Raw genomic sequence first — 72,089 nt, 5'->3', positions numbered from 1 at the left:
TTGAGGGTGCTAGTACCACAATTTAAAAATAACCTATCTCTTTGTGCTTCTGGTTCCTCAACTGAAAGGTGGGGACAGTGATAAGAACCACCCTGTAGCAACGTTATGAGTCTTAAATTAGTTGATATTTGTAAAGTGCTTAGAATAATGGGTGTTTCTTAAAATAAAATAAATGAAGAGAGATGGGAAAGAAATTTCTTGAACATCTACTACTCGTCAGACACCTTTCTGGGCACTTGGGACATAACATCTCAATTCAGAGTGTTGGAAACTAATAGCACAGAGCACCCATTGGGATCTGTGACGCATTTAGGCGAAAAATCATGAAAAACCATGTTTAACGTACACACTCTTAGCTGGAATAAGCCATAACAATGTAACCACTAAAAAGAAACCCCAAAACCAAACGTGTTGCCGTTGAGCCGGTTCCAGCTCACAGCGACCCTATGAGACAGGGTAGAACTGCCCCACAGGGTTTCCAAGGAGCAGCTGGTGGATATGAACTGCCGACCTTTTGGTTAGCAACGGAGCTCTTAACTACTGTGCCACCAGGGACCACTAGCACCATTTATTACCTCTCCTTGCCACAAAGGCTTTCTGCCCAACAACTTGAAGCAAAGAGGGAGCATATTGCGAACGTGCTAGTTAAATATTGATCCCACTGATGCTTTTGGTTTCATGGAATGAAGAAAGATAAATGGGTCATTCCTTTGCTTTCACAAGGCAGTAAAAGTTTATCATCAAATCTTGACGAAGGAAAGTCAAGAGGTTCTGTTCACTAGGCTGTGAATACCTTTTAATTACATCTTAGCATCCTGCCATCCCTGTGACTCAGGGCCCCAAGGAGACCTTCCGAGGCGGTAAAGATTTTCTAGAAGAGATTACTGAATATTTAACTAGGTTTGCAGAACTGAATTACCTACTTTTTTTTTTTTTTTAATTTTATTGTGGTAAAGTATATATAACAAAACATTTGCCATTTTAACCTTTTTTTATTCTATGCTTCTGTGATATTAGTTACATCCACCATGTTGGGCAGCCATCACCATTATTTTTTTCTGAAAGCTCTTCCTCACCTCAAAGGGAAACTCAGTACCCCTTAAGCAATAACTCCGCCTTTTCTCCCCAGCCCCTGGAAACTACTAATCTACTTTGGTCTTTGGCATTTGTTTATTCTAGATACTTCATATAAGCACAATTGTACAATATTTGTCCTTTGGTGCCTGGCTTATTTCTCTCAGCGTGATGTTTTCAGGGTTCACCCATGTTGTAGCATGTATCAAGACTTCATTCCGGTTTATGGAAGAATAATATTCCATTGTATGGATATACCACATTTTGTTTATCCATTTGTCTGTTGATAGACACTTGGGTTGACTCTTGCGAATAATGCTGCAATGAACACAGGTGTCCAAGTATCTATTTGTATTTTTGTTTTCAAGGCTTTGGGGTGTGTACCTAGGAGTGAAATCGTTGGGTCACATGGCCTAATTATCTTTTGTTGTTGCTAGGTGCTGTCGAGTCGGTCCTGACAACAGAATGAAACACTGCCCAGTCCTGCACCATCCTCACGAGCGTTGCTATGCTTGAGTCCACTGCTGCAGCCACTGTGTCAATCCACCTCATTGAGGGTCTCCCTTTTTCACTGACCCTCTGCTTTACCAACCGTGATGTCCTTTTCCAGGGACTGGTCCCTCCTGATAACATGTCCAAAGTACCTGAGATGAATGAAGTCTCGCCATCCTTGCTTCTGATGAGCCTTCTGGCTGTACTTTTTCCAAGACAGATTTGTTCATTATTCTGGCAGTCCATGGTATATTCAGTATCTTTGCTTTTGAGCACTTTAAAGAGGTCTTTTAGAGCAGATTTGCCCAATGCAATACATCCTTTAATTTCCTGACTGCTGCTTCCATGGGTGTTGATTGTGGATCCAAGTAAAACAAAGTCCTAGATAACTACCCGGTAAATAGTACAAAATCTCACATATAGAGTAATGTCTGATAACTTTCCCAGTAGTGGCTTTACTTTTAATCTTTATTTTCATTTGCCAGACACATGTGTGTATTTGGCACAGGTAGCTGTGTCAGGGAGGTGATCTTAGGCTGCAAGGAAGAAAGATGTGTCAGGTCTCCTCACTAGCGATATTGTAGGGGGCACAGTAGGGGTAGGGGAATGTGTGGGGGAGCAGGAAGCCCATCGATCTCCGTTTCCCGGGACTGCTGTAACAAAATACCACAAATTGAGTGTCTTTAAACAAGAGAAACTTACCGTCTTCACAGTTCTGGAGGCTGGATTCTGAATTCAAGGCATGCACAGGGCCATGCTCTCTTGGAGGCTCTAAGGGACCATCTTTTCTCATCTCCCTCTGCTTCTGGTAGCCCCAGGCATTTCTCAGCTGGCAGCTGCAGTGTCACATGGCCATCTTCCCTCTCTCTGTCTCTGTGTCACTTCTCTTTTATTAAAAGGATACCACTCAGACGAGATTAAGATCTAGCCTACTTCAGTATCTGTCAGTGAGATGGATCGGCACAATAGCCAAAACAACGAACTCAAACATCCCAACAAAGATGGCGCGAGGCCAAAAAACAATTCATCCTGTAATATGTAAGGTTGCCATGAGTCAGAGCCGACTAACAGTGACAACTACTTCAGTACGACTTCATACTGACCAACCCATAACATCTTCAAAGACCCTATTTCCAAACAAGGTCATGTTCACAGGTACAGTGTTTAAAACTTGAACGTATCTTTTTGGGGGACACGATTCAGTCCATGGTACCATTTCTGCAGACTTCAGGGAAACACCGCAGATGCAGAAACCCAGTGTCCTGTGGGTCCCTGCACTTGGACCAGTCAGAATGTGTGCTGGGCCCTGGGCTGGATGAGGCCCTAAAGGCCAAGTGTTGAGCCTCTGGTTGCTGGGGAATGGGGCTGGACACTTAGGGGCTCAGACAGAGACCGTCTTTTAACCAGTGTGGAGCAATTCAGTACATTAAAAGTGGATGTGGCTATATCCATGGCAAGCTGCGCGCCATCTTGGCACGTCCTGGAAGCTCCTTGCGGCTCCCTCTTCTGGAGCTTGTTACCACTGATGGCTCAGCCACTTATTCCTCAGCTTCTGAAGCTCCCATTGCTGCCTCGTCTCCTCTCCTCTCAGATCCTTGGCTCTGCTCTCTGCTTTGAGACTGGGGGTCTCAGTGTGCACTCTGCTGGCCCTCTCTCTGGGCTTCTGGAAGACAGGGCATCATGCAGGGTTGATTAGGGCTGGCAGGCAGGAAGCTCATGCCAGCCTGCCTCAGTGGCCTCTGGTCAGGCAATGACCATTGGGGATCCGTGGGGAGCCTTGTGACACCAGTGCATGAGGAAGCACTTCGGCCCGAGAAGGAAGCTGTGGGCACAGTGGATACACTGACCTTCGATGAGAGGGAAGTAGCATGGCTTGTCCAGTGTATACAAAAAAAAAAGTAGAAAAGAAAGAAGACCAGAAGGAAGAAGGATTTCAAAATCTTAACCGTGGCGAGATTACCAAATTTTTTTTTTCTTCTCAACATTTTCTAATTTTAAAATATTTTTAATAATCACGGCCATGGATTGTATGCAAGAGAGACAGAGAGAGCGGGAAAGAGGAGAAAAAAGAGGCACAATAGCAAAAGGGCCATTTTGACTGATGATGGTCATATTCTTAATTCTTAGTTTAAGTAAATTTTAGAAGGAACAAGTTCACTTGGAGAAAAAAAAATACAAGCTATAATAACGGTCGTGGGGCTGTTCCATAGCAGGTGAGAACTTGGACAGAGTTTTGTTGTTGATTTTTAAAGCAGAGCCCCTCAGATTCCTCTAGGAATCTAGAGTCTGTTCTTCAGAACAACAAACCTGAGATGTGCTCCATGAGAAAAACAACTGCATGGTTAGGTATTTACTTATCTAACAAATATTCATTGAGATCTTGTGACACAGTTAACACACTCAGCTACTAACCAAAAGGTTGGTGGTTCAAATCCACTCAGAGGGACCTCGGAAGGAAGGCCTGGTTATCTACTCCGGGAAAATCAGCCCTTGAGAACCCTGTGGAGCACAGCTGTACTCTGACGCACATGGGGTCACCAAGAGTCAGGATCAACTCAACGGCAACTGGTGTTTTTGGTACCAGGTTTGAGACACTGTTCACGCACCAGGAATTCAAGAAGACATGACCTTTGCCCTCTAGCGCTTATACTCTGGACACAGGCAAAGAACAGGCCATTGCAGCACAGAGGGGCAAGGTGAGCGCGGCCATCATCGTAACGCAGAGGGACTCCCACCTCGCAATCACAGCTCAAGGCCTCTTGAGAAGTCCTGTGACCTAGCAACCTAATTCATCTCTGTTCATCCCATCTGGCCAAACCTGGCCGTATAACATCTGTAACATCTCCCCAAACCAGCACAGCCCTCACTTGAGGGGACACTGCTCTTTAACAAGCACAGCAGCTGCACTGAAGTCTGGTGGTAGGTGATAAAAAGGCCACCATCTTCCCTAAAACGATTGCCCGGAAGCTCCCGTGCTCGAAGGCTTTAGGAGCACGTTAGCCTTTTGCATAAACGACTTAGGGCAGCTGGGAAAAATACGTGTTTCCCCTTCCTCCCCCACTTCTTCCCCAAATGACTGCCGCGATGAATAACAGAGGCCAAGCCATTTTGTGCCACAATGAATGATAAGATTTAAGGAACCAATAACAGATCTAGGGTAGGAGGGAGGGGTGGAATGCTGAAATTCATGCAAGTTCAGAGCTAGTATGGAGAGTGAATTTTTGTCCAGGGTGACCAACAAAGAAGGAAGGGCTCTGGGAGCCTGGATATTTGCCGTGGAAGCAGCACTGGGTTCACACTCCCTGCTCAGCATCCGGGACCTGCAGGAACCGGCTGTGCCTGCCACGGGGGTGTCCCTTCCCGCTAAGCACCAGCAACCCTGGCCTTTTGATCCTGGGCTTCACCAGGCTCTTTGTGGCCTTGGCCCTGCACCCTCTCCCCAACATTGGCACTTTCACCTCCTTCAGTCCCCTTTAATGTGACTCCCCAGTAAGTTGTCCCATTCACTTACTATCAATGTACTCTTCTTTCCCCCATGGAGACTCAGAATGTGTCAGCCATTCATGTAAGTTAGGACCCACCCTACTCTGGTATGACCTCATGTCAGCCTAACACCTTCAAAGACCCTATTTCCAAACGTGGTTCATGTTCACAGGTACTGGGTTAAGATCTGTGGGGTCTACCTGCAAATGATCATTTGCATGCTGTCTCAGTTTCCTGTTGTTGTTGTTATTTGGTGCAGTCCAGTGGATTTTGACTCATAGCTACCCTGGGTGGCAGAGAAGAACTGCCCTATAGGGCTTCCTAGGCTGTAATTTTGCAGGAGCAGATAGTGAGGTCTTTCTCCTGCAGAGACACAGAGTGGGTTCAAACCGCCAACCTTTCAGTTAGCAGCCAAGTGCTTGACCCTTGTACCACCAGGGCTCCTTATTAGTCTCTTAGACCTGCTGTAATAGAAATGACACAAATTGGTGGCTTTAAAGGACAGAAATTAATTTTTTCACAGCTCTGGAGGCTGAAAGTCCAAATAAGGGTCTCAGTAATGTCGAAGGCTTCTTTGTCTGCAGTCCCGGGTGTTCCTTGGTTCCTTGGCTCATAGACAATTTTTACATGGCATCTGTCTTCCGCTGTGTGTGTGTCTGTGTCTATTCTTGTCTTCTATAACTCAGAAGTGAGTAGTTTTAGGACCCACCCTATGTTACTATGACCTCAGCTAATTGATTACATCATGTTAGATTATATTATGGGAGGTGATTAAATTACATTATATTAGATTTCATTCACAGGCATAAAAACCAGTTACCGTCCAGTTGATTCTGACTCCTGGTGCTCCCATGTCTGTTGTTGTTAGGTCCCGAGGAGTCAGTTCCGACTCATAGCAACCCTATGCACAACAGAATGAAACAGTGCCCAGTCCTGCTCCATCCTCACAATCGTTGTTATGCTTGAACCCATTGTTGCAACCACTGTGTCAATCCACCTCCTTGAGGGTCTTCCTCTTTTCCGCTGACCCTGTACTTTGCCAAGCGTGATTTGCTTCTCCAGAGACTGATCCCTCCTGACAACATGTCCAAAGTATGTAAGACGCAGTCTCGCCATCCTTGTTTCTAAGGAGCATTCTGATTGTACTTCTTCCAAGACAGATTTGTTCATTCTTTCGGCAGTCCACGGTATATTCAGTATTCTTCACCAACACCACAATTCAAAGGCATCATTTCTTCTTCAGTCTTCCTTATTAATTGTCTAGCTTTCACATGCATATGATGTGGTTGAAAATACCATGACTTGGGTCAGGTGAACCTTAGTCTTCAAGGTGACTTCTTTGCTCTTCAACACTTTGAAGAGGTCCTTTGCAGCAGGTTTACCCAATGCAATGAGTCTTTCGATTTCTTGACTGATGCTTCCATGGCTGTTGATTGCAGATCCAAGTAAAATGAAATCCTTGACAACTTCAATCTTTTCTCCGTTTATCATGATGTTGCTCACTGGTCCAGTTGTGAGGATTTTTGTTTTCTTTATATTGAGGTGCAATCCATACTGAAGGCTGTGGTCTTTGATCTTCATTAGTAAGTGCTTCAGGTCCTCTTCACTTTCAGCAAGCAAGGTTGTGTCATCTGCATAACACAGGTTGTTAATGAGTCTTCCTCCAATGCTGGTGCCCCGTTCTTCTTCATATAGTCCAGCTTCTCATATTATTTGCTCAGCATACAGATTGAATAGGTATGGTGAAAGAATACAACCCTGGCACACACCTTTCCTGACTTTAAACCATGCAGTATCCCCTTGTTCTGTCCGAACAACTGCCCCTTGATCTACGTAAAGTTCCTCATGAGCACAATTAGGTGTTCTGGAATTCCCTTTCTTCTCAATGTTATCTATAATTTGTTATGATCCACACAGTCGAATGCCTTTGCATAGTCAATAAAACACAGGTGAACACCCTTCTGGTATTCTCTGCTTTCAGCCAGGAGCCATCTGACATCAGCAATGATATCCCTGGTTCCACGTCCTCTTCTGAAACCGGCCTGAATTTCTGGCAGTTTCCTGTTGATATACTGCTGCAGCCATTTTTGAATGATCTTCAGCAAAATTTTGCTTGCATGCGATATTACTGATATTGTTCTATAATTTCCGCATTCGGTTGGGTCACCTTTCTTGGGAATAGGCATAAATATGGATCTCTTCCAGTCACTTGGCCAGGAAGCTGTCTTCCATACTTCTTGGCATAGATGAGTGAGCACCTCCAGCACTGCATCTGTTTGTTGAAACATCTCAGTTGATACTCCATCAGTTCCTGGAGCCTTGTTTTTCACCAATGCCTTCAGAGCATCTTGGACTTCTTCCTTCAGTACCATCGGTTCCTGATCATATGCTACCTCTTGAAATGGTTGAACATTGACTAATTCTTTTTGGTATAATGACTCTGTGTATTCCTTCCATCTTCTTTTGATGCTTCCTGCATCATTTTTTTCCCCATAGAATCCTTCACTATTGCAATTTGAGGCTTGAATTTTTTCTTCAGTTCCTTCAGCTTGAGAAACACTGAGTGTGTTCTTCCCTTTTGGTTTTCCATTTCCAGCTCTTTGCACATGTCAGTGTAACACTTTACTTTGTCTTCTCGAGATGCCCTTTGAAATATTCTGTTCAGTTCTTTTACTTCATCAATTCTTCCTTTTGCTTTAGCTGCTCGACGCTCAAGAGCAAGTTTCAGAGTCTCCTCTGACATCCATCTTGGTCTTTTCTTTCTTTCCTGTCTTTTCAAAGACATCTTGCTTTCTTCGTGTGTGATGTCCTTGATGTCATTCCACAACTTGTCCGGTCTTCAGTCACCAGTGTTCAATGAGTCAAATCTATTCTTGAGATGGTCTCTAAATTCAGGTGGGATATACTCAAGGTCATATTTTGGCTCTCGTGGACTTGTTCTGATTTTCTTCAGTTTCAGCTTGAACTTGCACATGAGCAATTGATGGTCTGTTCCATAGTTGGCCCCTGGCCTTGTTCTGACTGATGATATCAAGCTTTTCCATTGTCTCTTTCCACAGATGTAGTCAATTTGATTTCTGTGTGTTTCGTCTGGAGAGGTCCATGTGTACAGTTGCCGTTTATGTTGGTGAAAGAAGGTATTTGCAATGAAGAAGTCGTTAGTCTTGTAAAATTCTGTCATTCGATCTCCGGCATTGTTTCTATCACCAAGGCCATATTTTCCAACTACTGATCCTTCTTCTTTGTTTCCAACTTTCACATTAAAATCACCAGTAATTATCAATGTGTCTTGATTGCATGTTTGATCAATTTCAGACTGCAGCAGATGATAAAAATCTTCTATTTCTTCATCTTTGGCCCTAGTGGTTGGTGTGTAAATTTGAATAATAGTTGTGTTAACTGGTCTTTCTTGTAGGCATATGGATATTATCCTATCACTGACAGCATTGTACTTCAGGATAGATCTTGGAATGTTCTTTCTGACAATGAATGTAATACCATTCCTTGTCATTCCCAGCATAGTAGACTATATGATTGTCCGATTCAAAATGGCCAATACCAGTCCATTTCAGTTCACTAATGCCTAGGATATCAATGTTTATGCATCCCATTTCATTTTTGACGATTTCTAATTTTTCTAGATTCATACTTTGTACATTCCAGGTTCTGATTATTAATGGGTGTTTGCAGCTGTTTCTTCTCATTTCGAGTCGTGCCACATCAGCAAATGAAGGTCCCGAAAGCTTTATTCCATCCACGTCATTAAGTTCGACTCTACTTTGAGGAGCAACTCTTCCTCAGTCATCTTTTGAGTGCCTTCCAACCTGGGGGGTTCATCTTCCAGCACTACATCAGACAAGGTTCCACTGCTATTCGTAAGGTTTTCACTGGCTAATACTTTTCAGAAGTAGACTGCCGGGTCCTTCTTCCTAGTCTGTCTTAGTCTGGAAGCTCAGCTGAAACCTGTGCCCTGTGGGTGACCCTGCTGGTATCTGAATACCGGTGGCATAGCTTCCAGCATCACAGCAACACACAAGCCCCCACAGTATGACAAACTGACAGACACTTGGGGGCTCCCATGTATATCAGAGTACAACTGTGCTCCATAGGATTTTCAATGGTTCATTTATCAGAAATATATTGCCAGGCCTTTCTTCTGAGGCATCTCTGGGTGAACTCAAACCTCCAACTTTTCAGTTAGCAGCTGAGCATGTTAATCAGTTGTACCATGTAGGGACTTTCACAGCTTTAGCGGCCAGGATTTGAATACATATTTATTGAAGACATAATTTAATCTACAATACATGCCCCTTGGCTCCCATCCATCTCCCCCTTCAGAGGCTCAGCTCTGAGGGTAGGCTCAGCTCTGTTTTGTTCACCAATACAGTCAGCCTTTGCAGTGCCAGCCACATATGAAACAGACTCGGAGATACTTGTTGGATGAGTGAATGATTGATCACCTTTCCTGGGGCTGTTGGTGGGATTAAACATTGAGAGCTGATTATGAAATATTGGCTTGTTGTTAAATATATGGATAAATGTTAGGTTCTTTTTCCAGTTGCCGGATGTCTAAGAAGATTCTAAAAATATTTAGCAGAGGGCCAGTGAAGGAATAAGGGACTCAGGGCTGTTGGCGGTGGGTGAACTAGAGCCCCATCTCTCAGGGAGAGTATGGTTGGCTCTGGGGGTGATCTAAGGGGGAGGTGCTTCTATTTTAGAGTGTTTGGCACACCCAGAGGGTCATAGAGAAGGGAGGGTCTTCCTGATTCCCTGCACATTCTCTGGAAAAGGCAGCATCTTTGGATTCCCCATATTCAGTTGTTCTAAAACCGCAACGTGAGAACAGGAAAGGGCCTTGGGAAGACTCTGGCCCAATTCATCATTTCTCAGGTGTAGATTCAGAAGCATGAGAGGCGAAGGGTCTTTCTCCTCATCATCCAGGGTCAAAATCTTGGACCTCCTTGGTCCCTGAGATCCCAGGTCCAGGTCCCGGTGCTGTATCATCACTCTTTGTTTCTGGGTGTCTATGTGTATCGCCTAAAAATTCTTTGGTTGTACTCAAACCTATTGTGTTATGTCAGGTTTAACGTTTTATCTTAAAAAAAAAAAAGAAAGAAAAATCTATCTTGGCATCTCAGCACCACCACCTTTTACGGATAGAGTGGGGCTATCTTACAATGTTTCTGCCGTCTCCTGGGGAGATCTTCTGTAGAGGTTGCTCACAGAGAGAAGGAAATAGTTGTATGTTCTTACTTCCTATAAGACTGGGAGACAAAAGCCCCTCTTAATATAATTTTAAAGGCTCTAGAGAAGGCAATTTTAAGAAAAAGCTTCTCTGAATGACTCAAATGGAATTAACTCCAATGGAGTCTTTTAAAACCAGTTGTCGAGTTGACTCCAACTCATGGCGACTCTATGTGTGTCATAGTAGAACTGTGCTCCTTGGGGTTTTCAAGGACTGATTTTTTGGGAGTAGATTGCCAGGCCTTTCTTCTGAGGCACCTTGGGGTAGATTTGAACTTCCAGACTCTTGGTTAGCAGCCGAATGTGTTAACCATTTGTACCACTCAAGGATTCTTTTAGAATTCCTTTAGAAAGAGCTGTATTATGGCAGTTGTAGGATGGTCTGTGAATTTGATTCAATAAATGAGCAAACAAAAAGCAAAGGAAAACCAGGAGGGTTGGATTTTTACGTCAAGGTTCTGTTTGAGCAAATGAGGGTGTGCCTGCTTTCAAAGTCTTTAGTGTGTTTTAATTCTCAAAAGTTCACTGCTTGAATGGTGCTGCGTATTTGAGGTTTATTGTTGACACACTCCATACGTGAGGCTTTTTCAGAGTCTTTCATAAACTCTGTTGCTAAGCTCCACCTCCCGACACCACCCAATCCCATGATCACTTTTTTTTTTAATCATTGACCAAGAGTTTCAAGGAGAACTTGGACGCTGTCTGTTTACCTCTTCCAAAAGGAGCTTTGTCCAAGATTTACATTGGATAGCTCAGCGCAACCCTGATGTCAAACATCTGTAGAGTCTTTTTAGCTCAGATTCCTGGACAGAGTAGCCATTTCAAGAAGGATTTGCCAAATGCTTTTAAATCTTAGAACCATGGCTGGCACAGTGGAAGACACCCAATAAATATCTGTTGAATGAAAACATTTGAATGTCAGTTAATGGAGGTGAATGCCCTTGGCCATTGTAACTTGCCATAAAGATTGGATCTGGGACCAATTTGCAGCAATTCTTTCATTGAAGAAGTATGCATGCTTCACTTAAGATGTGAAATTGAATGTATTTTTAAATGAGGATGAAATACCATCTTTTCCACTTTTATATTCACATTCTTAACCTTGATCCTCAAATAAGATTTTTGTTGTCAACTGCCATCAAGTCAGCCCTGACTCACAGTGACCCCATGCACAATGGAACAAAACACTGCCTGGTCCTGCACCATCCCCATGACTGGTTTTGGATTGGACAGTTACAATCCAAAGGGTTTTTGTAGGCTGATTTTTGGATGTAGATCACCAGGCCTTTCTTCCTAGTCTATTTTAGTCTGGAAGCATCACTGAACTCTGTTCAGCATCATAGTAAAACATGCAAGCCTCCACTGACAAGCCAGTGGTGGCTGCTTATGAGGTGCATTGGCCGGGAATTGAACCTGGGTCTCTCCCATGGAAGGTGAGAATTCTACCACTGAACCACACTGAACTATCAAACAAGATACAAAGTGAAATAAAATTTGGAATATTGTGGAGCTTTATGATTTTTAAAACATGTAGATGCAGGTCTTCACTCACTACTCAGTCTGGAATTCTCTTCTCTACAGTGGCATTTTCAGAGCCATACTGCATAAAATATTCCAAGCTGTACCCAGTCCAGATATGCATTTAGAAATTCATTTTTTAATGATATAGTGGTTATGTCCTTTCTGTTTGTCTTACTTACCTAGTGCTGCTATACCAGAAATAACACAAGTGGGTGGCTTTAACAAACAGAAATTTATTTTCTCACAGTTTAGGAAGTCTGAATTCAGGGTGCTGGCTCTAGAGGAAGGCTCTCTCTCTCTGTTGGCTCTGGGAGAAAGTCCTTGTCTCTTGGAGCTTCTTCTCCTGGGTGATCTTCATGTGGTTTGGCATTTCTCTTCCCCATCTCTGCTTCCTTCGCTTCCTTGTTTAATCTCTTTTGTATCTCAAAAGAGATTGATATCAGATACTCTTTACCCTAGTCTAGTCTCGTTAGCATAATAAAGACAACCCCTTCCCAAACTGAGTTATAACCACAGGCATAGAGGTTAGAATTTACAACACATATTTTGGTGTGACACAATTCAATCCGTAACAACACCACAAGCATTTCTTTATATTATTTAAATTATTTGCAAATATCCTGTGCCCCTTCCATAATTTTCCTATTTCTCTATTTTGGATATTTAGTTTGTTTCCAAGAACATTAAACTGTATTAAAAAATAATAATAACAGTTCTACTCTTGTTATGAAAAAGCCCTGGTGGCACATTGGTTAAGTGCTTGGCTGCTGACCTAAAGGTCAGTGATTCAAACCCACTAGCAGCTCCTTGGGAGAAAAGACCTGATCTGTTCCTGTAAAGATTACAGCCTAGGAAGCCCGGTGGGACAGTTCTACTCTGTCCTATAGAGTCGCTAGGAGTCGGAATCAACTTGATGACACACAACAATAACAACAACCCTTATTATGCAGGCCCTGAATGCTGTAAATTGTTAACACACTTGACGACTAACCAAAAGGTTGAGGTCTGAGTCCACCTAGAGGCACCTTAGAAGAAAGGCCTGGTGATCTACTTCCAAAAACTCAGTCACTGAAAACCGTATGGAGCACAGTTCTACTCCGACACACACGGGAGTGCCATGAGTTACAGTTGACTTGACAGCAACTCGCTGGTTACCCTAGTTATATGGAACTATTCTCAAACCATGGAGTCTTTTTATCTTCTCTGCTAGTAAAGTAACATGCATTTTGAAAATCCTAAAAAAGACTTGGCATTTTAGGTACTGGACTGTTGAAACATGTATGGAAAAGAAGTCTCTTTTTTAATCTCCATGTTGGGGAAAAAGTGACCTGGCATGTTAACCTGACTATAAAAAAAAAAAAAAATTTTTTTTTTTTTTTTGACTATACCAGGCCCAAAATGGAGTTCCTTATGCTAAGCCCCACCACAGCAAACTGAAACCTAACTATGTTTCTATTTCTTATAAATACCTGTGGCGCAATGATTTACTTAATATGGCTCTTCTAGCCTTGGTCTTTGTGACTCACACAAAATGATTGAGTAGGAGTATACAAATGAGGTATATGGAATCTGTGATGATTGGGGTTATGTGTCGACATAGCTAGGTCACCACCATTCCCAGTGTTATATGGTTGTCTTCCATTTTGTGATCTGACATAATTATCCTCCATTCTATGTGTTGTAAGTCCTAACCTCTACGTGTTGTACATGTTAATGAGGCAGGATTGGTATGGGGTGTATCTCAAGTCACACAGCCTTGCAGAAGTCCCGCCCTTACTCAAGTTATGCCCTTCTCTGGGGTGTGGCCTGCATCCAAGGTATATATGTGGGTGCCCTGGCAGGGCTCTCTATCTCTCTTCTTTTTTTTTTTTTGGAGGATACCTTTTGGGATGAGAATATCTTTTTTTTTTTTTTTAATTGTGTTTTAGGTGAAAGTTTACAGTGCAAATTAGTTTGTCATTCAAAACTTTATACACCAATTGTTTTGTAACACTGGTTGCAATCCCTGCAATATGTCTGTACTTTCCCCCTTTCAACCCCTGGCTCCCTATGTCCATTTGTCCAGTTTTCCTGTCCCGTCCTGCCTTCTTGTCTTTACTTTTGGGCAGATGTTGCCCATTCGGTCTCATATACTTGATTAAACTAAGAAGCACATTCTTCACTTGTGTTATTTTTTGTTTTATAGGCCTGTCTAATCTTTGGCTGAAAGGTAGACTTTGGGAGTGGCTTCAGTTCTGAATTAGCAGGGTGTCTGGGGGGGTGTCTCTCTCACTTTGAATCCTGCATTTGGTTTGTGATCATCTGACCTCTGGTTCTTGGGATTTCAGCCAGCAGCCTGCCATCTGACCTGCCGATTCTGGGATTTGCCAGCTTCCACAACCCCTGTGGGCTGGCCGCCTATCATCTGACAAGATTCACCAGCTTCCGCAGCCTTGTGAGCCAGCAGCCTGTGGTCTGACCTGTTGGTTTGGGTTCATCAACCCCTGCAGCCGTGTGGGTTGGGAGAAGCCTAAGTCTGACCCACACAGTTGGGACTTGACAGCCTCCACAGCCGCATGATCTATTTCCTTGATACAGTTTGAAAGTGCTTTGAGACATTGCAGCAAATTATGGAACCCAAAGATGGAAGGGAGAGTACTGAGGGGAGGGGGAGTAGATGAGGTTAGAGTTGATAGATGGGTACAGCAACCTGGAAATGTTGGACATTTGGGACACCTTTAACCTCTGCCTCATTGAACCAGCTTTGTGCTGATCCTTATCAAAGAAATTATTCATTTGATACCTAACCTCCCCAGGAACTGAAACTTAACGCCAACCAATTGACTCTCCCAGAAACAGAAACCTAATTAGAATTTGCCTCCTCAGTTTAAACTGGTTCAAAATTTCTCCTTGATCCCAAATAAGGAAAGAAAATATCCACAAGCCTATCTGGAATTTGCCCAGTATAGCTTTCGTGTTCCTTTGGGTCTGTGTTTACCACAGCTTTGCACTTGCTTTGGAACTTTTGTCTAACTCCTAGGCCAGATGTTCCCCGATTCATGAATTGAAAAGGAAAGTTCATATACAAAATTAATATTGTGGAAATTTTAATTTTTAACAAATATGAGGAATAATGTGGAAACCCTGGTGGCGCAGTTGTTAAGTGCTATGGCTGCTAACCAAAAGGTCAGCAGTTCAAATCCACCAGGTGCTCCTTGGAAACCGTATGGGGCAGTTCTCTGTCCTATAGATAGGGTCGTTATGAGCTGGAATTGACTCAATGGCAGCTGGTTTTGTTTTTTTGGTTTATGAGAAATAATAATAATATAGTGAAACCTGTAAGAGCCGGAACTCGATGTGACTGCCTTGTTTTTCAGGGTCTCCCAAGATTCCTGCCTTTGCCAGGGAGCAGTCACCGTTTTTCTAATTGTTCTCTCTTTAGTGGAAAATATTTTACTTTTCTTCTCTGACAGGTTTCCACCTTCCATGGGTTCTGGCTTTTGTAGGTTTTACTGTAAGAACAACAATACAGTAAATACATTGAATGCTTTCTATGTTCCCGTCATGGATTGACTGTGTCCCCGGAAAACGTGTGTCAACTTGGCTAGGCCGCGATTCCCAGTATTGTGTGGTTGTCCACCATTTGTGATCTGATGTGATTTTCCTCTGTGCTATAAATCCTAATCTCTGCCTGTGGTTAATGAGGCAAGATTAGGTTATGTTAAAAAGGGTGGGATACAACACCCTTACTCAGGTCACAGGCCTGATCTGATGTAAGAGGAGTTTCCCTGGGGTGTGGCCGGTATCAGGTTTTATCTTACAAGAGATTCAAGGAGAGAGAAGTGAGAGTAAAGAGAGAGGGACCTCATGCCACGAAGAAAGAAGCTCCAGGAGCAGAGCACATCCTTTGGACCTGGGGTCCCTGTGCTGAGAAGCTCCTAGACCAGGGGAAGATTGATGAAAAGGGCCTTCCTCCAGAGCTGACAGAGAGAGAAAGCCTTCCCCTAGACCTGGCGCCCTGAATTTGGACTTTTAACCTCCTAAACTGTGAGAGAATAAATTTCTGTTTCTGCAACTTCTGTTATAGAAGCACTAGGTAACTCTCCCAGATAACGTTACCCATATTAACTCACACTTCACAGCTCTCCTAACAGATATAGTTTTTCCATGTTACAGATGAGGAAACAGAGACACCGAAAGGTTAAGTGATTGGCTTAAGTTCACCATTCTGGTAAATTGCAGAAGTGCAATTTGAACCCAGGAAATCTACCTCCAGAAAATATATCCTCAGCCACTTGTTCTGTACTGTCTTGTTATGCCCCAGCTGGGCACTTATTCTGGATCTTTAATCAGGAGTACTATACTGCTTCTTTCTTTTCATTATTCTTTGTTGGGAAGAAAATACAAAGGTGAAGTGAATTTTGGTAAACTTATACTTTTTCTGAACATAATGGCAAAAGCTTGGGCGGGTTTTCAGGTAAGGAAATATTGAGGCATTTGGTTTTCTGGACTTCAATTAAGAGCTGGATCAAAACACTAGTGGGTTACTTCATACCTTATTTTTTAATGGGCTTATGGTATAACTTTGGAGGGAATGACTACATTCCTTGCAAAAAAAAAAATTTGTTTTTTTGTTTTTACAGACCAGGACTATTCTTTAGAAATACGTATCTATTGTGAAAAACGTGTGTAGCTGTATCTTTTCTCTGCAGATGTTTTTCAGTCAGCTGCCCAGGACGCATTTGAGTGGCATGGTTTCCATTTTCTGCCTTTTTCCATGTCGCACAATAGATAAAAACAGTTAAAAATTAAAATTTCCCCAACATTAAATTTGTTTACAAACTCATGAGCTTTATTTTTCAATTCATGAGTTGGGGAACAGCTGCTCTGGAAGTCTGACAAGAGCTCGGAAGCGCACTGCAAACTCTAAAGGCTTTCGTAAGCTCAGACCCACAGGAACACGGAAGCTATACTGGACAAATTTCGGATTGGCCTGCAGGCATTTTCTTTCCTTATTTGGGATCAAGGGGGAAATTTTGAACTCGGTTAAACTGAGTAAAAAAAAAAAAATAATTAGCTAGCTTAGATTTCCATTTCTGTGAGGGTCAACTGATTAACTTAGGTTTCGGCTGCTGGGGTGGGCAGGTGTTTATAGGAAACAAATCTGATTAGGTTTCGATTTGTTGTCCTGGGGTTTAGGATAAGTGACTCCATCTTGGGTCTAGTATTGTTAGATTAAGATTAACATAATCCAACATCTGCATCCACGCTTGCAGCTGTAGGAGGGTTCAGTGAGGGAAAAAGAATCCATGAGCACATGTATTCAACTGGTGATCCCTGAAGTCAGAGAGTCCTAGTATTTCATCCTATCTGGAAAGGGACAGGACTTGGCCTCCCCTAGAGCAGTAAGCCTGTGTGTATTGGGAAAAAAGGAGTCTCCCAGAGAACTTCCCAGGGATTGGTGTAAAGATGAAACAGAAAATCGGAATGAAATAACAGAGCATCTGGTTCTAGTCTCTCATTACAGTTTGTCTTGAAATTTAATGTTGCTGGGAGAGGTGAGTACGACTCTGCTTGCTTTACTTAAGCCTCATAAAAAGTGGTTACGGCCGTGAGTGATGCTGGCTTTGTCTCATTCTTTCCTTTATTCTTCCTATTGCATCATCCTGAGCCACAATCCGCTCTTGGTGTCCCTCCCAAAATCTCAAACAACTCAGTAACATTTGTATGCATTGTGACTCCAATTAGAGGTTATTTAGAAATTGGAAATGAATCCACATGTCTACATCTCCAGAGAGTTTATTTTATTCTCCAAAGGGCCGGGGCTGTAGAATATGCTTTGTTTTACTGAGTAGACTAGTTATTGATCTGCTTTCAAAATTCTGGGTTTCAGAAATATTCTGTTCTAGAAGGCTTTCCTTGAAAAATCGCAGACTTAAGCAAGACATATTTAGCCTAAAATTCCTTCTAAAGCTGAACATTTGCCTTCATGGCCCTATTTCCCCCCCCCCCCCCGCCAAGTTTATTTGAATGGAGATGATAATTACCTGTATTTAAACAGTGATCCAAGAACACAAAATCTTTTTACTTGCAAAAGACGTTCATAATTTTGAAAAGGAATAGGGCACTGGGAAAAACAGCTCCTTGAGATCATTTGCATATGAAAAAGGGAACAAGCGTAGCTTGAAAAGACCTCTCATTAAATTTGAAGGGCAGAAATGGGGGAATTTCTCAAATGTTGAGTCACAATAAGACTGACTAAGATTTGCCTTTCTTATTTACCCACCCAGCTGACTCGAGACCAGCCCTGTGCGCGCACGGCCCCTGCAAAGCGCTGCTCTTCTAATCGGGGGCGCGCCTGGCTCCCCCCGCCTCCGAGGTGCCGTTTCTTCCTAGCAGTCGGCCTGCAGCTGCACCGGGTGGCTCTCCTTCGTCCAGGATGCGTTGGCATTTTCTCTTATCAAATGGCCAAGTCGCCGAGTGGGGGCCCCCACTCTTTTCGGGCCTTGTTATTCCTCTTTGTGCCGGTCCCTGACATCTCGATGGCGCTGACTCGCCCGTTAAGATTTTGCGGTGCCTCTTGGGTTCACCCAAGCCCTCGGGCGATCAACGGATGTTTCTAAGAGAGTCAAGTCCGTTCTCAGATGAACCGACTTGCGGTTCCAGGGCATCTGGGTCGGCGCGTCGCGGGACCATTTGCCTTGAGCGCCACAGCCTGGCCAAAACGGGAACGTTCGCCATTGGGCTTTGAGTATCATCTGGGGGAAAACGCCAGAGGTGGGATTTCTTTCTGTAAAGTGTCTATGAGGTATATTTTCGCTTTTTTTTTTTAATGCAGGTAATTCCCCTCTCGATAAATATGCGCACCCGTCTTGCATAATTTGGGTTTAAAGATACTGAAATGGGATTCATCCTTTATCGTCAGGTACAAATCATAGGAATTGTGTTCTTTATAAATGCGTTGGATAGAATAGGCTTTGGTGACACAGAAATATAATAGCAGGACCAGGCAAGAAATTCTCTGTTCTCCTCTGTCGAATTTTATCCAAGGCGGTGGGGTTAAAATAGAACGGGGCGCGTGTTTAAGAGCTTGGCTGTTAACCAAAAGGTGGGCAGTTCAAATCCAGCAGCTGCTCCTTGGAAACCTGTGGGGCAGTTCTCCTGTGTCCTATAGGGTCGCTATGAATCGGAATCGACTTGAGGGCAGTGGGGTTGGGTGGGATGATTCGCGTTGCTGTTGTTCGAGGCTCCCCAAACGACCTAGCTTGCCAGCTGTCTGAGGTTCAAGGTCGAGCACTGGTTCTACAGCCTCAGCCTGAGGAATGAACTGGACGCGTTGGAGAGTTCCAAAGTGTGTGCACACCTCGGGGCGTGTGTGTCTATGTGTGTGTGTGTGCGCCTTTGTGTAAAGCCATCCCCTGGGGTGCTGAAAGAAAACATTAGGTTTCTGTTTATATTTATTTTTATCTCCAACTTCCAAGTTTCTATTTTTATAATGCACTTAAGATACTTGAACCGTTGCTTATAATTTATGAAACAAAATTTCAGAAAGTATTGCTGTCCAGTCGATTCCTATTCATGGTGATCCCATGCGTGTTAGAGTAGAGTTGTGCTCTGTAGGGTTTTCAATGGTTGATTTTTTCAGAAGTAGATTGCCTGGCCTTTCTTCTGAGCTGCTTCCGACTGAACTCGAACTGCCAACCTTTCTGTTAGCAGTCGAACAGAATAACAACATGCCACCCAGGGTCAGGAGTTAACAAATGTTTTACTAATAGAAGTTCATGACCAAAATTCTTGGAGTCCACTGCTCTAAAACTGCCAAAGTAAGAATGTTCTCAACACAGTCCTAACCAGCATTGAAAGACAACATGATAGAAATTCATGAAGCTGGAACAGGGCCTGCCCTGCAGGTAAATTAACTAGACCCTTCCTCTGGGCAGGGGGACTGGACTGAGTCTAGGCTCAAGAGGTAGGTTTAGGCCTGCCTCTGTCACTCTATGCGGCAGTTCTACTCTGTCCTATAGGGTCACTATGAGTTGGAACCAACTCGATGGCAATGGGTTTGGTTTTTGTTTTTTTCTGTCAGTCTTATTATGAAACCTGGGTAATTTGCTTAAGGGCTGTGTTGAAGATTGAATTATGTCCCCCCAAAAATGTGTGTATCAGCTTGGGTGGGCCATGATTCCCGGTATCGTATGGTTTTCCTCTGTGTTGTAAATCCTGCCTCTGTGGTGTTAATGAGGGAGGATGGGCAGCGGTGGTGTTAGTGAGGCAGGACTCAGTCTACAAGATTGGATTGTGTCTTGAGGCAAGCTCTTGAGATACAAAAGAAAGAAGCGAGCAGAGGGACAGGGGGACCTCATACCACCAAGGAAACAGGCTGTGAGGCATTCTTCTTTCCCGGTGGCACAACGATTAAGTATTTGACTGCTGACTGAAAGGCTGGCCATGTGAACCCATTTGGAGACTCCACAGGAGAAAGACCTGGCCATGTGCCCCCCATGAAGATTACAGCATAGAAACCCCTGTGGGGCCGTTCTACTCCATCACGTGGAATGAAGTAACTATGAGTGGAATTGACTCAATGGCACCTAACAACAACAAACAAATATGTAAAGAGGATGAAGTAGGTGTTGGAGCCAGAGTGGGGTGGGGTGCTGAGGACACGCTGATTTGTAGTCTGACCTGTCCTTGAGGAGTTTACAGTCAACTCTGATATTAATTTCAACTGAAAAATGATAGAAAGTTCAAAATAGGAGTATAAACAAGATTGAAAGGAAAAGATCTCAAATACCTAAAAGAAGAGGAGTTACGGACAGCTCTTAATTTCTTTAAAGCCCTGAATTTACTTACAGAGGTTTGGTGGTCTTCATAAGGATTACCCTCACCAATTTAAAACACCAGAACCTTATGTAATAAATAAATCTGCATTATATCAATATTTGAGTTGCAATTGACTCAACCGCAACGGGTTGGTTGGTTGTTGGTGATATCTATCTTTGAATATATTTTTTCAAATTGGATGGAGGAAACAGAATGAATGATTCAAGGGCTAAATTACTATATTTTAAGAATATACTTTTTGATATGTTTTTGGAAAAAGAAACTAGAAACTATGAGTTCTAAAAGGAGAAGTGGGAATATTTTAAAATGCAGCCCTGGCTTTGGAATGTTGATATAAATTGCTCCTCAACCGAGAGCTTTGACTAATATGCTGAAACCAGTCTAGTCTCACCCACGTGACGCAGGTAACTGCAGAGGATAGAATTCCCGTCTTGCTTTCAGGGGAGGACAAAAGATAAAGCCTTGTGTTTTGGGTTCACCTAGGACTTACCGACAGCGTGAAATTTATTATTATTTTTATTTTAGGTTTAAAAATAGAGGCTTTCCATTGAACAGCTTGAGGCCAGAACAGTTTATTGGTTTTGGATCTTGTCGGCAGTGAGTAGCAAATTCCTCACCACATGGGTCATTTGGTGACTGTGTGGGTGAGAGGAATCATAATTTGACCATGATTGGGAAATGTTCTGGCAGGTTCCAAAGGTGAAGTTTCTGGAATCATTGAAGATGTCATATGTTTTATTTGATTTGCAGGAGAGTTCGTGGGTGGCTGGGATTTGGGGCTGGGGGATGGTGAGGTGACATTCCAGGCTGGGATGTCTCTGCTAGGTAGGTGTTACCTGGTCCTTGATCTACCTCCTACGGTTTCTGAGGAAAGACAGTTTTTCCTTTTTCCCTTTGGTTTTGTACTGACCCGGGGCTAGTCACCTCACTGCTCTCAGCCTTATTTCCTCACCTGGAAAGTCAGGCTTTGTTTGCATTGTGGAGGCAGCTTGACTGAGCCAAAGACATCTCTAGCAAAGAAGCCAGGGGACCTTATCTACCACTGTTAGGAGAAAAAATTAGTCAGACTTTCGGGATCACCCCTTAAAATCAAATGCCTTAGTAGTCACATGTGTGCCCTCTGACTTAGCAGTTTTGCTTCTAGGAATTGGTTCTGAAGAAATAATCCAGCCAGTGGAAACACTGATGTACATGTTCACTGACCCCCAAAAATCTGAGACAAACTAAATGTTTAGTAGCAAGGGCATTTCTAAGTAAATTAAGTCAATCTGTTCAACGGAATATTGTGCAGACGTTGGAGAGTACAGTTTCAAAGCCTATTAGCACAACAAAAGTTCCTGATATAATATGAAGGTTGTACAAAGTAGGAAAAAATTTATTCAGCATACTAATCTTGTATCAAATATTCGAGTCATCTATTTGCATGAGAAAAGCTGGACTAAAAAACAACCAATCCTAGATGATGTTAATATTCTTTTTTTCTTTCCTAAATTTCCCAGATTTTCTACAATGAACAAGTATTCCTTTTATAATTGGAAAACGCTACCATAAAATAAAATCCCAAACTTGAAACAAAGCATAGACTCTGTGGTCTGATCAGCTTTCTATCTAGTGTGGTAGTGGGCGTCTCTGGGACTCAGAAGCAAACTCCCCTTTGTCTTTTTTTCAGTAATATTGTGCTTTTGGAAACCCTGGTGGCGTAGTGGTTAAGTGCTACGGCTGCTAACCAAAGGGTCGGCAGTTCAAATCCGCCAAGTGCTCCTTGGAAACTCTATGGGGCAGTTCTACTCTGTCCTATAGGGTTGCTATGAGTCGGAATCGACTCGACAGCACTGGGTTTGGTTTGGTTTTTGGTTTTTATTGTGCTTTTTGTGAAATTTAAGCAGTAAATTAGATTCCCGTTTGACAATTTCGAGACACTGGTTACATTTTTTAACAACATGCCAACATTCTCATTCATTGCTTTCTGATTGTCCCATTTAAAGTAATCTAGTTTCCTTGCCCCGTATCTTCTCACCTTTGCTTCAGAGTAATTGTTGCTCTTTTGGTCTCACATAGACGTTTTTTTCATAGAGCGGTGTACTCATGGGTAATATCCTTTCTTTTGTGTTGTTGTTGCTGTTGTTGTTAGGTATCATTGAGTCGTTTCCGACTCATAGTGACTATTTACAACAGAACAAAATGCCGCCCAGTCCTGCGCCATCCTCACCACCGTTGCTATACTTGAGCTCATTGTTCCAGCCACTGTGTCAATTCATCTCGTTGAGGGTCTTCCTCTTTTTCATGGACCATCACTTTACCAAGATTGTTCCCTTCTGATAACATTTCCAAAGTATGTGAGATGAAGTTCCACCATCCTTGCTTCTAAGGAACATTCTGGCTGCACTTCTCCCAAGACAGATTTATTCATTCTTCTGGCAGTCCACGGTGTCTTCGGTATTCTTCGCCAACACCATAATTCAAACACATCAATTCTTCTTTGGTCTTCTTTATTCATTGTCCAGCTTTTGCTTGCGTATGAGGTGACTGAAAATATCATGACTTGGGTCAGGCATACCTTAGTCCTCAAAGTGACATCTTTGCTTTTCAACACTTCCAAGAGGTATTTTGCAGCAGATTTGCCCGGTGGAATAGGTAGTTTGATTTCCTGACCGTTGCTCCCTTAAGTATTGATTGTGGATCCAAGTAAAATGAAATCCATGATAACTTTAGTCTTTTCTCCTTTTATCATGATGTAGTTTATTGGTTCAGTTGTAAGGATTTTTGTATTCTTTATGTTGAGGTGCAATCCATACTGAAAGCTATAATCTTTGGTCTTCATCAGAAGTGCTTCAAATCCTCTTTGCTTTCTGTAAGCAAGGTTGTGTCAACTGCATACTGCAGGTTGTTAATGAGTCTTCCTCCAATCCTCATGCCGCGTTCTTCTTCACATAGTCCAGCTTCTCAGATTATTTGCTCAGTGTACAAACTGAATAAGTATAATGAAAGGGTACAACACTGACGCACACCTTTCCTGACTTTAAACCACGCCGTATCCGCTTGTTCTGTTCAAATGACTATCTCTTGGTCTATGTACAGGTTCTTCATGAGCACAATTAAGTGTTCTGGAATTCCCATTCTTTACAATGTTATCTATAATTTATTATGACCTACGCAGTCGAATGCCTTTGCATAGTCAATGAAACACAGGTAATGTATTTCTGGTATTCTCTGCTTTCAGCCAAGATCCGTAGGACATTAGCAATGGTGTTATCCCTTGTCCCCGTCTTCTTCTGAATCTGGTTTGAACTTCTGGCAGTTCCCTGTCAATGTCCTGCTGCAACTACTTTTGAACGACCTTCAGCAAAATTTTACTTGTATGGGATATTAATCATATTGCTTGATAATTTCCGCATTCTGTTGAATCACCTTTCTTTGGAATGGGTACAAATATGGATCTCTTTCAGTTGGTTGGCCAGGTTGCTGTCTTCAAATTTTCTTGACATAGACGAGTGAGCACCTCAAGCATTGAATCTGTTTGTTGAAACATCTCAGTTGGTATTCTGTCAATTCCTGGAGCCTTGTTTTATACCATTCCCTTCAGTGCAGCTTGGACCTCTTCCTTCAGTACCATCGGTTCTTGATCATATGCTGTCTCCTGAAATGGTTGAATGTCCACCAATTCTTTTTGGTACAGTGACTCCATGTATTCCTTCCATCTTCTTTTTTAACTTTTATTGAGCTTCAAGTGAACGTTTACAAATCAAGTCAGACTGTCACATATAAGTTTATATACACCTTACTCCATACTCCACTTGCTCTCCCCCTAATGAGTCAGCCCTTCCAGTCTCTCCTTTCGTGACAATTTTGCCAGCTTCCAACTCTCTCTATCCTCCCATCCCCCCTCCAGACAGGAGATGCCAACACAGTCTCAAGTGTCCACCTGATACAAATAGCTCACTCTTCATCAGCATCTCTCTCCTACACACTGTCCAGTCCCTTCCATGTCCGATGAGTTGTCTTCGGGAATGGTTCCTGTCCTGTGCCAACAGAAGGTTTGGGGACCATGACTGCCAGGATTCCTCTCGTCTCAGTCAGACCATTAAGTCTGGTCTTTTTGTGAGAATTTGGGGTCTGCATCCCACTGATCTCCTGCTCCCTCAGGGGTTCTCTGTCGTGCTCCCTGTCAGGGCAGTCATCGGTTGTGGCCAGGCACCAACTAGTTCTTCTGGTCTCAGGATGATGTAAGTCACTGGCTCATGTGGCCCTTTCTGTCTCTTGGGCTCATAGTTATCGTGTGACCTTGGTGTTCTTCATTCTCCTTTGCTTCAGGTGGGTTGAGACTAATTGATGCATCTTAGATGGCTGCTTGTTAGCATTTAAGACCCCAGATGCCACATTTCAAAGTGGGATGCAGAATGTTTTCAAAATAGAATTATTTTGCCAATCGACTTAGAAGTCCCCTTAAACCATGGTCCCCAAACCCCCGCCCTTGCTTTGCTGACCTCTGAAGCATTCAGTTTATCCCGGAAACTTCTTTGCTTTTGGTCCAGTCCAGTTGAGCTGACCTTCCATGTATTGAGTATTGTCATTCCCTTCACCTAAAGCAGTTCTCATCTACTAACTAATCAGTAAAAAACCCTCTCCCACCCTCCCTCCCTCCCGCCTCGTAACCACAAAAGTATGTCTTCTTCTCAGTTTATACTATTTCTCAGGATCTTATAATAGTGGTCCTATACAATATTTGTCCTTTTGCCTCTGACTAATTTTGCTCAGCATAATGCCTTCCAGGTTCCTCCATGTTATGAAATGTTTCTCTATCTTCTTTTAATGCTTCCTCTGTTGTTCAATATTTTCCCCCTAGAATCCTTCAATATTGCAACTCAAGGCTTGAATATTTCCTTCAGTTCTTTCAGATTGAGAAATGCTGAGTGTGTTCTTCCCTTCTGGTTTTCTAACTCTGGGACCTTGCACATTTAATTATATTTTACTTTGTCTTTTCCAGCTGCCCTTTCAAATCTTTGCTCTGCTCCATTACTTTCATTGTTTCTTCTTTTCGTTTTAGCTACTCTACATTCAAGAGCAAGTTTCAGAGTCTCTTCTGACATCCATTTTGGTCTTTTCTTTCTTTCCTGTCTTTTTAATGACCTCTTGCTTTCTTCATGTATGATGTCCTTGGTGTCATTCCACAACTAGTCTGGCCTTTGGTCATTAGTGTTCAATACATCAAATATATCCTAAAGGAAGAAGAGTTTTAGTAGAGTGAAAAGTTAGTGCAAAGGTCCTGAGGTATGCTTGGCATGCTTACAGAACTGTAAGGAAGCTATCAAAGTTGGCCTTTTCCCAGAAGCAATCTCTGAACAAAGATTCATGTCTAAGTAGTTTTCCTGGGAGGTGATACAGGAATCCTGGGTAGAAAAGTAGGAAACTGAGACAGGGATGAGAAGGAGCAAACACTAAGTACATTCATAAGCAATCCATCACTCTGACAGCTGAGGCTTAGTCCTGCTCTGGACCTCTGGGAGATGTGTCAAATAAGCCCTCAGTGTTGTCCCATCCAAGGGGTAAGGAAGCAGGGGTATTGATCCTCCAAATTCTGTCTGTCATTAGCTGAGGGCTGCTTTCCCTGAGTGCGGGCCAAGTACACCAGAGACGGCTCAGGTCAAGAGTTGTAGATGCTTATAGCAGGAAGCCATAAACCGAGCTTAGGGTCTGTAAGTGTAAGACTGTTAGCGAGATTGTGGCTGAGGCATTGAATGCATTTGCTATAAAAGCCAATGTAGCTGGAATGGAACCAGCAAGGGCAAGTGTGGTAGGAGCTAAACTCAAAGAGTAAGGGACAGGGATCTGGATCACTTGGGTTCTGTGAGTCCTTGCAAGGAATTTTATTTAGAGTGATATGGGAGTTATTGTAAGGTTGTGAGCAAAAAAAAGAAAATAGCGTAATATGACTTGTTCCATAAAATGCTCTAGTTGCTGTGTGGAGAATGCAGAGTTGGAGGGCAACTGGAGAAGCAGGGAGAGCAATTAGCCAAAGTCCAGACAAGAGGTAGCTGTGAATTGAAGGAGGAATGACATACATTTTTGGATTATAGATATATTTTGAAAGAAGAGCCAACTAAGTTTGTTGATGAATTAGATGTGAGAAGTGAGAGGAAGACAGAAATCAAGGATGACTGCAAGGTTTTGCTTGACCTGAACTACTGGTAGAATGGACTTGCCATTTTTCAAAATGGTGAATATAGTGAGAGTTGAGGATGGTGAAAGGGTGGCTGTGGGAAGCAGAAGTCTGACTTTAGTTATGTTAAATTGGCCATATCTATTAGAACTCTAAGGAGCTCTGGTGGTGCAGTGGTTAAGCACTTAGCTGCTAGCCACAAGGTTGCTGGTTCGAACCCACCAGCAGCTCCACAGGAGAAGGATGTGGCAGTCTGCTTCTATAAAGATTACAGCCTTGGAAACCCGACGGGGCAGTTCTACTCTGTCCTATAGCGTCACTATGAGTCAGAATTGACTTGACCGCGATGGTCTTTTTTTAGAATTCTATTTTATATTGTTCCCCCACCCCACCCGGGGATTAAAAGTTAGTATTGCTTTATGAGTACCCCGTAAATATTATTTTTCCTCCCCTATTCTTTCTCCTAAAGCTGTCTCCAGTTTTTTTTTTTCTTTCTCCTAAAGCTGTCTCCAGTTTATTCCTTCTACAGTCAGAATAATGTTGCATCATAAACAATCATGAAATCTCAGCTTCATACAACAAAGAGCATGTCTGGGAATCAGATTATCTAGTCCAGGCTCAGTTTATCTTGGCTGTAATTCGCTGATCTTGGCTGGGCTTGCTCATGAATCCAGGGGTTGCCTGGAGGTCAGTTGATCTACACTGGGTTCAGCTCTGTTCCTTGTGACTCTTATCCTATTTGTGGTACCAGCAAGCTACGCTGATCATGTTTTTTTCATGAAGAAGGCAAGTGACAACACAAAGAGATGAAGCCTCTAAAGGGCTAGGCTCAGACCTGGTACACTGTGGCTTTCATCTCATTCTGCTGGCCAAAGCAAGTCATATGGCCATCTCTAAAGCCAAGAGGCAGGAAACATATTCTTCTGTGTGTGTGTTGGGGGAAGGGAAAAGTGAAAATTTCTGAACAATAATCTAACTTGCTATAATCCACTGTCTTGCTAATAAACATTAATATGCTTCCAACATACAAAATATATTTACCTCCATCCCGTATTCCCAAAAATTTTATCAAATCATGGTGTTAGACTTGAAGTTCAAGATCTCATGATCTCCATCAGGGTCAAATGCAATTCCTCTTGCTCTAGAGTCTTTGAACTAAAAGAAAAAGTTTATCTCCCTTCCATTGATACACATATATCGAAAATACAATGTGAAATAGGGGCAGAATAACCACAGTAAACACTTTCATTTGAAAAGGGGGAGAATCAGAGGGACATGGCAGTTACTGGTCCGTAGCAATTTTGAAACTTGCTTAGCATATGTTGCCAGATCCCCTTACACTGGGAGTGGTGAATGTTCCCTGAGTCTCCCATATTCTGCTCATGAAGCCTGATTGCTCAGCCCAGAATGTTATGATTAGATCCGGGTTCTGCTCACTGGACCTGGCTGCTGTATCCACTTTTGCCATGGCTCTTGGCTCTGTTCTCTGGGCAGCTCTCTTTTTCTCATCACTCTCCTCAAGTACTTCTGAAAAGGGCTGGAAAATATGCTGTTCTTTGTGGCTGAGAAAATCTTTCAGCCTACTTTCTGCCTGTTGAATTTTGCAGCATAGAGATGTTTTTACATTTTAAACATTCTTTTTTAACCATAGTTGCCAGCAGTTTGCCTACATGGCTGCCTCAAAAACTGTGTGTCTTTTCTATGTATTTGATTCCATTCCATTCCATGTACCAAAAATCACACCAAGTCCATAATCCATTTTGAGATGTTTTTCTCTCAATGTCCTTACTGATATTATAGACTTATCAGGCTGCTCTTGCACCCTACCCTTAAGCTTCCCATAAGACTTCTTGTCCAACTGAACAGATATACTAGACCCCACCTTAGTTCTTACAAAGGTATTAATGAAGGACCTTACAGCCATATCATTGATTTGGCCTTTACTCTGAGGCCAGGTCTTACTGGATATACCAAGGGTTTGATTATTGCCCCTGAGCTATACCCTAATTTGAAAATATTTTATTGACTGGAGAGATTGGAAATGAGAAATAGTTTTATTTTCCAACCCAGAAATTTCTGAATTCTCTACATTCCCTCCAAATTTTGCTTAAACACTGGCCAGTTCTTTTCTTTCTTGAAGTAACTCATTATATATTTCTAAAAGCAACCTACTCATACTCAGTATTTTGCATGGAGATCTCTTTGTCCAAATTCAGAAGTTCATTAGGTACTGTGGAGTTTGCAATGAACTTTACCCAAATAATTTGGTCTTGGTCCTTGGCTCCTGAGAGGTAACCTCTAAAGCCTTGCAATTTCTCCAGTGATTGAAGGGTCTTTGTTATGTAAGAGGGCTTCAGACCGCATCTATCTAACAGGGTGTGCTAATGAGGTGGCTCTTGGGTCCCAGCTGGCTGGGTCAGAAAGATACATCACTTGATATCAACCACATAGGATGATGATTCAGTCTATCATGCCTATGTCATGAGGACCCAGTAAAGTCTCTGGACCTCTCCCCGAATTCGGTGTTTATAGCCTCATGTTGAAAACTAGAGCTTGGCTTCCCAGAATGACTGGTAGTGACTCTGTCTCTGAGCCTCTACGCTCCCCTTCTGGAGTATGACTTCTTTAACTCTTCCTGCAATTGGGTAAAGCCTAATTCCTACAATGAAACCTTTATCCTGTACCACTTCTAGTGACTTTTCTCCCTCACCCAAACCCTGTTTGAACCCCACCTGAACCCCAAGCATTCCACAGCCCTAGGCCCCCATCATCACCATGCCTCAGTTGTCGACCCTGTGTCCTTATTCTGCCTCTTAACTGCTCAACAGCTCAATGCCTGTTTAATGCTTCTTCCCTTTGCTAAGTCAACCCTTGCATCAAAACTTCTCTGTCTTATGAGCCTTTCTAATGTTCTTGCTTTATGCTCCCTACAATTTGTCTATCCAAGAAAATAAAGGGTGGTGGGGTCCATAGAACTGGTAGGTCATTTCATCATGATGGGTGCATACATTTCAGCAAGACCTCTGGGTACAATGAAACCCAAAGTAGTGAACAGCGTTTGTATTTCAGGTTCTGTGACAGGTCAATGGGAAGCCATTTGGGGAGGAGTTAGGGCCTTGGTGAGTCCCCTCAGATCATTTAGTACAGGCAGCTTTTGACTCCTTGGAAGCTAAACGGTAGCAGGATTATGTGTGTACTCTGATATACTTTGCCTAAATGAACTTTGTTTTTCCTTTAAAAAACAAGGTGGCTTTGTCACACATAGGTGGGGCTATAAAATAAACATACTTTAAAAATAAATAAATGTATTAAAAAACCTATCAAAATAAAAACTGACTTCTTCAAAGTAGCTACCTTGTGAGCTGACACACTTATTCATATGATAATTTAAGGCATGTCTGAAGCCCTTTTTTCAGGCACTTTTGGAATATAATAAATGGCGGCTAATTATTCCATCTAAGGGTGAGCTCAACATTTCAAAACAACTAGAAGTAACTTAGTGATTAATCTGATGAATAAAGTGAGATGTGAAGACAGGAGAAATTACTATATGAATAAAAAGGTGGCTCTGAAAAGCCAAGTCAAAGAGGTTCTTGAGAAATGTTTTGATCCCTGAATGTTAACCCTAAAAAAAGGCCATAGCCTTTCAAAGAGACAACTTTGAAAAGGGATACATTAATTTAGAGGTCAAGGTCTGATATTTAAGATAAAATCATAATAGGTTTCCATAAGCCTAAGACCTCTATTGTATTTTTTAAATTTTATTATTTTTTGTTGTTGTTGAGAATATACACAGTGAAACATAAACCAATTCAACAGCTTCTACATGTACAATTCATTGACATTGATTATATTCTTCAAGTTTAACAACGATTCTCACCCTCCTTTTCTGAGTTGTTCCTCTCCCATTAACAAAAACTCACTGTCCGCTAAGTTTCCTATCTGATCTTTCGAGTTGCTATTGTCAGTTTGATCCCATATAGATAGATTTTGAAAGAGCACAGTGCTCTCAAGGCAGACATTCTTTACTAGTTAAACTAACCGTTACTTGATTTTAAGAAGACTACGTAGGATATTTTTGCCTTAAAATTTAAAGACTATCTCAGGGGAATAGTTTAAGGGGTTCATTCAACTTCCAGAAAGTCTAGAGTCCATGAGAACTTGAAATTCTGTTCTACAGTTTCCCCCTTTTGATCAGGATTCTTCTATAGAATCTTTGGTCAAAATGTTCAGTAATGGTAGCCGGGCACCACCAGTTCTTCTGGTCTCATGCAAAGGAGGCAGTTGTCTGTGGAAGGAATTAGCCACACATTCCATATCCTTCTCCTGTTCCTGACTCTCTTTCCTCTGTTATTCCAGGTATTGTAGTTTATTAGTAGGTGTTATCAATTAATTTGTTGGAAATTATTATAAATCAAATGAATGTTTTCTTCACTTTTGAAAAAAATTACTGCTCCCAACAGCTACTGTTTCCATTTCTAACCAAAAACCAAACCGGTTGCCATTGAGTCAATTCCAACTCATGGCAACCTCACATGTGTCAGAGTAGAACAGTGGTCCATAGGGTTTTTAATGGCTGTGATCTTTTGGAAGTAGATCACGAGGGCTTACTTCAGGGACACCTTTGGGTGGACATGAACCACCAACCTTTCAGTTAGTAGCCAAGAGCTTAAGCATTTGTGCCACGTAGGCCGCCATTTCCTTTCCTAGCAGAATTTAAACAAGGCTGATTTGTCTTGGAGGACATCAAAGGATATGATCAACAAATTAGCACTGGCTGAACTAAAAATGGATAGTTTTTGCTTCTTCCTATTTCGGAAGTGACTTTTAGCTTTGCTGGCTAATCTTTCTAGCAAGGCTCATTTATACAGCCAAGCTGTTAAATCAGTTTATTAACTGGAGTTCAACTGACAAAATGGAAACTACCCAAGGTTGATATGATATTGCCTGAGTAGTTAGAAAATGGTCAAATATTGGCAATTTAATGTGATTATCCTGATATTTCAACCAGTCTCCTGCTAGGGCCTCCCGTCATCCAACCCCAGCTGGAGACCAGCTGACAAGTGAACCAGGACACCCAGCTTGCAGAGCTGAGCTGGGGAAGGGGGAGGACCCACTCTCAGGACCAAGGGACTGAGGTTCTACTCAGAGGCAGGCCACTTAAAAGAAATGGTCAGAGCAATGCAGCTAGATGAAGACTGGCTAAGCTCTGAAAAAAGAGTTTCTCAGAAAGACAGGACCACGTGTACACCAGCGTTATTGCAGCACTGTTCACAATAGCCAAAAGGTGGAAACAACACCAAGTGTCCATCAACAGCTGAATGGATACACAAAACATGGCCTATATATACAATATTATTCAGCCATAAAAAGGAATGAAGTTATAATATACGCTATGACATGGAGGAATCTTGAAAACATTATGCTAAGTGAAACAAACCAGACACAAAAGGAAAAATATTGTACGATCCCATTTATATGAAATATCTAGAATAGGCAAATGCATAGAGACAGAAAGTGGATTAGAGGTTACCAGGGGCTGCAGGGAAAGAGGGTGGGGATTTGTTACTTAACGGGGACAGAGTTTCTGTTTGGGTGACTAAAAAGTTTTGGAAACATAGAGTGGTGATGGTCATACAACTTTATGAATGTGATTATACACTTGAAAATAGTTAAAAGGGCAATTTTTATGTTGTCTATTTTACCACGATTTAAAAAAAAAAGGCAAGACTGTGATCTGGTAAAAGCTCCTTTGCAGATAGATTTGCTTCCTAATTTCCCTTATAGTTGCAGTTTAAAGTCATCCTTCTAAGTCCTGGTGGCTATGAGTACTGGAAGCTTCTCTACACTGGGGTTACTGGTGAGCATATCTGTCAGGTGGACACAGTCTTGGGGTGGGATCTTGTTTTCATTTTCTCACCACCCTTCTCCACCATTCAACATCACAAGTGTATTTTTAAATACTTCTCACATCTGAAATATATGACTGAGTGGCTATATATACAATGTGGTTTGATGAGGTATCCTGAAAAGAGAGCTAAGTTGGTTGTTCTGAGAGAACTGAAGTACAGGGAGCTGTTTGGCCCTCCTGATTCTCTGGCCCTGCCCCTCACTTTCCAGATCCTTTTTTCTGCTTCTGGTTTCCAGGGTCACCTATGTCTGAAACGAGTGTTAGTAATGTGGCCTCTTCCATTCCAGAGTTCAAATGGAAGGTTGATCAAAGGTTACCGTCATGGATTGAATTGGGCCCCCCCCCAAAATATGTGTAGGTTTGGCCAGGCCATGATTCCCAGTATGGTGTGATTGTCCTCCGTTTTGTCATCTGATGTGATTTTCCTATGTGTTGGAAATCCTAATCTCTGCCTGTGGTTAATGAGGCAAGATTAGGTTATTTTAAAGAGGATTAGTGTGGGATACAACACTCTTACTGAGGTCACAACCCTGACCCAAAGTAAGGGAAGTTTTCCTGGGGTGTGGCCTGCATCAGCTTTTATCTTACAAGAGATAAAAGGAGAGAGAAGAGAGCAGAGAGAAAGGGACCTCATACCACCAAGAAAGAAGCACCAGGAGCAGAGTGTGTCCTTTTGACCTGGGGTCTCTGTGCTGAGAAACTCCTAGACCAGGGGAAGATTGATGACAAGGACCTTCCTCCAGAGCCAACAGAGAGAAAGCCTTTCCTGGGAGCAGGTGCCCTGAACTCAGACTTCTAGCCTCCTAGACTGTGAGAGAATAAATTTCTATTTGTTAAAGCCATCCACTGGAGGCACTTCTGTTGTAGCAGCACTAGATGACTAAGACTGTCACCCGTGGTGAAAAATCAAACTGAGCATTTTAAAGAAAAGATCTTTCTTTCCCTTCTCTTCCTTCCTTTATTTCTTTCTCTTCATTTTCTCAAAGTGTTTCTCCCTTACCTGTGCTTTGTTTGTTGACGGGGCTGTTACCAAGACAGACTTTAGAAAGCAAGCTGTTCATACTCTAGTTTTTGGTCATTAAACATTTTTTGACTTATGGCATTTACACTTTCAGGGAATAGGGAAGCACATTGCAATCACTTTTTCCTTCTCTTTGGAACTTGTCTCTGTTCCTTCATGGCAGAATGTTCTAACCAGACTGGGGCAATTTTATACTGCTTTCAACACTATGCAGAAAGTGTGAAGAATGGATAGGCATTTAGTTCTAGGCATTGTGAATAACTGGCTATCTTTCTTTTATCTTCAAAAAGCTATTGTTGGACGTTCTTGCAAAAAGCAGTGCCAATTTCTATGTGTCTCTGTCTGTCTTCTGAGTGTCACTCAGGGCTCTTTGGGTAAGTGAGGGGAAACTCAACTCAAATAGCTCAAGCAGGAAGGAAATATGTTGGTTAGCCTGATGGAAGGGTCTAGAAGTAGAAGTGGCTTGGTCTCAGCCAGTGTTTCCTAAGAGGACTCTTCTGGTATGTTGGGTGAGACAAGTCTTGGTTTTGCAGAATCATCCCAGGCCTTATGGAGTGTTTAACATCCCTAGCCCCAGCCAACAAATACTAGTAGGAGCTCCCAATTATTGTGACAACTAAAATCCTTCTTTTTATTTCCAAAGCTGCTTGTTCCAAATGCTGATGGTATACTTGATCTTCACCTCTGCACACCAAAAAAACCCATTGTCACTGAGTCAATTCCGACTCATAGTGACCCTGTAGGACAGAGTAGAATTGCCCCATAGGGTTTCCAAGGAGAGCCTGGTGGATTTGAACTGCTATCCTTTTGGTTAGCAGCCAAGCTCTTAACCGCTGTGCCACGAGGGCTCCACCTTCACACACAGCAGGCAGTTTATTCCGAACACCTGTGATTTTTGTCTGTGGGCTTGTCGCCTGACCAAGAAGCCATACAGAGGAACCTGAAACTGCTAGTGAGTTAGTGTCCCTGGAAATAGGTTTCAACCCAAGAGTTGTGGATTGATGGATGAATACTCCAGCCTTCTTGCTCTTGGTCAGGGCAGCTTTGAAGCGTGTTCTCCAGTCTGCCAGAGCTCCCCAGTGAGACTGAGCTCCTATTACTCATGTGGTAAGTGACTTGATAAAGCACTTATGTAAGTTTTCTAATTACGGAGACAAATTACCACAAATTTGGTGGATTAAAACAACACAAATTCATTATTTATACTTCAGAATGTCAGAAGTCAGAAATGGGTCTGACAGGGCAAAGATCAAGGTGTCAGCAGAATGCATTCCTTTCTGGAGGCTCTTGAGAATCCATTTCCTTGCCTTTTCCAGCTTCTAGGGACTGCCTGCTTTCCTTGGCTCAGGACTCTCTTCCACCAACTTTAAAGTCAGCAACATCCAGCCAGCCCTCCTCTGAGACTTTTTCTTCCCATTCCCTCTTCTAGTTTTAAGGACCTAGGAGTCCCTGGGTAGCATAAATGAAGTGCTCAACTACTAACTGAAAGGTGGCAGTTTAAATTCACTCAGAGGTACCTTGGAAGAAAGGCCTGGCAATGTGCTTCTGAAAAGTCATAGCTTTGAAAACCCTATGTAGTGCAGTTCTGCTCTGACACACACGGGGTCACCATGAGTTGGAGTCAACTCCATGGCAGATGGTTTCATTTTGTTTTGTTTTGTTGTGGTTACATTGGGCCCACTTGGATAAACTCAGCATGATCTCCATATCATAAGGACAGCTGATTAGCAACCTTAATTCCCCTTTGCTTTGTATCCTAACATATTCACAGATTTCAGGGATTAGGATATAGAAACCTTTGGGCCCCATTATTTTGTCCCCTTTGTTGGCTTCCCTCCCATTCCAGTCTTACTAGCTCACTTCCCTACTGCTCTTTCCTGGGATCACCTCCCAAGTCAACTAACTGCAGTAGAAGCCTTGTCTTAGAGCCTGCTTTTGCAGGAACCCAAACCAAAACACTGGCCTAGGGATTCTAATGAGTCATCAGGACTTAGTTCTCTCTGTCTCTTGGCTCTTCTTTCACTGTCTTTGCCATTGGTTTTTTTGCTGCATTTGCCAGTGGCTAAGGCAATTCCAATTAAGCCAAAAACCTTTCCAGTTCAATTCCATTGGGACATAGTAGTTTTTGCTGAAGTCCTGAGGTTTTTTCTCTCTGGGCTACCTTAGGTTCTGGGTCTACCGCTGACCCAATCACTAAGGTTGGAGGGGTTAAAAGGCTTTGCAATTTGAAATTCTATTCCACTTTCCCCCTCTTTGATCAGGATTCTTCTATGTGTGTCTCGGTGTGGGGTTAAGTTAACAACAGATTCTTGAAAGGTTAGATGAGAAGCTCAGGGAGCAGTGACTCCAAATTGTGGAATAATTTGGAAAAGAATAGTGAGAACAGTTACACAACTTGAAGAATGTAAACAATGTTGCTGAATTGTACACCTAGAATTTGTTGCAACAGTGTATCCTTTGCTTTGTATATTTTCACACAAAAAAAATTAAAAAAAAAAAAAAGCTTTGCAATAAAAAAATCAGGAAATATTGCCCAAAGAGGCAGCGATAAATGCTGGGAAGGTAAATAAGCATCAGCTACCTTGTCTCTTCTTTCTTTCCTCTCTCTCCAAGCCTCCAAGGCTCACCTGGGTGGGTGTGCCTGTGCGTACAGAACATAGAATGCCTGTGTGCACTGTAGGAAACATCCAGCCAGCACACTGCCACCTAGTCACATAGTGCAAAACTGAGGCCAAGCTCAGGGTGGGAAGTGCTGCTGGTCAGTTAGCTCTGTAGAGTCTGCATACGAACATCCTTCTCTTGACTCTCAGCCCTGAAGCCTGTCTGCTGTAGTCTGATATCTTCCAGACCGTGTAACATTTGTAGCTAAAATCTATTTGGAATTAACTAATATGTTTAAGATGATAGTGGGAGTTACGTCTCTATTACATTTTTTTTTTTTTTTTTTTTGCCTTGTCCTTGCTCTTATGGATTGAACTGTGTTCCCTCAAAATATGTGTTGTAAATCCTAACCTCTGTTCCCATTTGGGAATGGGTTGTCTTTGTTGTGTTAATGAGACTGGATCAGTGTAGGGTGTGTCTTGAGTCAATCTTTTTTGAGATATAAGAGATATAAACCAAGCTGATTAGGGAGAGAGAAGCAAGCAGAGATGGGGGAAGAGAGATGCCAAGCCACATGAAGATCGCCCAGGAGTAGAAGCTCAAAAGAGACAAGGACATTCATCCAGAGCCCAGAGAGGGAAAGCCTTCCCTTAGAGGCAGCACCTGAATTTGAACTCTAGTCTCCTGACCGTGAGAAAAGAAATTTCTGTTTATTAAAGACACGCATTTTTGGTATTTCTGTTATAGCAGCACTAGATAACTAAGACCCTTGCCAAAATTCACTTTTGGCTGCAGGATGCACACAAAAAAATATATGGTGTAGGGAAGCAAACTGAAATGTGCGTTCAAAACAGTACATTGAAGATAGTTACTTGTGAAGTAAATGTGATGGCCCACTTTGTACGGCACACAGTGCGTTTGTGACAATGGACACGTCAACCTCTGGAATGAATGGGGTGATAATACAATGCACATCTCAGATTTAATTGGTCTCTGGAGAAGATTCTGTCTTTATTGGCAGAAAAAGAGCCTGGGTTTGAACCTGAGCCTGGTCATCTGCTAGCTCTCTGGATTTTTGCACAGTTATTTAGCTGTTCCAGGCCTAATTTCCTTATCTGCTGTTTGTGCTTGTCAGAGCTGGGTTAGACCAAGAAAGAACATCAGTGAAAGCCACTCAAGTGGTCAGTTCCATTCTCTCCCAGGGTCCTGTTTTATCTTTTTGCATAACCAGATTCACATTTTCTGCCTCTGTAATGTTCTTTCCAACTTGGTGACATTGTCGTGAAGACTATAACATTATTTTACTAGTGCTCATTAACCACAGTTTGTTAGCTATCTGTTGCTGTATAACAAAATTATCCTAAATTTAAAGATTAAGTTCTCATCTAACCTTTTGAGATGCTGCCGTTAATTGAATCCCACGTAGATACATCTTTGAGAGAGCACATCACGTAAAAGAATCCTGATCAAAAGGAGGGAAAATGGAATAGAACTTCAAATTGCAAAGTTTATAGTTTCTGTGAGTCAGGAATTCAGAAATGGCTTAGCTGGTAATTCTGGCTTGGGAGTCTCCCATGAGGTTTCAGTCAAAATATTGGCTGGGGCTACAGTCTTCTAAAAGCCTGACTGAGGTTGGAAGATAATCTTCTAAAGTGGTTCACTCACATGGCTGGTGAGTTGATGCTGGCTCGATTTCTGTCTTTGTGAACCTCTTTATAGGATTGCTTTGAGTGACTTCATGATATAGTGGCTGCCTTTCTCCAGAATGAATGATCCAAGAGAGAGCAAGGTAGAGCCTGCAATGTCTGTGTAATCTAGATATAGAAGTCACACACAATCATTTCTGCAATATCCTCTTGGTTACATCTGTCAGCCCCATTCAGGTTGGGTGTGACTACATAGAGGTGGGGATCACTGGACTAGCTACCAAACACACGTAAGTCACTATATGTGCTCCCTAGGGCTGTTGTAACAAAGTATCACAACCTGAGTGGCTTAAAACAACAGACATTTATTGTCTCACAGTTCTGGAGGCTGGAAGTTCAAAAACAAGGTGTCATCAGGGCCATGCTCTTCCTGAAGGCTCAGGGCAATATCTGTGACTCTCTCCTATCTTCTAGTAGCTTCTGGCAAGCCTTGGTGTTTCTTGGCTTGTAGATGCATCATTCTAATCTCTGCCTCTATCGTCACATGGCTGCCTTCCCTCCGTGTCTCCTGTCTTTGTGTCTCTTCTTCTCTTTTGTAAGGACACCACTCATATTGGATGAGGACCCACCCTAATCCAGTAGGACCTCATGTTAACTGATTACATCTTCAAAGACCTTGTTGGCAAAAAAGTCATGTTCACAGGTACCGGGGATTAGGACTTCAGTATATCCTTTGTGGAGAAAAAGTTCAACCCCCAACAGTCGCCTTTTGGACTGGTGTGTGACTTATGAAATATGATATCAAACTACTGCAATTTATATATGTTCTGATCACTGTTTAAAGCAGCAGCTCTGGGAGTGACTGGCACAATCGGGGCTTTCCTGAGTTATACTTGTTTACGTTTGTTTGTGGTCCGTTTGGTCCAAATGCCAATTCAGGTAATGTACGTTGACGGAGGGTATAGGGAACAGCTCTCTTGTACTGAATCAACTTCCAGTTCGATGGATGCTGCAGAAAAGTTCCCAAATATGTCACTCCTGTAATAAAAGCCAAAAAGACATGTAGGTTTATACTGCACAGTTTAGGCCTCTTTTTTTAAGGACAATGGAACATGTACAGCAGCTAAGTGATCTGCTCCAGTGAGTTCAGCCAAGAAAGTGCTCAGGGCGTCAAGCCCAACAGTCATGGCCCAGGGAGATTTTGCTCGAGCAAGACCAAGTTTGCCTTTAGGTAGAGCAGATGATTAAGAAATGTTACTTGATTATGGTGATGACGATCATGATGGTGATGATGATGAATAAATGACTTTCACCAGAAAAATGTCTTACAACTTTGGAAGCTATAATACACTTGCTATTAATGTAGAGATGAAGAATCTTCTTTGGAATCCTTAGCTTATCACATTCTTTTACAAGAATTAACACCAAGAAGTAGGGATCAGTTCCTTCCTTACATCATTTATAATCTGCACTGCAAATTCATGAGCCGTAGTTGTGGGAATGAAGTCATTCCACTCTCTGAAATATGTTAGATCAGCTATAAATCAACTCAGTATTTCTTGGGCTCACCTAGATTTTTTCCGCTCTGGAGAATGTCTATGTTTGGTTACATAGTGTTTTTCTGGTATCTCTACTACTCGATTGGCTCCTTTGGGTCACCCATGGTGTTTCCCAAACTTTATTTTAGGTGACAATTTTAGTCAATTTCTTCCTTGGGCTGTATTCTTTAAAACAAAAATAAAAATTGAGACAAAGACACAGACCAGGAAACAGTTTCCCAGCCTCTTCTAGATAACCCTGAGGAGGCTGGGAGAGAGAGAACTTGTCTGCACACATGCTTTTGGTTGATTGTGTGAACGTGCATGGAAAATTTACAAGCAATGATTGGAAGGCAATGTTTTTATAGACTTTCTCTTTCCACACCCCCGGCACAGGACAAACACCACCATGGAGTAGAAAGAGCTTTGCGCCAAGTGCTGTCACAGTGAACGTGTGCAGAAATACACTTTGGATCCTTGGTTTAAACCAGTGCTGGGGCTGGGGAAGAGAGAGGAGGAACTTAGCAGAGACACTACCAACTGTTTGCCATCGAGTTGACTCTGACTCATGGTAACCTGGTGTGTCAGAGTAGAAATGTGCTCCACAGTGTTTTCAATGGCTGATTTTTCAGAAGTAAACCACCAGTTTACTGATGGTGGACTCGAACCAACGATGTTTCAGTTAACAGGTGAACATGTTAACTCTTTGCACCACCCAGGGACTACAACAGAGACGCTAGTAGGAGGATATTTTATTTTATTTTTTATTAACTTTTATTGAGCTTCAAGTGAACGTTTACAAATCAAGTCAGTCTGTCACATATAAGTTTATATACATCTTACTCCATACTCCCACTTGCTCTCCCCCTAATGAGTCAGCCCTTCCAGTCTCTCCTTTCGTGACAATTTTGCCAGCTTCCAACTCTCTCTATCCTCCCATCCCCCCTCCAGACAGGAGATGCCAACACAGTCTCAAGTGTCCACCTGATATAATTAGCTCACTCTTCATCAGCATCTCTCTCCTACCCACTGTCCAGTCCCTTTCATGTCTGATGAGCTGTCTTCGGGGATGGTTCCTGTCCTGTGCCAACAGAAGGTTTGGGGACCATGACCGCCGGGATTCCTCTAGTCACAGTCAGACCATTAAGTATGGTCTTTTTATGAGAATTTGGGGTCTGCATCCCACTGATCTCCTGCTCCCTCAGGGGTTCTCTATTGTGCTCCCTGTCAGGGCAGTCATCGATTGTGGCCAGGCACCAACTAGTTCTTCTGGTCTCAGGATGATGTAAGTCTCTGGTTCATGTGGCCCTTTCTGTCTCTTGGGCTCTTAGTTGTCGCGTGACCTTGGTGTTCTTCATTCTCCTTTGCTCCAGGTGGGTTGAGACCAATTGATGCATCTTAGATGGCCGCTTGTTAGCATTTAAGACCCCAGATGCCACGTTTCAAAGTGGGATGCAGAATGTTTTCATAATAGAATTATTTTGCCAATTGACTTAGAAGTCCCCTTAAACCATGGTTCCCAAACCTCCGCCCTTGCTCCGCTGACCTTTGAAGCATTCATTTTATCCCGGAAACTTCTTTGCTTTTGGTCCAGTCCATTTGAACTGACCTTCTGTGTAATGAGTATTGTCCTTCCCTTCACCTAAAGTAGTTCTTACCTACTAACTAATCAGTAAAAAACCCTCTCCCACCCTCCCTCCCCCCTCGTAACCACAAAAGTATGTGTTCTTCACCGTTTATACTATTTCTCAAGATCTTATAATAGTGGTCTTATACAATATTTGTCCTTTTGCCTCTGACTAATTTCGCTCAGCATAATGCCTTCCAGGTTCCTCCATGTTATGAAATGTTTCACAGATTCGTCACTGTTCTTTATCGATGCGTAGTATTCCATTGTGTGAATATACCACAATTTATTTAACCATTCATCCGTTGATGGACACCTTGGTTGCTTCCAGCTTTTTGCTATTGTAAACAGAGCTGCAATAAACATGGGTGTGCATATATCTGTTTGTGTGAAGGCTCTTGTTTCTCTAGAGTATATTCCGAGGAGTGGGATTTCTGGGTTGTATGGTAGTTCTATTTCTAACTGTTTAAGATAACGCCAGATAGATTTCCGGATATTTTATTTTGATTAATTTTATTTCTGTTTTATTGTCTTTAGGTTTGTTGAACATAGACCATGTGAATGCATCATAGTATCTTTTTGCATATATTCATTTCTAAGCCAATGCTAGCCTGAAAGAGAGTATAAATAAATTACACAGTTTCATGTAACAGAACAATTAAATTGATTTGGGGTCCTTGACCCCTTTGGTCTTGAGGTTTTTCATCTTTAAAATGAAGAAGTTGTTGCTGGCCTTACAGAGACTGGAGAAACCCTGAGAGTACAGCCCCTGGACACCCTTTCAGCTCTGTAATGAATTCACTCCTGAGGTTCACTCTTTAGTCAAAGATTGGACAGGCCCATAAAACAAAACAAGACTAAAGGGGCACACCAGCCCAGAGGCAAGGACTAGAAGGCAGAAAGGGACGGGAAAGCTGGTAATAGGGAACCCAAGGTTGAGAAGGGAGAGTGTTGACATGTCATGGGGTTGTTAACCAATGTCATAAAACAATATGTGTACTAACTGTTTAATGAGAAACTAGTCTGTACTGTAAACCTTCATCTAAAGTACGATTTAAAAAAAAAAAAAAGAAGAAGTTGGTCCAGACCATCCCTAAGACCATTTGCAACTTCAGCATTTTAAAGTTCTCTGGCATAGGTTCCTGGTTCACAATTCTCAGCACCTTCTGCCTTAGGCAATGACTAAATTAGTGAGGAGATGCCTAACAAATGCTCCCAAGATAGCCGCTGGGGAGGTGATGGAAACAGGACAATAGAATGAGTGAGTACCATGGTGTGGGGAGGTGAATACTCCCACCTGTTTTTAATTGTCACACATCAACATGTGTTTATTTTCAGCCATAATTTGGCCACCACTAAGAATAAAATCACTGGCAGGTTTGAAATATAGATACCATACAGTGATTAAGTGTCTTTCACATCTATACTTCATAAATACTGAAGAGGAGGCGGGGGAGGGAGAAACATTTAGAAAGGGTAATGCTTGTATGAAGCAAGCTTTGTTGAATTTATTTAGAGATTATGCATATTTTACTTGGTTTTTATGCTGTTACAATATTCAGGGAAGGAAGAAACTTGGATCTGTTTAAGAAATATCTGGCAGAATTCCACCTACAATGAAGGAACCGTTCAGAAGCCCTTGTTAGTTGCCTTGAGCTGGCTCTGACTCATAACAACCTTGTGTATAACAGAATGAAACGTTGCCCAGTCCTGCACCAGCTTCATGATCGTTGGTATGTTTGAGTCCACCGTTGTGGCTATTGTGTTGATCCATCTCATGGAGCATTTCCCTCATTTCTGTTGGCCCTCTCCTTTAGCAAACATGATGTCCTTTTCTAGTGATTGGTCTTTCCTGATGACATGTCCAAAGTAAGGGAGCTGAAGTCTCACTATCCTTGCTCCTAAGGAGTGTTCTGGTTGTATTTCTTCTAAAATTGATTTGTTCTTCTGGCTACAGCTGCTAACCAAAAGGCTGGCAGTTGTAATCCACCAGCCACTCTTTGGAAACCTGATGGGGCAGTTCTACTCTGTCCTAGAGGGTCACTATGAGTTGGAATCAACTCAGTGGCAATGGGTTTGGTTTGTTTTTTTTTCTGGTAGTGCTACTCATAGCAACCCTATACGACAGAGTAGAACTGCCCCACAGAGTTTCCAAGGAACACTTGGTGGATTTCAGGTGCCGACCTTTTGGTTAGCAGCTGTAGCACTTAACCACCACGCCACCAGGGCTTCCAGCAGTCTCCAGTATATTCAATATTCTTTACCAACACCACAATTCTAATGCATCAATTTTTCTTCTGCTTTCCTTTTTCATTGTCCAGCTTTTACTGTAAAAAAAAAAAAGAAAGAAAAATTTTTTGTGTGTGTGTGTGAGCTAAATATGCCGTTGTCCATAAACACACATTTGGCTTTCTGTTTCTTACAGGCAGATGCAATCCAAACCAATTCACCTTGTGCTCTAAGGAATCATAATGTTGAAATAAGAAAAGCTGCATTATTGAAATAAACTTATATAACTCTCCTAGGACACACTTTTCAAACCCAAATCTTTTTAATATCATGACATGTTTTACCAAGGATTGGCAAACCTTTTCTGTAAAAGGCCATTTAGTAAACATTTTTGCCTTTGTGGGCCATACAGTCTCTGTTGCAACTACACAACTCTGCCTTTGTAACATGAAAGTAGCCATAGATAATATCTATGGGTGTGGCTGTGTTACAATAAAACTTTATTTACAAAAGCAGGCTGAGGGCTGGATTTGGCCGACTGGTTGTATTTTGCTGATCCCTGTGTGTTATGGACTGAATTGTGTTCCCCAAAAATGTGTGTCAACTTGACTAGGCCACAATTCCCAGTATTGTGTGATTGCCCACCATTCTGTCATTGGATGTGATTTTTCTATGTGTTGTAAATCCTGCCTCTATGATGTTAATGAGGCAGGATTAGAAGCAGTTATATTAATGAGGCAGGATTCAATGTGCAGGATTAGGTTCTATCTTAAGTCAATCTCTTGAGATATAAAAGGGAGAAGTGAGCATAAAGACAAAGGGACCTTGTACCACCAAGAAAATAGTTCCAGGAGCAAAGTGTGTCCTTTGGACCTGGGGTCCCTGCTCTGAGAGCTCCTAGACCAGGGGAAGATTTATGACAAGGACCTTCCCCCAGAGCTGACAGAGAAAGAAAGCTAGCCTCCTGAACTGTGAGAGAATAAACTTCTGTTCATTGAAGCCATCCACTAAGACACTGTGCTATACCATGAAATTATCTAGAATGAGAAGAACTAGAGAGTGAGTTCCATGAATCTGGAAGAGATTTAAAAGAGAACACCCAGTCCTCTGTAAGGAATATTCATGTGCTTGTAACCTCTGTTAAGACACCATGACCATGACCCCACAAGTTATTACTGCCAAGAGTTGTCTTTGAGACTTTCTATTTGTGCCCTGGGACATACACCGCCCCTGTTCCTATTCACTGCAACATTGCAGTGCTGCTGGGTGCTAGGCTCAGCAGTGAAAAAGCTTCCCAAACTTGGGAAAAAAAGATAAATATTTCTTTAGTTTTTAAAGTCCCTTGCAAATAATTTCTAAGAGTATTCTTTTTTAAAATGCAATCATCTCCTTCTGACTATAGATTAGTAGACATGAATATATGGGAAAAACCAATTTACTTTAGTGTTATGCAGATCACTTATTGACACAGAAGAATGGGAGCTTCGGTGCTATCGAGGCGAACACTCCATTAGACTTCACTGGCTTGTGGCCAGTTTGTCAGTATCTCCACCCAAAAATGCCACAGGAATGGCTGAACTTAAAGCAGAAGGAGATACAAGGGCACAGGAGGACACTGTGTGTGATGGTCTTTTTAACTGGTGTCTCAGATTGGGCTGCTCACCAAAGATGCTTTCCAGAGAAAATACCCAGAACTCTGTATAGTTCAGTCACTTCTGCAAGATTGTAATGGCCAATGGACTCAACAAAGTCAAGCTATTTTCTTAGGAAGTAAGTGCTCTTTTAATTTAACTATTACTAAATCTTTTAGTTTTCTTTGATTCTGATCTTTAAGAAAATGAATGTTCATTATAGTGAATTTAGAAATATATAAACAAATTCCTAGTAGTAGCATAACAATAACAATAGTAACTTATTTATATATTGGCGTATTTCCTTTCATTTTTCTTTCTGGACATTTTCCACCTATATGGTATTAATATAACATTATACATATAATTTTGATTTTTTTTTTCTGGGAAATGTTATTTCAAACATTTTCCTGTCTTTAGATCCCTTAATAAACATGTTTGAAGAAGGATATCATGTTCCCTCAGAGTGAGCTTTTTGCCTGGTGTTAAACATTTAGACCCTTTGATATTTTATTGCTATAAACAGCTTTTCAATAAACATCTTTGTGTGTTCAGCTTTGCCCTCATTTGAGATAACTTTTTTAGGACAGAGTTCTGGAATAAAAGCACCAAATCAGATTGTACAGTATGTAAAAATGGAAAGATCAAATTGTTTTCCATAAAAGTTTTATATAAAAAGCTGTACCAGTCCACCCTGTCCCTGGAAATCGGGCTTCATGCTCACCAGTGCTAAATTGCATGGTGGTCATTGGGGCTTTAATTTCTATCTTCTTATTCCAAAGGCAATGAAATATTTTTGCATTTCTTGGTGAGCTCTCCTCTTTTTCCTTCTTTTCCTTCTCTCTTTTTAATATTCACATCTTTCCAATTTTGTAATTGTGATATTTAGTGTTTTTTCCTCCTGAAAATTATTTAATTATCATTATTTTAAGTCATGTTTTTTCTCAGCATAGACCAGTCATCATTCATCCTCTGGGACTGGTCCAGGCTGCTTGGAAAAGAAGGCATAATGAATGTAACTTCAGCAGCTAACAATATTTGCCACAAAACCGAATCCCACTCCATTATAGAAAATTTAGAATAATCTAAGAAAAAAAGCACATTGGCCTTAACTTTTTTGTATATTCAATACACCTGTACACAGAAACCATTTTTATGTTACAAATACGATCATGTTGTTGGTGTTATTAGGTGCCGTCCAGCCAGTTCCAACTCATAGCGACCCTACGTGCAACAGAATGAAACACTGCCCTGTCCTGCGCCATCCTCACAATCATTGTTAGGTTTGAGCCCATTGTTGCAGCCATTGTGTCAACCCATCTCAGTGAGGGTCTTCCTCTTTTTCCCTGACCCTCTTCTTTACCAAGCATGATGTCCTTCTCTAGGGACTGGTCCCACCTGATAACATGTCCAAAGTACGTGAGATGAACTCTTGCCATCCTCATCTCTAAGGAGCATTTTGGCTGTACTTCTTCCATGACAGATTTGTTCATTCTTCTAGCAGTCCATGGTATGTATATTCAATAGGATCATGCTGTGCTATTTTGCTTTCTATATTCAACTGTACATTGTGAACATCTTGTCACGTCACTAATGGTTTCCAAAATACCATTTTAACCAGTGCGTAATATTCCATTTATGAGTATATTGGTTATTCCTATTTTATTAGTTACTTTTGTATGTCACTAAATATTCTTCTAGAGCATCAGTTTTCCCCCCTCTATAAATGTACCATGGTTTATTTACTTCACCCCATTCCCATATTGTTGAACATTAGGGTGTTTTAAATTTTTAACTATTGTAAACAAAGCAAAGAGGAACCTTTGAGAATATCTACAGATTTTTCTTTAATATTAAACTTTCTAAAAAGGCCACAGTATATGCATGGTCTTAAGGCCACTGATACAAATTGCCAACTTGCCCTCCAGAAAGTTGGTACCAACTTGTAGTCTTGTAGGGAATATATGTATGACAGTGTCTCATTCCCCGCGTTTTCATGAACATCAAGACTTAGATTTTACCTTTACCAGATGGATGAATCAAACTGTATTCCATGATTGCTCTAAATTTCATTTCTTTCAATGCAGTGAATGAAGTTGAACATTTTTTTTGGTATGCTGTTTGGCAACTTTTCTTTTTTGTGTGTGAATTTTTTTTGCACAATTCTGCCCATGTTTATATAGAATTATCTGTCTTTTGCTTTAACAAAGTTTAATAAGAACTCCTTAAGTAGAAGGGATGTTAAGTGTTTGTCATATCTATTGCAAATACATTTTAATCAGTTACTTTCAATTTAGTTCATATTTTTTAATGAAAAGAAGCTTCAACAACTCCGAAGTTAAATCTATATAATTATTTCTTTATAGTTTCTGCCTTTGACATCATTGTTTTTTCATTGATGTCTAAGATAATTTTGTAAATCCTTTTTCTTGTTACCAATATTTACTACCACTTGTCATTTGTTTTTAAACCATAAAATATTTTTTGACTTTTATGGTTTGTGCTTTTGGCATCATTAGTGGTTTTTTTTTTTTAAATAGATTTCTAAGATAATTTTATAAATCCTCTTTCTTGTTGTTACAGATATTCCCCCCAATTGTCATTTGCTTTTAAGCCATAAAGTGGTTTTTGACTTAGAGTATTTAATATTATTATTCAAATCTGTTGATAAATTTCTCTACGATCATTTTCTATGTGTTTTATGCTTAGAGATTCTTTCCTTGGGTGAAGATCAATGAAGGGCTCACCTACAACTAGCAGTTGGCTTCAGTGCCTGGACTGCCGGGGCTGAGTCCCAGCTCTGCTATTACCATGTGACAAGCATCTCTGACACTCACTCTCCTTGTCTGTAAAATGGCATGATGGGTGGATTAAATGAGGTAATTAAATGAAAAGCCTTTCGCTCTGTACCTGCCACATAGAAAGCACTCAATAGATGTTAAATATTTTTCTTCCTAGATTAAAAAAAGTTTTTTCTTACAGTTGACTTCTAATTTCTCTGGGTTGTGTTTAGGCATATACTTTGAATTGAAGCTCTAAATTGATTTGCTGCTGTAAATTTTTAACCAGTCTTCAACATACTACTTTTGAATGGTTCTTCCAGCAATCCGTACGCTGAGCAAATAATCTAAGAAGCTGGACTATGTGAAGAAGAACTCGGTATCAGGATTGGAGGAAGGCTTTAACAACCTGCAATATGCAGATGAGGCAACATTGCTTGCTGAAGATGAAGACTTGAAGCACTTACTGGTGAAGGTCGAAGACTACAGCCTTCAATACAGATTTCATGTCAACATAAAGAAAACAAAAATCTTCACAACTGGGCCAGTAAGCAACATCATGATAAATAGAGAAAACATTGAAGTTGTCAAAGATTTCATTTTACTTGGATCCATAATCAATGACCATGGAAGCAGCAGTCATGAAATCAAACAGTGTATTGCATTGGGCAAATCTGCCGCAAAAGACCTCTATAATTCAAAAGCAGTGATGTCACTGGGAGGACTAAGGTGAGCCTGACCCAAACCATGATATTTTCAGTCACCTCATATGCATGCAAAAGCTGAACAATGAATAAGGTAGACCGAAGAAAAATTGACGCCTTTGAATTATGGTGTTGTCGAAGAATATTGAACATACCATGGACTGCCAGAAGAATGAACAAATCTGTCTTGGAAGTACAGCCAGAATGCTCCTTAGAAGTGAAGATCACATATTTTTGACATGTTATCAGGAGGGACTAGTCTCTGGAGAAGGATATCATGCTTTATAAAGTAAAGGGTCATCAAAAAAGAGGAAGACCCTCAATGAGATGGATTGACATAGTGGCTGCAACAATGGGCTCAAACACAGCGACGATTGTGAGGATGGCACAGAACCGGGCAATGTTTCATTCTGTTGTACATGGGATCACTATGAGTTGGAACAGACTCAATGACACCTAACAACAACAGCAACCAACAATTAAAATGTTATTTTATTGCTACGATATTCAGTTAGTGCCAGATAGAAAACATTTAAATAAATCGTAATACATACATACATATATCTTTATATATAGTATTGTATACCATAAAATGTCCTATGGGGTCGCTATGAGTCGGAATCGACTCAATGGCAGTGGGTTATACCATAAAAGAAAATACCACAAACCAATGGGGAAGGAATGGATTACTCAACAAAAGGTAATGGGAAAATTAACTGTATTAATCCATACATCAACATAAGTTCCAGAAGAATTAAAGTTCTAAATAAAATGCTAGTGCACATTACCAGCATGTCATGTATATATAAATACCACATATGTATTACATATAAACTAATAATCTAATAACAATGCTAATAGCTGACCTTCATTAAGCACTTGTCATATGTGTCAGGCATTGAGCTAAGGGCTTTATGCAAATTATCTCATTAAATCCTTACTTAAGGTCTATGTTTTTGGTGATATTATTATATTTAAGAAATTGAAGTGTAACTGAGGTTAAGTAACTGGCTGAGGTCCCGTACAGGAAACACCAAACCCAGGATTCAAATTCAAGCAGTTCTTTACCAAAATAGTATATTCCTTCACTGTGAAGAGAGTGATAGATTTGACTTTAAATTAAAAAAAAAGATTTCTGTACTTCAAAGAACAGCCTTAATAAAATTAAGTGACATACAACAAATGGAGGAGATACAATAAAACACACACACGTGGATATATAGATACATAAACATGGAATTAAGTTTCACTTCTTTGACGGTTGAACCATCATGTGAAATAACTGGATGAAGTGTCATGAAATCTGGAGAGTAAGCTTGGGATGGTCTGATGTAACCTATACGTTGTGTGATATGCATGGAATTCACTTTGGGGGGTCCCAAGGGATAGGGAGCACCTGAAATAAAAATGGATATTCCTACAGGGTATATTAAACAAGAACACAATAATTGTGCCTGGTGGCTTTATGAAGAAATACACCAAATGCATTTAGCTATCATGCACTGAAAAAGAGTGGTTTGCAATGAGTTAAAAATCTGCCTTGAAAATGCAAACATTGATTTGTGACCCAGCTGCCTCTCACATGGCCAACCTATGTGGCACGAGTTAAGATGATTATCAACATTTTTATTTATTTAATGATAGATAATGGTTCTTCTAAGGAATAGCAGGAAGACTGACTGGTAATTTATGTATCATTAGAAATAATCTTATTGTGAAGATGTACAAAAGACAAGACCATAGCTGTTGATTAACCCTACTCCATTTCCAAAGCCCTTTCAGCCTTGCCAGCTCCACTATGAGGCTGACAAAATGAATAATCTCTTCCATTCTTCTTTATGAGTACGGTGGCCACATGGGATAGTGCTGGCCAATGAGTGTAAGCAGAAATCTTCCAGGAGAAGATTCTGGGAGGGGGCAGATATAGCCATTTTGCTCTTTTTCCTGCCTTGAGTGAGGATGCAATGCTGGGTCTTGGCAGCATCTTTCCATTACTAGTGAGAGGCCACAAGATAGAAAGAAACACTGCCATAGATACTGTTGAATTCCTGAATACCAGGAGCCCGTGTCTGCAGACTTCATAAAAAATTGTGTTCGTTTCCATCACGGTAAGCCAGGTTTTCTGTTACTTGCAGCTCAAGGCATTTCTGACTGACTTAATATAGAAAATAAAAACACAAATGGCCAATAGGCTATATTAAAAAAGATCATCTTCAATAGTAATCAAAGAAGTGAAATTTGGCAAAGATTTTGAAAAGCTGATTACAGTCAGTGCTTGGGAGGGTGTTGTGAGATAGGGACTCTCATTCTCTATTGATAGGAATTGGTATCAATTTTCTCAAAAGATGCACATGGATTTATGAAGAGATTATTTTGACCAAGTAACTTGATTCCTGGGAATTGATGAAAAAAATGTGGTATATTAGTTTCTTTGGGGGTACTGTAACAAACTACCACAAACTAGGTGGCTTACAACAATAAACAATTATTCTCTCATAGTTCTGGAGACCAGAAGTCCAAACTCAAGGTGTCAGCAGGGCCATACTTTCTCTGAAGGTTCTAGGGGAGAATCTGTTCCATGACTTTCTCTTAGCTCCTAGTGTTACCAGCAGCCCCTGGCGTTCCTTGGATTGTAGACACAGCACTCCAACCTCTGCCTCTGTTGTTCTCCCTGTGTGCGTATGTCTCTTTTCCTCTTCTTAAAGGGAGATCACTCATATTGGATTAGGGCCCACTCTAATGTCCTTATCGTAACTTGATTACATCTGCAAAGACCCTGTTTCCAAATAAAATCATGTTCACAGGTACCAGAACCGAGGACTTCAACATATCTTTTTGAGCCACACAAGCCAAATCACAACAGTTAACAAATGAACAAAGATTTGCATGTGTTTTAACTTAAATTTTATAAGAAAGAAAAAAAATGTACCTTTATAGATGTAGCCTGGTAAATAGGGAATGTATATTAAAATGTTAAGAATTGTTTCTTGTCTTGAGTGATTTTTCCTTTTTAAAAATTTTTAGAAAGAATATGTATGTATTTTTAAATTAGGAAAATACAATAAAGTTATTTAAAATAACAATACCATTGTATGCTTAATCTCTACTCTTGGAATATACTGCTTTTGTAGAAGAAACAGTGAAAAATCTCCACAGAACTTTGGTTACAGGCCCTTCTTTTTAGTTTTTAATTTATTCCCGAGAGATGGAATTTGCTCAACAGAGTCATCGTGTAAAATTCTTGGCATGGTTGCATGTGCCCATATTCTCATTTGAACCTGACGATGGTCCTGAAATGGTCCAATGTTTCATAAAAAATATATATATATAATCCCAATTTTACTGTTAGGAATAAGAAAGGAATAATGTGATCAATCACCTTAATAAAAAAGTACCAATTTTACCTTTGTCCTTGGTTCCTGAGAGATAACCCTTGGAATTTCCTGAGTGTTATGGATTGAATTGTGTCCCCCAAAAATGTGCATCAACTTGGCTAGGTCATGATTCTCAGTACTGTGTTGGTGTTGACCATTTTGTGATCTGATGTGATTTTCATATGTGTTGTAAATCCTAACTTCTATGATGTTAATGAGGCTGGTTTAGAGGAAGTTATGTTAATGAGGCAGGACACGACCTACAGGATTAAGTTGTACCTTGCATCAATCAATTTTAAGATACGAAAGAGAGAAGTGAGCAGAGAGGAGAGAGATTTCCTACCACCAAGAAAGAAGAGCTGGGAGCAGAGTGTGTCCTTTGGACCCAGGGTCCCTGCACTGAGGAACTCCTAGACCTAGTGGAATGTTAATGACAAAGACCTTCCCCCAGAGCTGAAAGAGAGAGAGACTTCCCTTGGGGCTAATACCCTGAATTCAGACTTCTAGCCTCCTAGACTGTGAGAGAATAAATTTCTGTTTGTTAAAGCCATCCATACCTAGTCAATCCACATGCTGAGCAAATAATTTGAGAAGCTGGACTGTATGATTGCATCAGGGTTGGAGGAAGAGTCATTAACAATCTGCATTATGCAGATGACACAACCTGCTTACCGAAAGTGAAGAGGACTTGAAGCACTTACTGATGAAGATCAAAGACCACAGCCTTCAGTATGGATTACACCTCAACATAAAGAAAACACAAATCCTCACGATTGGACCAATAAGCAACATCATGGTAAATGGAGAAAAGACTGGAGTTGTCAAGGATTTCATTTTACTTGGATCCACAATCAACAGCCTTGGAAGCAGCAGTCAAGAAATTAAAAGATGCATTGCATTTGGCAAATCAGCTGCAAAAGACCTCTTTAAAGTGTTGAAAAGCAAGGATGTCATTTTGAGGACTTAAGGTGTGCCTGACCCAAGCTAGGGTGTTTTGAATTGCCTCATAGGCTTATGAAAGCTGGACAATTAACAAGGAAGACCAAAGAAGAGTTGATGCCTTTGAATTGTGGTGTTGGTGAAGAATATTGAATACGCCATGGACTGCCAAAAGAACAAACAAATCTGTCTTGGAAGAAGTACAGCCAGAATGGTCCTTAGAAGCAAGGGTGGCAAGACTATGACTCACATATTTTGGACATGTTGTCAGGAAGGATCAGTCCCTGGAGGTGGACATCATGATTGGTAAAATAGATGGTCAGCAAAAAAGAGGAAGACCCTCAAGGAGTTAGATTGACACAGTGGCTGCAACACTGAGCTCAAGCATAGCAACAATTGTGAGGATGGCGCAGGACTGGGCAGTGTTTCATTCTGTTGTTCATAGGGCCATTATGAGTCAGAATCAACTCAAGGGCACCTAACAACAACATCAAAGCCTCCACTTATGGAATTTCTCTTATAGCAGCACTAGATAATTAAGAGACTGAGTAATGGAGGTGTCTTTATTATTGAAAACCTCCAGACCACACTTGAGGATTTGTATTAATGAGTGGTGGCTGGACAGATTAGAAAGGCCACCTGGTAGCCCAATATCAACTAACCTCAGGAGGCATGATTCAACCTATCACTCATATGCAATGAAGTCTTAATCGTGATGATATAAAGAAGCCAATGAAGGCTCTGAACACGCAGGCTCCAAGAGCTTCCTGGTTGGTGAAGGGAGGGTAATGTACCCTTTTTGGGATATGAAAGCTCTGCATTGGGAGCCCTCCCAGACTTGCCCATGTGTCTCTTCCTTAAGATGATCCCTGTTTGTACCTTATGCTATCATAAACCTGTAAAATTAGTATAGTACTTTCTGAGTTTTGTGAGTTGTTCTGGTGGATTACTGAACTCAAAGGAGTAGTGGGAACCAGCAGATGAAAATGAAGGAGCCCAGGGGAAGCCCCTAAACTTGTGACTGTCATCCTGAAGGGACAATGGGAAAACCTCGAATCTGTGGCAAGCAGTGCAGAAGCAAGGTTATTGTGTGAATTCCCAAGTTTGCAACTGACATCTGCCTATTAGCAGCCTGAAAGATGTTTCCTTTTAACTTGTGAGCTCTAATTGAGCTCTGGGTGGCTGGGATCAAAGAGGGAGAGACAGCGCTGCATGGGCAGCTGGTGTCAGAGATGATTGAGAAGAGGGAAAGTGGGGATTTGATTAATCTTCACATTCTGGGGATTGGATTATGTTAATTCTTATCCACGAAAGTGTCTTTTTGAAGGCCACTCTACAGGTAAGAGGCAGAGCTGGGGCTGGTCCCGGTCCCTGAATCTCAGCCCTGTGCTCTTCTCGTGACACCAGGATTTCCATCACGCATGGGCATAGCGCACACCCAATTAGAGGCAGAGCTAAAGTCCCCTGTAATTGCAAAAGAAGCTGAGGAGAGAAGCTGGTTTTACATCCAGACCGGAAAAGGGTGAGGGAGGCAACTGCAAGCTGCACAAATTATACACATTCCGAGTACTTATTTATACAAATCCTCAACCCCACCCTCTTCCCACATTATAACCTAACCAACATGCAAAGAAGAGCTTTTCTTTTGACCTAAGTTCCAAAGCAATTGGCGTTAATACAGAATAAAATATGACTACAAAGTTGTTTAGGCCTCCAACTGGGGAGATGATTTTGTGTGTGACACTGAAGGGGCCCAGAATTGTGTTTATAGAAATGACAGGTGGCATCGACTCCAGTGGCTGTGGGCACACTGAGGTCCATCCTTCTCTTTCCGTAAGACATCACGCAAACTTTAATTCTGGAGATTAACTTTTCGTTTGAAGGTAGGTTTGATTGAGTGTATTGTGAGGTAGAATAGTCTTCAATAATATGTATATATATATATTAAAAAAAAAGTTGCTGTTGAGTAGACTTCAGCTTATGGCAACTCCGTCTGTATCAAAGTAGAACCATGTTCCATGGGGTTTTCAGTGGCTGATTTTTCAGTAGTAGGTCACCAGGTCCTTCTTCTGAGGCTCCTCTGGTGAACATGAACCACCAACCATCTGGTTAGCAAACGAGCGCATCATTCAATGACTCCCACATATATAAAAGAGCTTATTAAACTCTAAGGGACAATAAAATGGTATCTAATTTTTAATGGAGATGAAAATCAATGGCAGGATATGAAGCACCAACGATACCAACCAAACAAACAAAAATAAAACCTGCTGTCATCCAGTTGATTTTGACTCGTGGAAACCCCATGTGTTACAGAGTAGAACCGAACTCCATAGGGTTTTCTTGACTGTAATCTTTATGGAAGCAGGTCTCCAGGCCTTTCCTCTGAGGCACCACTGGCTGGGTTCGAACCAGAAACCTTCTGATTAGTAACTGAATGCAAACTGTTAATGCCACTCAGGGACCTAGCAATGACACAGTAGTTGCTAATTATGAGCAACATTCAATAGGATTCTTTAAACCTGAATTCTACATGATGGAAAGGTGGCACATCCCTTTAAAAAGTAGCTGGGTTCAGTAAAATTATTTTCTGGGTGTGATGTATTCAGTGCCCCAGGCTACTTCCTGCAGAGTCCAGCTGGGAGGGCCAGGCATGGGTGAGAAGCTGGGCTTTGGCTTCTGGATACAGCTCTCGCCCTAACTAGCTGGGTGACCCACTCCTCACACAAATGTCTACAGAATGCAAGCGTAAACCAATTAGAAGTAAGAAGACAGGAATATCCCATTTCTTTAAAGACTACTGCCTGATTTTCATTAAGCCTATTCACATTTATTTTCCAACCTGGACTCCTGAGTTAGCACTTCATTTCAAATTGTCAAGAGATTATTTCAGCCATGAAAAACCATGGCTCCTTTATTTATACAGACCTTTCAGTTCTCTGCTCTCTTTCTCCATCAGAGCTCCTTCTCTCTCTCCTTCTAATTTATTACTTTTTAAGTACTCTTTAAGTAGCAGATGTTTCAGAACTTTTTAAACTGGGAAACTGCCGAGTGTAATTGCTGGACTTGGCAGGGAGCAGGGCTTGACAAACGTGTTCTGCATGCAACCCCACGTCACCGCAGAAGCAGCACGACCCATTCACAGCCTCCTGACATCTTTCTCTTAGGTTCTGTAGGAGTACTCCAATTAATCAGTCCAGCTGGCTTAAACAGAAGGGACGTGTAAGGAAAACATCAGCTTTTACTGTCATACAAGTAAAATGTGTGGGCTGAGGTGTGCTCCCCAAACTAAAATGAGGTCAATTTGCATTCTAGGTGATGGGTGGCTGAAAGCGAAAAAGCGTGTTTGTCTTTTGGCTTGATTGAAAAAGTGAAAATGGAACCAATTAAGCCACCCAATTCATCTCTTGAAACTGGTAAGTGTCATGTAGTGTTGCTGGGGCAGCGTGAGCCTTTTCAGGAACAGTGGAACAAAGTGAATCAGCACTGAGGAAAAGAAATGCCAACTCTCTTTTCTTTCCACCACTCGTCTGTCAGTTTGTTCTATTGTGGTGGCTTGTGTGTTGCTGTGATGCTGGAAGCTATGCCACCGGTATTTCAAATACCAGCAAGGTCACCCATGGTGGACAGGTTTCAGTAGAGTTTCCAGACTAAGACAGACTAGGAAGAAGGGCCTGGCAGTCTACTTCTGAAAAAATCAGCCGGTGAAAACCTTATGAATAGCAGCAGAACACTGTCTGATATAGTGCTGAAAGATAAGTCTCCCAGGTTGGAAGGCACTCAAAATACAACTAGGGAAGAACTGCCTCGTCAAAGTAGAGTTGACCTTAATGACATGGTTGGAGTCAAGCGTTCAGGATCTTCATTTGCTGATACGGCATGACTCAAAATGAGGAGAAACAGCTGCAAACATCCATTAATAATCTGCGTGCAGAATGTATGAAGTATGAATCTAGGAAAAACTGAAGTAAAAAATGAAATGGAACACATAAAGGTCAATATCCTAGGCATTAGTGAGCTAAAATGGACTGGTATTGGCCATTTTGAGTCAGACAACCATACGGTCTACTATGCTGGGAATGACACGTGGAAGAGGAATGACATCAAATGCATCCTCAAAAAGCATTTCAAGTTCTACCCTGACCTACAACACTGTCAGTGGTAGGATAATATCCATATGTCTACAAGAAAAAAAAAATTTTTTTACAAGAAACACAAGTTAATATGAATATTATTCAAGTTTGCACACCAACCACTAATGCCCAAAAAAGGAAATTGAAGATTCTTACCAACTTCTTCAGTCTGAAATTGATCAAACGTGCAATCGAGATGCATTGATAATTACTGATGATTGGAACGGGAAAGTTGGAAACAAAGAAGAATCATTAGTTGGAAAATGTAGCCTTAGTGATAGAAATGATACCAGAGATTGCATGACAGAATTTTGCAAGACCAATGACTTATTGATTGGAAATACCTTTCTTCAGCAACATAAATGATGACTATACACATGGACCTCAACAGATGGAAAACACAGTAATCAAATCAACTATATCTGTGGAAATGGATGATGGAAAAGTTCAGTATCATCAATCAGAACAAGGCCAGAGGTCAACTGTGGAGCAGACCATCAATTACTCATATGCAAGGTCAAGTTGAAGCCGAAGAAAGTTAAAATAAGTCCAAAAGAGCCAAAGTATGATCTTGAGCATATCCCACCTGAATTTAGAGACCATCTCAAGAACAGATTTGACAAGTTGAACACTAATGACCGAACACCAGATGAGTTGCAGGTTGACATCAAGGACATCATACATAAAGAAAGCAAAAGGTCATTAAAAAAGATGGGAAAGAAAGAAAATACCAAAATGGATGTCAGAAGAGACTATGAAACTTGCTCTTGAACATAAAGCAGCTAAAGATAATGGAAGAAACGAAGTAAAAACTGAACAGAAGGTTTCAGAAGGCAGCTCGAGAAGGCAAAGTATTGTAATGAAATGTGCAAAGACTTGGAGTTAGAAAACCAAAAGGGAAGAATATGTTCAGCATTTCTCAAAATTAAAGAATTGAAGAAAAACTCAAGCCCCAAGCTGCAATTTTGAAGGATTCTATGGGCAAAATATTGAATGATGCAGGAAGCATCAAAAGAAGGTGGAAGAAATACACAGAGTCAGTGTACCAAAAAGAATTGGCCAGCGTTCAACCATTTCAACCATATGACCAAGAACTGATGGTACTAAAGGAAGAAGTTCAAGCTGCACTAAAGGCATTGATGAAAGACAAGGCCCCAGGAATTGGTGGATTACCAACTGAGATGTTTCAACAAAGGGATGCAACCCTGGAGGTGCTCACTCATCTAGGCCAAGATATTTGGAAGACAGCTACCTGGCCAATGGACTGGAAGAGATCAATATTTGTGCCCATTCCAAAGAAAGGTGATCCACTAGAATGTAGAAATTATTGAACAATATCATTAATATTACACAAAAGTAAAATTTTACTGAAGATAATTAAAAAATGGTTGCAGCAGTACATTGACAGGGAACTGCCAAAAATTCAAGCCTGATTCAGAAGATGACATGGAACAAGGGATATCATTGCATATGTTTGATGGATCTTGGCTGAAAGCAGAGAATATCAGAAAAATGTTTACCTCTGTTTTATTGACTGCGTGGATAGTACCAAATTATGGATATCATTGAGAAGAATGAGAATTCCAGAACACTTAATTGTGCTCATGTGGAACCTGTACATAAACCAAGAGGCGGTCGGAGCAGAACAAGAGGACAACGCTTGGTTTAAAATCAGGAAAGTTGTGCATCAGGGTTGTATCCTTTCACCATACTTATTCAATCTGTATGCTGAGAAGCTAGACTGTATGAAGAAGATTAGATAGAAGGAAGACTCATTAACTACTTGTGATATGCAGATGACACCACCTTGCTTGCTGAAAGCAAAGAGCAGTTTAAGAACTTACTGATAAAGGTCAAAGACCACAGCCTTCAGTATGGATTATACCTCATCATAAAGAAAACAAAAATTCCCACAGCTAGACCAATAAGCAACATCATGATAAACGGAGAAAAGATTGAAGTTGTCAAGGATTTCATTTTACTTGGATCCAGAATAAATGCCCATGGAAGCAGGGGTCAAGATTTGCATTGGGCAAATCTGCTGCAAAAAACTCTTTTAAGTGTTGAAAAGCAAAGAAGTCACTTTGAGGACTAAGGTGCGCCTGACCCAAAGCTGAACAACGAATGGAGAAGACCGAAGAAGAACTGATGCTTTTGAATTGTGGTGTTGTCGAAGAATATCGAAAATACCATGGACTGCTGGAAGGACCAATAAGCCTGTCCTGGAAGAAATACAGCCCAAGTGCTTCTTGGAAACAAGGATGGCAAGACTTCATCTTACGTACTTTGAACATGTTATCTGGAGGGATTAGTCCCTGGAGAAGGACATCATGCTTGGTAAGGTAGAATGTCAGTGAAAAAAAAAGGGAGACCCTCAATGAGGTTGAGTGACTCAGTGGCTTCAACAACGGGCTCAAATATAACAAAGATTGTGAGGATGGCATAGGACTGGGCAGTGTTTTGTTCTGTTGTACATGGTGCCCCTGTGGATGGGAATCTACCCAGCAGAACCTAACAACAACAACAACAGCTCTCTTCTTTTGTAATTTATCTTTTCCTTTCAGAGACTAAGTTAGGAGTGATTGCTTCAAAATTAACATAGAAATTTATAGGTTTTCTTTCAAAACAATTACCCAAGGGGCAAAATATTATGAGTAGGCAACAGAGAGTGCACTCACTTTTGACTTTTTGTTTTCTCCTAAATGTGTGTTTTGCTATCCACCTCTCTCTTCATATGTACAGCACATGGGGATGTACAGAAATTTCCTGGATGTGGTCCTGCAAGAGTTTGTTAATTTATTCATTCATCTACCCATATACCCACCCACCCATTCATCTATCTATCCATCCATCTCTTCCATCTCTTCCTTCCATCCACCCATCCATCCACCCATCCACCCACTCCTCCACCCATCCACCCACTCACCCACCAACACATCCACCCACCTATCCATTCATCCATCTCTTCCACCCCTTCCTTCCTTCCATCTGTCTATCCATCCACCCACCCACCATCCACTCATCCATCCATCCACCCACTCTCCATCCATCCATCCATCCATCCATCCATCCATCCATCCATCCATCCATCCATCCATCCATCCATCCATCCATCCATCCATCCACTAACCCATTCATCCATTTGTCCTTTATACTGTTTGCCTAGGTTACAAGTGATTGTGCTATGATTCTCACCTGGATAGAAAGGAGTGGAAGGAAGCTTGGAGAAGAGGAGGAGCGAGGGGACAAGGACCACTCTGTACTATTCCATTGCTGTGAAACTTGGGCCAAGTCATTTAAGTAAGGTGGGAGTTTCTCTCCTTATTTCTATAATGGGAATAATAATGTGCTCCTTCTCTCCCACCTGGTTCTTAACCCTTGTTGTCCTTCAGAACCTCCTAGGGTTGTTTTTAAAAAGCACCATCTGAAGCCTACCCAGACCTACTAAGTCAGGGGCTCTGTATTTTGAACAATTTCTGTAAGTGATTGTGTTGAAAATAACAGAGGTCAAGCTTAGGATCCCTTCTATATTTAAGGCCCCTACTTCTCTGCATGATCCATTTGTGTATAAGATGAGGGTTGAGGCAGATGAAAGGCCCTCCTACTTTTTGTATCTGCCATGGTCTCTTGGGTTTCTATCTTGAAAGCTGAGGCCCTAATCCTGTTCCATGAAACACTCTGGCTGGCTCATCCTTACAAATCTTCAACAATTCTGTGAGAAATAGTGCTGATAGATATGAGGCTGGGGGAGAGTGTGTATGAACTTAGACTTCAGAGTGAGACGCAGAGGGGTGGCAGGGGAGGACTCACAGAAGAGGGTGCTTGACCCTACCAACGTCTGTTGGATTGGCCTGTGCTGTCAACTCCAGCCCAATGAGCAGGGGTCTGGAAGGTTCGTGGGGAACTGGTGAAGGTTGTCCCAGGTGCCCTGGGTAGCCTGGTCTTTCTTTCCTCCCACACCAGGCTCAGGGCCCCGAGAACCAGATAAACAGCCCTGCTGTCCTTTTTTTTCAGCAGTGTGGCCATGGGTGAGATCTGTTAGCCTCAGTTTCTTCATCTGTAAATGGGAGATAATAAAGCCAGACCGGTCTGCCCCATGGGGTTACTGAGGCTCCAGTGAAACAGGATAAGTGTGTGAAATGGCTTTAACAAATGTAAAGCTCATCAGAAGAAGCTCTTTTCTCTACTTCCTGACATGGGTCCTCTTTGTCCTTCAACTCATTCCCCTTGGCCCCATTAGACACTTTAGTTCCATTAATGATAGATGATGGATTTGTAAATGATGGATGAGAATATAAAAATTTTATCCCATCAGATTCCACCTCCAGGAAGAATTTAGGGACCAGGGGCCTTCTTGTGATCCATGGAAACCTCAGGCACTCCAAACGTGGGACTCTTTGCCTATTCCTGCAGACCAACTTAGCTCATGACATTACAATTTTTTTCCTAGTTTTGCATAGCTACGATTTAGGAGATTATTTTTAACTGTATCAACTGGCAAATCTTAGGAATCGTAGACTTTCCTTGTATTCAGTCAGAAAAAATGAACAAACAAAAACAAAACAGTTGCTGTCAAGTAAACTTGGACTCATGGTGACCTTATGTGTGTCAGAGTAGAACTGTGCTCCAAAGGGTTTTCTATGGCTGACTTTTCTGGAAACAGATCACCACACTTTTCTTCCTAGGCACCTCTGGGTAAACTTGACCCTCTGACTGTTTGGTTAACACAGAATGTTTTAACTATTTGCACCACCCAAGGACTCCAAGGCTTACTAAGACGGAGCCAAAGCCACTCTTTACTAGCAACCATTTCACCTCACATCAGTCTTTAAGAGATTTTAAGAGTTAGAGATCAATCCAAGAGATTCTTTAAAGTAAATTTATAGTAGAAGAGATTTTTTTATTTTTTATTTTTTATGATCCATTACTCCAGCCCAAACCCCAGAGGGTCTGTGAGAAGGGGAGACAGGCATCTTACTCCTTGGCTGGAGCATTGCTGAGTTACAGACCTCCAAGGCCCTTGGAGAAGAGGACACCAGAAGAGGAATGTCATACATAAGATAGTTTCCAGTAGAGCCTGACATGATCCCACAAGTTGGGGGTGGATGCAGATGCTTACGTCCACTTTTTGTGTAGAGAATTCTAAAGGCCAGAGGTGGCTGTGTAGCCTACGATGTGATGGCCCCATGAAAGAGGACAGCAGCTGCACAAAATGCACTTCCTCCCTCTAGTGGGGCAAGAGTGCTTGATGGTGCCCACAGGCCCAGTGGACACTGGGAGGGATGGGCAACGTGATCTTCCTAAAGAGACTTCATCCAGAGGGCTGCTGGCTGGGGTCAGGGGACCCAGCAGTGAGGGGCCGGATGTGTATCCCTGGGAATAGGAGGAATGCACGTGTGCGTGCCTGTGCACACACACGTGTGTGTGTGTGTGACAAAAGGACCAGTTGGAAGGGTCTGTGTCAGAGAACGGTGTAGTGGTGCAGTGCAGAGATTCCTGGGTACCCATGTGCATGTACACATGTATGGGTGTGTTAGGAGGGAAGGTGGAGGGGGGCTCTGAAAACCCCACAAATGTGGCTTACCATAGAGTCGGCATTTGCATACTTGCTGTAACAGAGCCTAACAGCTAGGAGAGAACTGTGAATAGCTCTGATGCTTTTCTCTCTTTTATCTCTCCTTATTGTCCCAATCCTGAAGCAGAGAGGAGTACATAGTGAGCGGAGCTGGGACAAGGAGAAGAGCCACGTGGAGCAAGCAGAGGAAAGGACACTCCTTCCCCAGGGCTGCCGCACTGCCCGCTGCAATCTATGTGAGTGGTGCCTCCTGGAGCTGAGCAGTGCGCCACCTGAGCTGCTGGATGCCGCCCCTTTTCCTCACTTCCAGTCCCTGATCTAGCCCCACCTGGAGGGTTGAGGGAAGCGAGGTTGCTGAGGGAAGTGAGGATGTAGATTAGGCTGGACATTTTTATCCCCCCAAATTGAGACTGTTCCAATACACAGAAGTGAGTGTAAAGTTAGGAGAATCTGCTCAAGATGTCAACAGGCAAGGAAGGAAGATCAATGAACAATAACGGGGAAAAAGAAAGCTGTTTTCTGACAATACCATACTGGATTCAGTGCTCCCATAAACCTAATCTTGTAAAGTAAAATAATTCTAGTGATTTCTAAGAAAAATTTTCACAAGCCCAAGTTAATATATTTCATTTCTTTTAGGTGCCCATTCTTACTGTGCAGGATCTTGTCCTTTTGAAAGGACAGGATATTTACTTGAGTAGAATGGAAGTAGAAGTCACCTGCAAGCATTTATAAATGGGAATTAAAACGATAAAGGAATAGAGAGATTTGCCATTGTCTTTGAGAAAACTCAGGGAGAGATGTCACAGCCGCCTGACTAGGGACATTAAAACTGCTAAGGAAAGAAGGTGTCCATCAGGAGGAAGGCCAGTCGTGGACACACAGAAACAGGGAGTCAGCTAGTCAGATGTGTTTTATTGCTTGACTTTTTTTTTAATGTGGATGGTAGCTTATGCGTACAGAAAAGACAATATACAGTTATTTTGCCACTTTGGAAACCCTGGTGGCGTAGTGGTTAAGAGCTACAGCTGCTAACCAAAAGGTCAGCAGTTCGAATCCACCAGGCGCCCCTTAGAGACTCGATGGGGCAGTTCTACTCTGCCCTATACGGTCGCTATGAGTTGGAATCGACTGGACAGCAGTGGGTTTGGGTTTTGTTGGTTTTTTGCCACCTTAATATTCCATATATTAACGTAATTTACAAATGACATAATCTTCATAAACACTTCAAATACTTGACTGGATGAACAGAACTTTTATAAGTCCCTAAACAGCTCCACTAGAACTTATACCTGAAACTGATACGTTTTTACCAATTGCTGTCAAGACGCCTCGGACTAATGGTGACCACACGTGTGTCAGAGTAGACCTGTGCTCCATAGGGTCTTCAGTGGCTGATTTTTGGGAAGTAGATTGCTGGGACTTTCTTCTAAGGTGCCTCTGGGTAGACTCAAACCCCCAACCTTTCAGTTAGCAGCCAAGCGCATCAACCGTTTGCACCACCCAGAGACTCCAACTGATAAGTAGTGACTCAAAGGCTCCTAAACTTACAAACTTTGTCAAGTACCTTTATAACTTTTAACTTAAAATTGTATTACATCAATAGGTTGTGCAACTCTTACTTTTAATCTATAGAACAATCCTGATCAAAAGGAGGGAGGGGACAACAGAATTTAAAATTCTCAATGGAATCCAGATGATTGAGGCATACAAACACCTGAAACTATTGCCCTGAGATCATCTTTAAACCCTAAACTTCAAACCAAAACTTACCCTGGTGGTCTGCTTTGAACCAAACAACAGTTTAGCTTAATTAGTAAAGTATGTTTTCCTTGAGCATTGAGCTTTTTCAAAGATTTATCTATGTGGGATCGAACTGACAACAGCATCTCAAAAGGTTAGGTGAGAAGCTTGGGGGCAGTGAGTTTATGCTGATAGTAGTGGAATAATTTGGAAAAGTGTAGTGGTGGAATAATTTGGAAAAGGTTAGATGAGAAGCTTAGGGGGCAGTGAGTTTATGTTGATGGTGGTGGAATAATTTGGAAAAGGACACTGAAGAATGTAAACAATGTCACTGAATTGTACATGCAGAATTTGTTGAAATGCTGTATCCATCGCTGTGTATATTTTCGGAAACCCTGGTGGTTAAGTGCTACGGCTGCTAACCAAAGCTTCGGCAGTTCAAATCTGCCAAGCACCCCTTGGAAACTCTACGGGGCAGTTCTACTCTGTCCTATAGGGTCGTTATGAGTTGGAATCGACGTGACGGCACTGGGTTTGGGGTTTTTTTTTTTTTTTTGGTGCATATTTTCAAGCTCCCCAAATTAATAAGATTTTAAAAATTATAAGTATAAAATAATATACTCATTTATAAATTTTAGATTGAAATCCCAAAGCTCTATAACAAAAAACCAAACCAAACCCAGTGCCATCAGGTTGATTCCAACTCATAGCGACCCTATAGGACAGAGTGGAGCTGCCCCATAGAGTTTCCAAGTAGCACCTGGCAGATTTGAACTGCCCACCCTTTGGTTAGCAGCCTTAGCACTTAACCACTACGCCACCAGGGTTTCCAAGCTCGTATAGCATGCAGAAATATGCCAAATTATTTTAAGCATCTCAAATACTTTAAAAATGAAACATAAACAGATTATTTTGAACTTAATACAAAAGGTCGTCACCCTGGTAGTGGCTATGTTCCCTTTGGGGAAGGGTAGGAGGAAGATTTACTATATAAACTTTTCACAGGGTAATAGCATCCCTTCTCAAAGGGTTCCGCCTTCTTTTTATTCAGGGCTCTGGATCTCTGAAATGGCTCAGGTCTGGGAATGGGTAAAGGGGTCACAACTCTGTACTGGGGTTAAGTAAGAATTTTGTTCACCAGAACTAAAGCTTTTCTGCTTGTGCAAAGCATGTAAGATCATATATTGGGGAAAGTGAAATAAACAGACTTTTTTTGGGACTACTGGCCACTGGCTCCTGAAGACCCAGGAGGTTCACCAGTCAGAATAGGGGCTTATGGAGGTCTTGTGATCAATGGAGTTTTTTTTTTTAAAAAATAATATTTTATTGTGTAAGTTGGAAGTTTAAGGAGCCCTGTTGGCACAGTGGTTAAGTGTTTGGCTGCTAACCAACAGGTCAGTGGTTTGAACCCACAAGCTGCTCTTTGGGAGAAAGATGTGACAGCTTGCTTCCTTAAAGATTACAGCCTTGAAAACTCTATGGGGCATTCTACTCTGTCCTATAGGGTCACTACGAATTGGAACTGACTTGACAGCAATGGGTTTCGTTTGGTTTGGTTTTTGAGAGGTGAAAATTTATACAGCAATTTAGGTTCTCGTTTAACAAATTCTACACAAATTGCTCAGTGATATTGGCTACATTTTTCACAATGTGTCGTCATTCTCATTCATTCCATTCTGGTTGTACCATTTCCAGTATTCTCGTTTCCCTGCCTTCTTACCTTCTTTGCTTTAGAGTAATTTTTGACCATTTGGTCTATCAATGGAGTTTTTCTCAGGTCTGTTTCCCAGTGGTTCCAGTGGTCCCAGTGGTCTGGGGAGTGATGGGATTTCCCTTCCAAGGTGAGAACAAATTGCTGCATTGCGCCTCTCCTATTAGTAAAGGAGACACACTAGTGGGCCTCTTCAGATTTGGGAGCCAAATGCACTCATTTGGGTATATCACTCCAACCCCCTTACTAATGACCAGAAAACCTGCCGGATTTGAGGTAGGGCCAGAACAAGAGAAAGCTCTGCAACAGGTCCAGGCTGTCATGCAAACTGCTCTGCCCCTTGGACCATATACCACAGCAGAACCAAGAGCACTGAAACTGCCTGTGGCCAATAGAGATGATGTATGGAATCTTTGCCTGGCTGCAGACTCAAGATTTTAAGGCAAAACTACACTATCTTCTTCAGAGAGCTATTCTTAAGAAACACGTTTTTAGCTTGCTACTGGGATGTAGAATGGTTTACCACAAGCCACTAAGTTACCATGGACCTGAGCTGGGTTATCATAGTAGCATTCCATCACCAAATGGCTTTTACATTGTCTGCTCACTGTCAAAATGCACTTATGGCCTCATGGGAAGTAGATGGAGTAGGAAAACTTAGGGTTAGTTTATGGACAGTTTGGAATGAGATGCTGGCTTTACTTGAAAGTAGATGCCTACATTACCACAGCCCCATTCTGAGGTGGTCCTAAAGGATAGTGAGGAAGAAAAGTTCTCCCAGTGAACACAACTTCAAGCAGTGAACCTAGTATTCATTTAGCATAGAAAGAGAGCTAGCCAGTGATACTGGCTACATTGACTAATGGGCAGTAATTATTGGTTGCTATTTTTTTTTTTTTTTTACTGGAATGTAGCAGCCTACCTAACATCCTAGCTAAACTTTCAAGTTGTTATTGTTAATTTGATCCCATACAGAAAGGCCTTTAAAAAAGCACAGTGACCAGGCAGGCATTCTTTACTAATTAAGCTAAGCAGTTGTTGATTTAAAGACTTCAGAGGATGTTTTTGGTTTAAGGCTTAAAGGTTATCTCAAGGAAATAGTTTTGGGGTTCATCCAGCCTCTATGGTTCCAGAAAGTCTGGATTCCATGATAATTTGAAAATCTGTTCTGTATTTTTCTACCTTTTGATCAGGATTCTCCTATAGAATCTTTAGTCAGAACTTTTGGTAATGGCACAGGCAGAGTCTTTGAAGTAACAGGGAACTCCAGGTCTGTACTCTTCATATGCCCCTCGGGTTTGAGTTGTACCATTGTCTAATTATTTCATTTGATTTATGTAGGCCGAACCCTGCAACTCACTCAGGTTGCAGCTAATTCCTTTCAATCAACTTTTTACCGTCTGATTAAACTCTGGGCTCTTTTCATATTTCCTGTCTTTATAGATATCTAAATGACATCTGAACAATAGCCAGTGTCTCTCTCTCAGTTATTGGCTTTGGTTCACACCTCTACAGTCCCAAGTGTAACCAAACCTTTGGCTGTTCAGGACTTGGGGAAGTAACAGCAAATGGCTTTGTGTTTAGAATAGACTCTTTCTCTGTGGAATCTTTGCAAAGCCTGCATTGAGAGCGTTCACCTGCCCTTCCATGAGACAGGTAATGCAGGCTTCCTGCTCCTGCTCTGCTTTGAACCCTGGTTGTCTGGAGGTCCACTTTCCCCAGATGTTCTTGGTTGTAGTTCCAGCACTCTTCCAGATGGTTATTTTGAGCAGATTTTAAGACTCACTCCATTATGGATTGAATCATATCTCCCCAAAAGATACATTGAAGTCCTAAGCCTTGTACCTGTAAATGTGACCTTATTTGGAAATAGAGTCTTTAAAGATGTTAAGTTAACATGAGGTCATACTGGAAGAAGGTGGGCCCTAATCCAATATGGATGGTGTCTATAGAAAGAGAAGAAACACAGAGACAGACACACACAGAGGGAGAATGACCATGTCCAAGTGCATCTACAAAGACAAGAAATGCCAAAAATCATTGGCTGTCACCAGAAGCTAGGGGATAAGAATGAAACAGATTCTCCCTCAGCGCCCCTAAAGGAACTGACATGGCTGACATCCCGATTTGGACTCCTGGCCACCAGAACTCTGAAACAATAAATTTCTGTTCTTATAAGCCACCCAATTTGTAGCATTTTGTTACAGTAGCCACAGGAAACTAATACATATTCTCTCTCCCACATGGCTCACATCTGTTACATAAGAAACAGCTGTAAGAGTCTGTGTGCGCCTAATTGGTGCAAGTAAAGCTCACACTCACCATATATAGTCTCTCCCTCTTTGCCCTCAAGTCCACAGGCCACCGCTTCTCATCACTGGATTCTTCAGACAGGTGGAAGATATAAATCCATGAGGCCCCCCAGATCCAGGACACATGTTAAAAGGTCTTCACTTGACCCTATTGAGGTGACTGTCTACCACTTGAGATGACGGGGATTCACACTGACCCCTAACCCTGCAAGGGTGTTTAGTAAGCTTTCTCCTGAGAAATCCTTTTCGCAAATGCACCATCTCCCAAGCCTGACTTCTTTATGCTCTTGATATGAACAAAGTGTCTAACTAGTTTTTGACTACCTTCTTTGAAATGTTCACATTTTGGTCTAGTTCGTGATTTACATCTTGAGTTAGTTTCCTAAGGCTACTGTAACAAAGTACCACAAACTGGAGGCTTAAAACAACAGAAATGTATTGTTTCTCAGTCCTGGAGGCTAGAAACCCTAAGTCAAGGTGTTGGCGGTACCATGCTCCCACCGAAGGCTCTAGGGAAAATCCTTTCTTGCTTCTTCCAGCTTCTGGTGGTTGCTGGCAATCCTTGGTGTGCCTTGGCTCATAGACGCACCACTTCAGTCTCTTCCTTTGTCTTCACATGACGTTGTTCCCTGTGTGTTTGTGTCCAAATTTTCCTCTTCTTATAAGGCCAACCCTGATGACCTCATCTTAACTTGATTACCCCATTTCCAACAATGGTCACATTCACAGGTACGAGGAATTAGAATTTCGACATATCCTTTTGGTGGACACAATTCTACCTTCTACAACTGCAATATGAAATCTATCATTCATTGGTGTTTCAGGGAAAGCTTTCCATATAGCATCTTGTTCCACAGATGACAAAACTCTTAGTACTCTCTCAGGGAAAAACACAGGGTCAAGTGTGGGATCCAGGCTTCTTAGGGGTGCAGGGGGCATCAGGGTCCTACTCTCATAGCCACAGCCATTAGATTCCCTCAATTTACTCTAAAGGCTCCAATTTCAAGCTCATTCAGCTGCCTTTCAATGATAATTTGTGTTCTCCTGTATATTTGCCTCCAGAGATGGAATAGTGCTAATCAGCTGCCTGATGGTTTTTATTTCTAGATGCAATTCAAGTCATCAATATCATGCCAGGTTTGCAGGCTGACACATCACATTTCTGAGCTGAAAATCTTAAGTGCCAGGTCTTAGTAGGGGCTACATTTCCAGTAGGATGCTCCCTTTTCTTCACCATCCTCAGCTATTCAGCACCCCATTTTGCAACCTTGCTGAATCCTCTTCCATTCATTTCTCAAGATGCATTTTCTTCTCCTTTGCTTCAAGAAGTCCTTGTTTATCAAGTTTTCTTGTCTTTGTACATAGATTACAAGTGACTCAATGACATATTGGACACTTTGCCAAACTCAGTGGAGTTCTAGGACTGTGCAGCGCTTATTACCGTGGCTTATCAATACTGGGTGAAATGAATTAAGTTGAATATTTCCAATGGCTGTGAGCATGGGAAGTGTAGAGTGCTCAGAAGTACTCCTGGAAGAGTAGGGAAATTAGAATGTGGCAGAGGGCTTGACTTTAAGTTGTACCTTAATTTAAAAACTGGTGTCTTCTCACCACCCTCTTCCCAGCAGAGAAGCCACCATCTTGGAGCCTATCTGAGGAAATTTGTTGTTATTGTGTTCCACGAGGCTGCCAACCAAATGGTTCGTGGTTCAATCTACCCAGTAGTGCCACAGAAAAAAGTCCCGGTGAGCTGCTTCCGTAAAGATTACGGCCAGGAAAACAATTCTACTCTGTAATACATGGCTCACCATGAGTTGGAATCGACTTCACAGGGAGGCTCTGGAGTAGTTGGAGAGGCAGAACAGGGTAGTGAAAATACAGCAACAACAATAACACCTAACATTTATTGAGCACCTCTGCTGTGCTTTAAGCACCTTACAGGAATTTGCTCATTTGACTCCCAACAATTCTATGAGGCCGATACCCTCATGAAGAACCCACTTTACAACATGCTACCACATGGACAAACCTTGAAAACATTATGCTCAATGAAATAAATCAGTCACAAAAGGACAAATACTGTGTGATCCCACTTATATGAAATATCTAACATAGGCAAATGTATATGAACCAAAGTTTATTTGTGGTCACCAGGGGCAGGCAGAAGGGAGTAAGGTATGGAGACTCATTGCTTAGGGGACACTGAGCTTCTGTTAAGGGTGATGGAAAAATTTGGAAATGGATAGTGGTGATGTGATGGTTGAACAACATAATGGACATAACTAATGTCACTGACTTGTACATGTGGCGAATGTTGAAATAGCAAATGTTTTGTTACATATATCTTTACAACAATTAAAAAAAAAAACCCTCATTTCACAGACGAAGTTCTAGTGAGGTTGATGACTTGTCCAAGGTCACACAACTCGTATATATTGGGGCTGAAATTCGAACCAGGTGGTCTGACTCCAGAAACCACAGTTGGAATCACTGTATTGTACGCACTGGCTTTGTGGCTGGAGAGACAAGGTTACGAATCCTGCTCTTGCTCCTCCTAGCTCTGTGATTTGGGAATAAATTATTTAATATATTTGAGTCTCAGTCATCGGGAAAGACCAATTGCTGGAAAAGGACATCATGTTTGGTATAGTAGAGGGTCAGCGAAAACGAGGGAAGGTCTCAATGAGATGAATTGACACGATAGCCACAACAATGGACTCAACCATACCAATGATCATGAGGATGGCACAGGACCAGGCAATGTTTGGTTCTGATATACATAAGGTTGTCATGAGTCAGAGCCAACTTGGTGGCAACTAACAACTTCAACAGTCTCGAAACTGAAAATGAGGGTAATGGTACTTAGCTGGCTGTGAAGGTGAACAGAGAGAATGTATGTCAAGGACTTTCTCCTAGGAGATGCACGTTCTCCTTCATCTTCTGGGCGACTCCTCTGCCCTCTCCCTTCACCCCCAGCCCCATCACAAACACAGATGATGTCTAGTTGATTGGGGTAGACAATAAAGTAATAAACGAACCAGGGTGGTGGTGGCTGTGTGATTAAAGGTTGTGAATGCTGTCAGCATGGCATAGGGCTGCACCTTCAGGAAAAGCAGCAGCCGTGGCAACAGATGGTTGTGCGTGGAGCTGGGTGCCTGAGTGGAAGTCATGTGTCCAACAGTGGATGTGTGCCCGTGTACCCTTGGACGGTGTAATTTGGGCGACAGCCATGGGACTTCCTGCACCCCCACCCCCCTTCACACCCACATGTCACGTTGATCTTTCAATCGCTTTCCCCCTTTTCACTGACTGCCACACATTTTCCCCTTAAAAATAGCTTTTTATGTTTGGGGTCTTAAAAGCCTGTGAACAGCCATCTAGGTTACTCCACTGGTCTCATCCCTTCGGGAGCAAGAAAGATACAGGAGAAAGATACAGTAGAAAACTAAAGATACAGGGGAAAGAGGAGTCCAAAGCACTAATGGACCACAACCGCAACGGCCTCCACCAGACTGAGTCCAGTACAACCAGATGGTGCCCAGCTACCACCACTGACTGCTCTGACAGGGATCACAATAGTGGGTCCCAGACAGAGCTGGAGAAAAATGTAGAACAAAATTCTAACTCAAAAAGAAAGGCCAGACTTGCTGGCCTGACAGAGACTGGAGAAACCCTGAGAGTATGGCCCCCGGACACCTTATCAGCTCAGTAATGAAGTCACTCCTGAGGTTCACCCTTCAGCCAAAGATTGGACAAGCCCATAAAACAAAATGAGACTAAAGGGGCACACCAGCCCAGGGGAAATGAACTAGAAGGCAGG

At 41.8% G+C, this 72,089-nt stretch overlaps 1 long non-coding RNA gene across 6 annotated transcripts; it reads left to right on the top strand.

Moving 5' to 3' along the window:
• The first annotated feature begins 13,710 nt into the window (after positions 1-13,710).
• On the top strand, positions 13,711-64,791 carry LOC111753083 (uncharacterized). Of its 6 annotated transcripts, XR_010321060.1 has the most exons (6): positions 13,711-18,570; positions 42,701-42,871; positions 46,384-46,508; positions 47,708-47,877; positions 56,111-56,211; positions 60,095-64,791. It is a non-coding gene; the product is annotated as an uncharacterized LOC111753083 (long non-coding RNA). The 6 variants fall into 6 exon arrangements; XR_010321059.1 differs by having other exon boundaries at positions 46,384-47,877; XR_010321061.1 differs by lacking the exon at positions 42,701-42,871 and having other exon boundaries at positions 46,384-47,877.
• The last annotated feature ends 7,298 nt before the right edge of the window (positions 64,792-72,089 follow it).

The sequence above is a fragment of the Loxodonta africana genome, chromosome 2 (genome assembly GCF_030014295.1).
Source record: "Loxodonta africana isolate mLoxAfr1 chromosome 2, mLoxAfr1.hap2, whole genome shotgun sequence".
Lineage (NCBI taxonomy): Eukaryota > Metazoa > Chordata > Mammalia > Proboscidea > Elephantidae > Loxodonta > Loxodonta africana.
This window is presented reverse-complemented; position numbering and strand designations above follow the sequence as displayed.